General features: G+C 42.4%; 10 protein-coding genes across 13 annotated transcripts; 8 read left to right on the top strand and 2 right to left on the bottom strand.

Annotated features, from left to right (window-relative positions):
- The first annotated feature begins 102 nt into the window (after positions 1 to 102).
- Positions 103 to 6,072, top strand: LOC306705795 (protein BCAP-like). Its single transcript, XM_079172646.1, has 16 exons — positions 103 to 145; positions 446 to 618; positions 727 to 835; positions 934 to 1,065; positions 1,187 to 1,261; positions 1,634 to 1,705; positions 1,785 to 1,901; positions 1,994 to 2,179; positions 2,281 to 2,390; positions 2,480 to 2,615; positions 2,805 to 2,915; positions 3,320 to 3,424; positions 4,334 to 4,434; positions 4,517 to 4,679; positions 4,855 to 4,980; positions 5,094 to 6,072. Exons 2-16 carry the CDS (start codon positions 461 to 463, stop codon positions 5,265 to 5,267), a joined length of 1,875 nt encoding a protein of 624 aa, XP_079028772.1. The 5' UTR covers positions 103 to 145; positions 446 to 460; the 3' UTR covers positions 5,268 to 6,072.
- A 1,339-nt stretch (positions 6,073 to 7,411) lies between these two features.
- Positions 7,412 to 9,502, bottom strand: LOC306706328 (CCN family member 1-like). Of its 3 annotated transcripts, none has more exons than XM_079173359.1 (5): positions 9,381 to 9,502; positions 9,087 to 9,300; positions 8,655 to 9,008; positions 8,323 to 8,525; positions 7,412 to 8,154 (listed from the first exon to the last, which is right to left on the bottom strand). In XM_079173359.1, the coding sequence occupies exons 1-5, from the start codon at positions 9,420 to 9,422 to the stop codon at positions 7,852 to 7,854; spliced, it is 1,116 nt and encodes a 371-aa protein (XP_079029485.1). In that variant the 5' UTR covers positions 9,423 to 9,502; the 3' UTR covers positions 7,412 to 7,851. The 3 variants fall into 3 exon arrangements, with proteins under 3 accessions (XP_079029485.1, XP_079029486.1, XP_079029484.1); XM_079173360.1 differs by having other exon boundaries at positions 8,655 to 9,005; XM_079173358.1 differs by having other exon boundaries at positions 8,655 to 9,300.
- A 7,858-nt stretch (positions 9,503 to 17,360) lies between these two features.
- bcl10 (BCL10 immune signaling adaptor) lies at positions 17,361 to 19,821 on the top strand. Its single transcript, XM_079173661.1, has 3 exons — positions 17,361 to 17,610; positions 18,291 to 18,579; positions 18,674 to 19,821. Exons 1-3 carry the CDS (start codon positions 17,563 to 17,565, stop codon positions 19,087 to 19,089), a joined length of 753 nt encoding a protein of 250 aa, XP_079029787.1. The 5' UTR covers positions 17,361 to 17,562; the 3' UTR covers positions 19,090 to 19,821.
- Positions 19,822 to 20,689: 868 nt separating this feature from the next.
- LOC306706423 (mucolipin-3-like) lies at positions 20,690 to 24,681 on the top strand (the record flags this gene model as incomplete). Its single annotated transcript, XM_079173501.1, has 12 exons — positions 20,690 to 20,902; positions 20,986 to 21,153; positions 21,237 to 21,390; positions 21,667 to 21,745; positions 21,823 to 21,919; positions 22,010 to 22,109; positions 22,606 to 22,718; positions 23,541 to 23,690; positions 23,802 to 23,903; positions 24,007 to 24,129; positions 24,246 to 24,452; positions 24,541 to 24,681. The coding sequence occupies 12 exons, from the start codon at positions 20,690 to 20,692 to the stop codon at positions 24,679 to 24,681; spliced, it is 1,647 nt and encodes a 548-aa protein (XP_079029627.1).
- A 966-nt stretch (positions 24,682 to 25,647) lies between these two features.
- On the top strand, positions 25,648 to 30,985 carry ssx2ipa (synovial sarcoma, X breakpoint 2 interacting protein a). 2 transcript variants are annotated; one of them, XM_079172544.1, is made up of 14 exons: positions 25,648 to 25,855; positions 26,506 to 26,653; positions 26,848 to 27,014; positions 27,120 to 27,329; positions 27,927 to 28,037; positions 28,145 to 28,280; positions 28,368 to 28,443; positions 28,538 to 28,718; positions 28,844 to 28,991; positions 29,176 to 29,312; positions 29,509 to 29,682; positions 29,768 to 29,885; positions 30,170 to 30,311; positions 30,440 to 30,985. In XM_079172544.1, exons 2-14 carry the CDS (start codon positions 26,611 to 26,613, stop codon positions 30,585 to 30,587), a joined length of 1,791 nt encoding a protein of 596 aa, XP_079028670.1. In that variant the 5' UTR covers positions 25,648 to 25,855; positions 26,506 to 26,610; the 3' UTR covers positions 30,588 to 30,985. The 2 variants fall into 2 exon arrangements, with proteins under 2 accessions (XP_079028670.1, XP_079028671.1); XM_079172545.1 differs by lacking the exon at positions 25,648 to 25,855 and having other exon boundaries at positions 26,602 to 26,729.
- Positions 30,986 to 31,130: 145 nt separating this feature from the next.
- gng5 (guanine nucleotide binding protein (G protein), gamma 5) lies at positions 31,131 to 33,313 on the top strand. Its single transcript, XM_079173695.1, has 3 exons — positions 31,131 to 31,272; positions 32,317 to 32,459; positions 32,859 to 33,313. The coding sequence occupies exons 1-2, from the start codon at positions 31,192 to 31,194 to the stop codon at positions 32,440 to 32,442; spliced, it is 207 nt and encodes a 68-aa protein (XP_079029821.1). The 5' UTR covers positions 31,131 to 31,191; the 3' UTR covers positions 32,443 to 32,459; positions 32,859 to 33,313.
- A 1,170-nt stretch (positions 33,314 to 34,483) lies between these two features.
- fuz (fuzzy planar cell polarity protein) lies at positions 34,484 to 36,031 on the top strand (the record flags this gene model as incomplete). The annotated part of the gene is made up of 1 exon (XM_079172561.1): positions 34,484 to 36,031. One exon carries the CDS (start codon positions 34,484 to 34,486, stop codon positions 35,798 to 35,800), a length of 1,317 nt encoding a protein of 438 aa, XP_079028687.1. The 3' UTR covers positions 35,801 to 36,031.
- A 914-nt stretch (positions 36,032 to 36,945) lies between these two features.
- On the top strand, positions 36,946 to 47,249 carry gpt (glutamic--pyruvic transaminase). The gene is made up of 11 exons (XM_079173258.1): positions 36,946 to 37,509; positions 41,280 to 41,369; positions 41,616 to 41,724; positions 41,854 to 41,987; positions 42,628 to 42,871; positions 43,399 to 43,478; positions 43,568 to 43,704; positions 43,853 to 44,027; positions 44,781 to 44,936; positions 46,265 to 46,377; positions 46,654 to 47,249. The coding sequence occupies exons 1-11, from the start codon at positions 37,177 to 37,179 to the stop codon at positions 46,742 to 46,744; spliced, it is 1,662 nt and encodes a 553-aa protein (XP_079029384.1). The 5' UTR covers positions 36,946 to 37,176; the 3' UTR covers positions 46,745 to 47,249.
- Positions 47,250 to 56,946: 9,697 nt separating this feature from the next.
- c1ql3b (complement component 1, q subcomponent-like 3b) lies at positions 56,947 to 58,170 on the top strand (the record flags this gene model as incomplete). The annotated part of the gene is made up of 2 exons (XM_079173878.1): positions 56,947 to 57,648; positions 57,991 to 58,170. The coding sequence occupies exons 1-2, from the start codon at positions 57,037 to 57,039 to the stop codon at positions 58,168 to 58,170; spliced, it is 792 nt and encodes a 263-aa protein (XP_079030004.1). The 5' UTR covers positions 56,947 to 57,036.
- A 454-nt stretch (positions 58,171 to 58,624) lies between these two features.
- On the bottom strand, positions 58,625 to 62,815 carry pter (phosphotriesterase related). Its single transcript, XM_079173500.1, has 5 exons — positions 62,739 to 62,815; positions 61,997 to 62,454; positions 61,388 to 61,653; positions 60,521 to 60,661; positions 58,625 to 60,064 (listed from the first exon to the last, which is right to left on the bottom strand). Exons 2-5 carry the CDS (start codon positions 62,426 to 62,428, stop codon positions 59,854 to 59,856), a joined length of 1,050 nt encoding a protein of 349 aa, XP_079029626.1. The 5' UTR covers positions 62,429 to 62,454; positions 62,739 to 62,815; the 3' UTR covers positions 58,625 to 59,853.
- Positions 62,816 to 67,510: the final 4,695 nt, after the last annotated feature.

The raw sequence follows: 67,510 nt of genomic DNA, 5'->3' as shown, positions 1-67,510 counted from the left end.
TCCTTGGGGAACAAATCAGCAGTGAGCAAATAAGTCCGCGTCATTACGTTGCGTCAGAGGTAACCAATCAGGTTCGATGTTGTGAGAGGGGGTGGGCTCTTCAGTTTGTAGTAGCGTTAGTTCTCAACCGACACAAGGCGAAAGCGTAAGTAAAGCTTATGTTTTGAAAGGGATTGTAATGTTTTAGTTGTAATAGTCATAATGCAGATGTCAGTGCATTTGTTTGGTAGCATTAACGTACTATTTGCAGTGCAACGTTTAGCGTAACAGCCACTTAACCTGGACTGTCTGTTGATAAGGAGTAGGCTTAGTTGGCTTGCTTGACAACCTACTCGCACTGTCCTTCTTAATAATGTGCATAAATACTTTATAAAGTCACGTTAGTGTGAACTTACTGCCTGCCCTCCTCTGTGTGCTATCATTAACTTACATGTTGTTTTGTCAGTAGTAAGAGGGATCTATGTCTCCAGAGGATGAACTCCCCAGTCTTGGGTTCAGCTCCATCAGGGAGGATATACCTCTGAGCTGTTTGGATCAAGTTAGCTCCCACGAGCTGAGGAGAAGGAGCAGAGCATGCAGCACTCTCCACACAAGACCCCCTGAGGCTGACACCGATTGGTGAGCTCCTATAATGCATTTGTACATGATGGGCTAACCTGTGGAGTCAACCATCCCACTCACCAGCAGGCACAGCATGACACATTTCCTTCCTGTTTTTTCCTTTAGTCGTGGAAAAAGCCCTTTCCTGAAAACACTGATGGATGCAGAGGCAGCAGCCAACTCTGCTGCCATACAACTAGTGTCCTTTAAAGACGCCATGGAAGATGGATTTTCTGTATGTTATATTTGCCATTTTGGCAAGTTCGGTTCAAGCATGTGCCCTCCATGTTCACTATCCATTATCCTATGACTTCTTTTTCTCTTGTTATTAAGGATTCAAGACAGTCTGCCATCGATAAGCGCAGAATTACAAGGCAGAGAGGACTTTTGCTGGAGAAGTTGGAGGATTTTAGACGAATAAATAAGTCTGTTCGACAGAAACTGAAACAGCTCCAAGATACTGAGGTTGGTTACAATACTTCCACCTTATTTATTGCTCAGGGTCGTTAGTCATGGCTCTGTATTAGTAGTAGCAGCACTGTAATTACTTAAAGTTTCTTTCGATAACTCGTGTTTTTCCTTCTAGGCTGATCGAATTGAATCCGACCACCAAACGGACATCTTAGTGAAGAAGATCTCACAGGCTGAGAGAGAAAATCAGGTGTGCATCTTTACGTTTAAGCAGTGACTCACAGGAAATAACTTCATTTAAGTATAAGGGATACAAATGTGTGCTTAACTGGTGGCAACCTGTTTAATATTTAGTCTGTGAAAAAGGTTCATGTTAAACTGGTTTGAATGGTTGAATTGGATCAATTAAGAGCTGGTCAACTTAATGTCAAGGCTGGCTCGTCCAACAACATAACTCCATTTGGTACTCGATCAATGTGACGACTGAAAGATATAAAGACATATGCTGTGTGAGACCAGCTGCCCTATTAGAATAAAAGAGCAATTTTATTGCATAAGACCTCTAAAATAATGCAGTCCCATCTGAAATCATGTACTGATCTCTGTACGTTTTCTCCTGAAGCAACTAAAAAGAGACTTGAGTGAGACAGAAAGAAAGGCTGAGGAGCTGATGGACCTGCGGAGAGAAGAGCAGGTAAACGCCGCAGAAGTTTCCATGTAGATACGCTCGCAATGCAGACTCTAAAGCATCTCTCTGTAATGGGATTCATTAGGAGAACATCAAGAGTGCACGTCACACGACCAAAACTGTGGAGGCGACACGTGCTCACCTGCAGGGCCAGCTGCGCAACAAAGAAGCCGAGAACAACCGTCTGACCGTGCACCTACGGGTACAAACATTTACTTCTTCTCTTGGCAAACTGCTTTAAAGAAAATGTGCAGTGTTTTAGCATATCCTAATGTGTCGTCCACCCACCCTCAGGCTGTGGAGAGAACCCTGACCGGGCACAAGATGGAGATCGATGATCTGAAGGGATGCATGACCTCTTTGACTGAGAAGGCAGCACGGGACAAAGAGTCTCTGAAGAAAGCTACTCGAGCTCAGAAACTCAGAGCTGAGAGATTTGAAGCCGCTGTTGAGAAATGCTATGCGCAATTGAAGGAAAAGGTGAGAAGTCAAATTGGCTATGATTTGATGATTTTCTTGTTAGTGCACAGTTGCATCCTTCAGGATCTTGTTTTGACTTTTACTTCCTCGGTTGCCGTCAGGACGCTCAGCTGGCCGAGGCCCGTTTAGCACGAGACTCCAGGAGACGACAGAAAGCGCGCGAGATAGAAGAGAAAGACAAACTCGTGCTTCACGTAGAGCTGTTGAAAAGGTTGGTCACTGTGATATCGGGAATCGGCACGCACGTCAACCAATTTTCCCCGTAGGAATTTTTTTAAATGTGTTGATTTTCCCATCAAGTCAAATTGGCGACATGGAGGCGAGGCTGCAGAAGGAGAAGGATGAGCTCGCTGCAGCTAATGAAATGGTGATGCAACGTGTTGAAAAACTCATCGGCGAAAATGGAGATCTGCACGTCAATAATGCAACACTGAAGGTACACGTTGGCAAACAGCTTGAACGTGAGAGTCATTAGCACCTGTCGCATGGATATGTTGTCCATAATTTGTCATTTCTGTGTGTGTGTGTGCAAGTCTGTCATATTCCTAAGAAAGATGAAAACATTCTCTCTCTTGTTTCTTTATTTCTACCACTAAAATTTATGTTGATGTTCATTCGATTGCAGGCTTCTGTTGCTCAGCTGGAGCAGCAGCTGGCTGGTTGTGAGTCTGCCCTGACAGAAGTAAAGGTTGTGTGTGAGGAGAGGAAACATCAAGTGGGACAGAACCAACACCAGGTAGAAGTCAGCACATTCATTATAACCTAACTCTGTGATTCATTTCAAAACTACAACCTGGAAGATAATTCACTCTATAGTCAAACATTTTTTCAGGTGTGTATGTTTCTGTTGTATGAACACGGGGGGGGGGGGGGGGGGGGGGGGGGGGAACATTGGACATCTGGCTGGGGAACACAAAGTGACACCAACAAGTTTTAAGACTTCATTCATGTTTTGTGCTTTTTCCATTTGTGTTTTGAAAACTGCATCACACAAAAGCGGATGATCGCACTGAGAGTAACACTGAATGTGGTCCGTTGAAGTAGCTGTATAAATAATTTATAGACCACTCTAGTTTGCCGTTCTCTGTTGTAGGGAAGGACGCAGCAGGCTTGATCGTTCTCTTCTCTTTCTCTTCTTAGGCTGCAGAGCTTCAAGCTGAGTTCGATGATCTGAAGATAAAATATGCAAATCTCTTAAAAGAGACCGAGGGGACGCGAGATGGAAAAGATACAGAAGTTGAGAAGGTAACCTTCCAGCTCGCCATGTACATTTAGTCTTATATTTAATGAAAGATTGGAACTCATGAATATGTGTGTTTATTTAACAATATATGTGATACTAATAACAAATTCTAACAGTACTGTTGTGCTTCTAGTACATTCAGCTCTGCAGCTATTGAATGAGAGAGCTGTTAGATGTTTCTGTGCTGTGTAACATTTGGACCTTCTAACGACCAAACTTCCTGCAGTAATTCTGAGCAGCGAAACACTTCAACCTATGAGCTCAGTCTAAAGATGCGTCTCGGGCACATTCTGCACCCTTTAGAGCATTACAGCCCGTCTGTGAGCGTCTCTTTGAGAGGTGTGCTGACTCGTCAGGCTAATGTTCTTTCCTGTTCCCAACACTCCGCTCCGTCTGCCGTCCTCCGGTGCCCAGGCGAGGCGGGAGCTGCAGGGGCGCGTGGACGAGCTGGAGTCTTATCCCGAGTTACTGAGCGCGGCCGAGCGGAGTCTCTTCGAGTGCCAGGACAACCTGCGACGCTCGGAGAGGAAGTGCTCAGAAACGTCAGAGTCCGTTAGGCAACTGCAGGTTAAGGTGTGCAGAGTCAGAACGTGAAAGGCTGTCATTTCATCTGACCACTAGGCGGTAGTACAACCCAGTGTGTGTGTTCGACGCGTCTTGTTTTCTGGTCCTGCTGTGAGTTTGATATTTGTGATTGCAATGGAAACAATCAGGTTCCATCCACACCTACATAGCCATTTGTGAGCGATGTTGTGCTGTGAGAGTCCTTTTCAATCCCCGACATGTTCCATCAGCAATGATGAACTGGTGTCTAGAAAACTGCACATTCAGTGTTTGCAAGATTGTGTTCTTTTATGCAGTTTTGCATGTGATGTGCTCCAGTCGCTCAACTTCACATTTTGCGTACACAGATGGAGAGTCAGACAAACTCGCTGAGATCATCTGCGGAGATGAGAAAGTCCATTCATGACGCCAACTCACAGCTGAACGAGAACGTGGCCTCTCTCCAAAAGTAAGACATCCTCTCGTGTCTGTTGTCAAATGTTTGCGTCTCCTTCGTGCAGATTTATCTAAATGGTTTAATGTGCTTTTAGGAAGATGGACGCGCTGCAGCAGGAGAACCTGGAGCTGGTACGGAGGCTCTCGGGTCAGGAGGAAGGTCTGGGTTACAGTAACCGGCAGCTGGATCAGCGCTCGTCAGAGTGCCAGGCCCTCGGCCGGCAGCTGGAGGCCGCTCTATCAGACGTCAAGCAGCAGGTACGGCTCAGGCTTAGTCTAGTGGCACGTGAGGAACAGCGAAAAGATCAACAACATCACATTATCTCTTTTTTTTTTGTTATAAACACCCTAACTTTTGCACTATAGGTGTTTTGCAGATACACATCTGGCACCCAGGAATGGCGGCACTAATTGTTTTCCCCCATATGTCCAGGTCAAGAAGGTCAAAGACCAGGCTGCTTCCAGAGAAGACGCCCTTCAGACCAAAATCCTGGAGCTGGAAGCCGAGAGGAGCAGAAAGGACAACGAGCTGCGACTTCTTCGCCGGAGCAAGCTCACCGTGAGTACCGAGCTCTACGGGAGCATATGGAGCAAACGGCCGTCGTGGAGATGTGTCGATGTCGAGCAAATGTCTGAGGAAATTCACTGCCTGTGCGTTTTGTTAACCTGCAGGCAGAGAAACAGTTCGGGGTGCGTCTGAAGGACCTGCAGCTCAGCCTGGACCAATCAGAGAGCCACAAGCAAAGCATCCAGAACTACGTTGATTTCCTGAAAAACTCTTATAAGACCATGTTTGATGAGGGACTGCAGACATCATGTTTTGGATCATCGTATTTTCTAAAATGATCAAATCTGTTTGCATTGTAACTTAATGTAATTGTATTTATTTATTTATTTGTGTGTTTTTATTTATAAGGTCTATTTAAAAATATGAATGGAGATATCTACTTCTACATCAAGCTGACGATTTGGGACCCTTCCCCCCAGATATCAGTGGAAATCCTTTGTTTTTGTGGGAGGTTTTGATATCTGTTTTTAGCTCGTGTCCCAAAGGACATTTCATGATATTTTCTCGTGTGTGCAATTGTTAGACTGTGAACTCTTGGTGCTAATGTGTCTTAAATTCAGCTTTAAGACTCCTCAAACATTAGACCTATCTTAGATTGTTGAGTAAGGCCTGGCACCAGCTCCACAAAAGTCCTTTCACTAAAAATTGAATACTTTTGGGTTGTTGGTTGTATGAAACAAGCAATGTTAAGATGTCACATTGGGCCCTGATTAACTGTAACGGGTATTTCTTCACTGTTTTCTTGGACTAAAATGAATAAAAACACAAAAAGGTCTTTCCAGCTGGACAAAACGAATGTGCCACTAGGTGGAACTGTTTTGTTAGCTTATCTTTTCTGTCAAGTATCTGAATTTTACCCACAATGCACTATGCATCAGTCTTACCGTAGACAATACTAAATGGGTCCTTTTCAATAGTTAAATTCTATTGCGAGTGTTAGATTAAGTCTATCTTTCTGCAACTGGCTCCAGATCAAACTTGTTTTTAACGCTGTACTTTCACCTCATTGAAGCAACGTTTACCAAAGTACTGCTTGATAACGTATTGTTATGTGGGTGCATATGTCCCCGCCAAGTTTACCTGAGGCAGAATAAACCATGTTTTCCAATATTACAAAATATGCTTCAACTTTGCTCCCATTATTCCTCTGCTGTGTTTGATTCTCAGCTTGACTGAGATGAATGATGCAGGAAATCATTTGTTCAGCTGTCACTTGTGAAGTTCATGCCTTTAGGGCTGCAAACATAATTACTGAGATACTTGCAACACCCAGACAGTTTCCAAACAGCTTTAAAATGTTGCTGGTTAGTTTTCACGCAGTTGTAATGGAAGTTTTTTTTAAATGAGGCGTAGAAGCACAATTTACCTAAAAGCGGACCTATGTTTGTGTTGTACTGTTCTTCTCTTGCTGCTTGTGGTCCCGTACTGTATCTGTGATCATAAACCATCAGACCTGATGTGTTCTTGCAGTGGTCTTATAGTCCCCCGAGTGGGCAGTTCTCCTCTCAAGTTCCCTTACAGACAAAGCTCTATTGTTATGTTCTCCGTCAGGGGATGGAACCATTTCACGGCTGCCTGCGTCAGTACTGCTGCTTTTTCCCTTTGCTCTTGTTCTCGCCCTCTTGGTCTTGCCCGTTTACGTAATTCTATTGATCACACTTTGGGAATTTGCTTTTCTCTGCCGTTTGCTGGAAAATTAGCTTACGCGTGACTTCTGGCAATTTGTTTGGTATCACATTTCAGCACCGTGATGGACACACCCTGAGCGTATGTGCTCGTTAAGACTCAAATGAGCTGGACGCTATTTTATTTTATTATTTCTGACAAAATCTAGACCGCTGGACCAATATTTAAAAATAACAAACAGATGCTTCACTGTTGCACATAATAAACGGTTTTCTGAAGGTCCCACACACTGGTCTAACTCATGTATGATGTTGGATGGAGAAGAACACTCGCTTCAATATTAAGAGCAACACAATTCAGAATTGTCCTTTGTTCTGCGTGTAACATTTCTCTGTGCAAAGCTTAGATTATTCTCTGCCACCCTTTAACTTTTTCATAAAACTAAATTCTGCAGCTTGTGCCCAGCATCTGTCCAACAGCAGGGAAACCACTCTGAGGTTTACATTAAACTCTTCCCCTGGCCTACACTATTCAGTGGCATGGAGGTTGTTTCAGACGTGGGTCGGCTAGATGCAGTTGAAACAGTGTAGCTCATTTCCTACTGAAAACTGTTACAACAGAACCCGGAGAGATTCCTTTTTTCAGATTATTGCAAGCCCCATTTTCTTATTCAAAAATAAAAATAATTAGTATTTGAGAAAATTGCACTGTTTTATGTGTTTATTTAAGAAGAATGTAAACATTAAATTCTGCAGTTAATTGGTCAAACTTAAAGTATATTTTCAGTCATATTCATTTTACATAGGCAAGTGAGTGTAGAGGATGTCAATCCAATACCATTGTACAATATCCCATCATTGGATATAACAATACACTGAAGTATTATTTCTTATAAATAAAATGTAGAACATTAAATCAACAGGAACATGGGGAGATATGTGTAATGAATTAGCAGCTGCCGTAGTTTGTGCGTCATTTCCATGTTGTCATGTCTCGTCAAGGAGGTGTAAATATAGTAAGTGTGTATAAAATAAAAATGTAGAACACACATTTATTTAACTAGAAAAATAATCTTCACAATGTAAAAAAAACAGCTTCAAAAAGAAGCAAACCACGAGGCTCCAATGTTATGAAGCAAAATCATCAACAATACATTCAAGAAATTCATCCTGCAGATGTATGCAACCACAAAGTGCACACTTTTTTTGGAGTCAACGCTTAAGGAACATTACAACTTTACATGTTCAGTTTGTGGATGTCATTGTGAAGTCTGTAGCGAGCGGGTGTCCTTTCGTTGCTGCCGGAGCAAGTTAGGTTACATTTGCATGACTGAATCACCATCACCATCCTTCTGATGATCTCCCCGTGTTTGCATCGGAACCGGACCGGTAACGTCCGGGTCCGGTGAGGCCTGCAGCATCGCCCATCTGAGCAGGAGCCGCAGTACCTCGGCTGGAACTTCTTCAGGCTACGGCAGCCTGCGTGGGACAGTTTAACTGGACGGCTGGCCTCTTCTATGTGGTTACATTTCTGACCTTTCTGTTGGAGGAAAGAACACCAAAAGCACGTGAAAATATGAATTATGTTTCAGATCTTCCTTCGACAAACCATGCTAAGACCACAAGCCACCATATTATGAAATGATCAAAATGTTTCTTTGTTTAATCATACTAAAAACAAATAAGACATTAAAAAAGTGGAATATACCTTTAATTTGGTGACGGTCATTTTGCACGGGCGGACCTCACAGATCCGAGTCTCCTTCACCAGCTTGCACTGGCTGTTGCTGTTGGTCGCCCTGGTGGACACTCCAGTGCCACAGGATTTGGAGCAGGGTGACCAAGCTGTGGTTTGAGACACACACTTGACTCCTGTGACCAACATATGGCCCGTTGGGTGACTCCTAAAAGCTGCGCAGAGATGAAAAAAATAAGGTAAGAGAAGTGCAATCTCACATACATTTCCTTGTCCGTTGGCTCCCTGTTAGATAAGTTAGCAATGTGACCAGAAAGGACTGGACACTGTACAAAGCTGCTCACCCGGGAGAGAATTAGATTCTCCTCTCCACGCAGGAGCCAACTCATTCCTGTTGGCGAGGTTGTCTTCAGACGGTCTGTCTTTGCTGTGAGTTTTCCGGTGTTTCTTCACCGCAGAGCTCTCCGTCTTTGCCTCCTCGGGGCAGACGAGTTGCTCACAGCACCCACCCTGGCACTTGACCCGCTTGGGCTGAGCACTGCCCAGTTTGGACAGCGTGAGCTGATGTGGGCAGAGGGAGACGCATCCGACAGCACCGTCCATGCAAGTGCACTGGTGTTTGCAGTTTGGGCGGAAGAGTTCCCCGTTCTGGTAAATGTTGTTGCTGTACTCGCATGTTCTTCCATCTGATTTGGCTGCTTTCGAGAAACGGAGGAAGTAGTGAGGTTTGAAATGAGAAGAGTAAACAGACAAAGTGAGTAAAGACAATAACTCACCTCGACAGATGCCCTTAGCAGAGCTATGTCCCCCTCCGAAGTTGCACTCCAGTCCCTTTGTGCGATCGCATGGCTGTGTCTTGCTGCAGTCTTCAAAGAGCTGCCGTGTGCAAACTTTACAGCATCCGCAGCCATCCAGCACGAAGCTGACTCCCGCTGCACACCTCGGGGTGTCGGGGGGACACCGGCAGTCCTTCGGGCACGACGCCGACACCTGGGATGAAAACAGATATTGGTCCTCTTATAACAACCTCGAAGACGCAGCTTATGAATGAACAGTGAGTATGTCCTCACCAGTGACACACAGAGGACCACAATGAAAAAGACTTTCCACATCTTCAGAAGTTGAAGTTATCTTTCCAGAAATAAAAATCTCTATCATACAGCCGACCTGGCAGTGAGTTAACGAGTGCTTGTTCTCCCTCTTTCGGAGTCCCCGTCTCCTTTTATACACTCTGAGCAGACCTGACGTATGCGCGGGCTGAAGAGGTGTCCCGAAACTATGAGAGGAATGCTTCAACCACGAGTCCTCCCAGAAGAAGAACGCCTCCACTCCTCTCCTCGCTCAGTGAGACAAGAACCACCCAGACTAACTTCAATTATTGTAGGGCTTTCTCTCCAAAGTGTCCCTGTAATTATATCGTTTTATATCTGTCTTGTAATCATGAAGTAGCTCTTCTCTTATGAAATAAACAAGCTCTTAGAATTATAATTTCTAAGTAATAAAACATTTCAAAGACAAGTGGCTTAAAGACATGTTCTGCACCTGAATTGTATTCTATTGAAGCAATGCAGTACAATGTTTGCTGCTAAACGCATGCATATATATATATAAATATGGTGCTTACTAATGCCACCTTCTTGGTCAGATCTCTCTGAATCTCAATGAGACTTTACCTGGTTCAATAAAGGAAAATTAAAGAAAGGGTACTCGTGTGATACCTGAGATATCCACCTCATGCATGTGGGCGCAGTCCAACGGGGATTCAACATCGGGGCACCACAAGTTCTGACATAAATATTGAAGAAAAGCCACATATTTCTATGAGCAACTGAATTTCTATCATGGTCGAAGCGGTGTTTAGACTGCTGCCCTATGTCTGTGATCGGTGTTTGCATTCTCCAACCTCGCTAGTGTCACTCACCTATAAGGGCGTGGATGGATTAGACTTCAATATTTTTTAAAAAGGAGACAAGAGCCTCATGGAATGTTAGAACCGTAGGACTCCTTTGTTCGGCCTGAATGAGAAACACACCGAAAAGAAAGAAGAAAGGAAGAAGAAAACTTAAGAATTGCCTGAAGCAACATTCCACTCAGAATGAACATTGAAGGTTTCTTTGAAATGGCTGCCAGAATAAAAAGCATCCTCTTCTTCTATCCACATCAAAGAACGATAAGCGTTATCAGGGAAAAATGCCCTTCCTTTCATTATAACCTGTGAGAACAAGAGGCAGAGAATGGCAGACTGGCACAGCCTCGCCTCTTATCTAACTGAGGTTACAAGGGACAGTTTGAATCCGCGCCAGTTCAGGCGGATGAAGAGCCAACGAGCGTGAGCTCGGTGCATTCACAGATGCCTGGATATTGCTGACCGGAGAGGAAACTTTTCCCCTCCAAAGCTGTAATAAAATATAGAATTTGCAGAACCATGTTAGGTAAGAGGGACGTATTGGATGTACGTACAACATATAAGGCAGCTGGGGAAGTTTGAAAGGATTACAGTTGTTGAATTGGCATGTTTGACAAATTTACTATCAATCTGTTGCACAACCATCTACCAATCAAAAATGTGTATTAAATTGAATAAATCATTGTACTGGTATTTAAGGGCCAATGTATAACATTTCTGGTGATCTATTAGCAGATATTGATTACAATATAACTATGTTTTCATTCGTGTATTAATACCAGAAACTAAAATGTATTAGTTAGCTTAGAATGAGATTTTCACATCTACATCGGGAGCGGGTCCTCTTCACGGAGTCCGCCATGTTGCACCGCCATTTTTTCTAGCTACAGTAGACCAGAAACAACTCAGCAAACAAAGGCTCTAGCAAGAACCTTTCATATTTGTACATTACCTGACGGCCACTGTATGAAGTTTTATAGTCTCATTTAGTCACTTGATAAAAAAAAATTACTTTTTTTAAGACTCTTAAAAAACTCAAAATTCACAAGAGGTGTATCGACTGACATATTTTATAATGTAGAACAAAGCTGTAGGAATCCACTGGCCACCAGTTCATTTTCTGTAACCAGTATAGCATTAAAGCATCGCTGATTTAGCAGCTAGCTAAATGTCCACCAGTTAGCTACATAGCTAGCTAGCTTACTGATTCCAAATGCTTTAATGCTACACTTGTTACAGCATCTCCCAGTGAACATGTCTCAATATTGCCGTTCTCGCTTTGTCTCCAAACCCACATAACCTGAACTGTCCCTCTGATGAAATAAAGCTCTATCTATAGACTATAGTAAAACAATATTTTATACCTTGGAGGACGCACCACACACACACCCATACGACAGGAATGAAGACCTTCATGTGAATAAATATGTAGCATTATTGATAAAGAGACAAAGATATTTCTCTCTCACAGTACAGTACATATTTTTTGCCAAAATAAGGTGACAACAGAAGGGGAAAGAAACCCATGTGTTTCTACCTTGACAGCAAGAGATGAGTCTTGAGGCCAGGGTAACGGATTTGCAGCGCAGGTGGTCCAGATATTGAACACAATTGTATATATTTTGTATATATACATAACTGTATATATTCCTTCAAACATGTTTTACATTTCTTCCTTTTGTGCTACTTTGATATAGTTTGTTCAATTGTTATTAATAAAAATGCTCTAAGTTGATGTAGTGGCACCAATAACCTTTATAAAGAGCAGATGTTGGTTGACATTGGAATGGTTGAAGTGAGCAGGACTGGAGAGGAGCGAAAAAAGGTATTTATTAAAAAAATCTTACCTCTGGAAAGTCCAACAAAAATAATTTACATGAAAAGAGAAAAAACAACAAAGAAATCCTGCAGCCTCACAGCAAGCGAACTATCCTAAGTTGGACTTATGCACTTTCGTGTTCGAATTTCGTAGCTGGACTCCTGTGATTACACTACAGCACACCTGCAACAAAATAATCAGGTCTACTACTTCTTTGGACATTTTATTCAAATGTGGTGATATATGTGCATACTCAAAAGTCCACAGAGGCAGCAAGCACTTCTTTCCAAAGTAGAAATAACCTTGACGTTAACATTCAGACAAACTAATGTGATGGCAACAAATACATTAAATATGTGCAAACTACATTTTTCTTCCATAGGCATTGTATAAAAATGCTGTGGAGACATTTAACAAATATCAAAACTTGATACATTTACATAATAAAACTGTAGGACAGAGAATATAGCAGCTTTTAGCCTGGCTAAACGCCTGTGGATCAGATGCCCAAATTATCCAGATAGATCACGTTAGTACAAGGTCTAAATGAAGCCAGCATGTAATTGACTGGAGCACAGTTCACCCCTTAATGCTTGAAGGACCTAATGATGCTCACCTGTTTCCACTAGCACTAATGGAGCCAGTGATCTGCACTAATTAACTTGAGGAAGTCAATATGCACAACTTGGTGAATTTCGACCCACGAATTTGAATCGTTGACCAATTGGCCTTTTTTCACAGATTTTTTTTTGACATGTCAGAGTAGGAAAGGCACAGGTGTAGATATTAAAATGAATGTCTCAGCTTACAGGGACTCAGCACAGAGCGATCATGAATGTAAAAATGTTTTGCATTCCAGACAACTCAGAAAAACAAAAAAGCAGTTGTCTGATGTCGCGCAGCAATGCAAGTCCACAGTGTGGATGATCAACCACAAACTAAAAGTCAACCTGAAGTATATTTGTCTGTATTAAATTAAAATAATACACACTAATACCTCTTTTGCAAGTAAATTGATGTCAAAATATGTAATTATGTAGCTGGTTACGGTAAACAATATCTGAAAGTTATTTTCTCTGTGCAAAAACATATTTAGACAAATATTAAAAATGGCTGCACTGCTGAGAGTTTAGTTGTGTGTTGCCAAAAAAACATCAGTTTGTCACGGTCAGCCATAGTTTTTTAATTTACGTTTGGCGTTGTGCACCTGGAATGCTTTAAGGTCGGAAGTTGGAAATTGTCTGCTGGAAAATAGTCAATAGCGAGCTGCAAAATAGAGGAAGCTAGCTTGTTAGCTGTGTTGCAGCTGAACTTAGGTATTAAAATGTATTGTGTCTGCTACACCAACCCTAACCCTAACCCTCTTTGTACTCTTTAGTAAAAAAAAAATCGGAAACGGACTATTGTTAAAACACTCGATTACATTCTGGTCACAAATTCAAGCAATATTTTTCTCTGCGATAATTGTAAGTCAATAAAAAAAAAAAAATACTTTAATACTAAGTTATTTCCAGACACTCGTAGTTTTCGAATATACTTTTGACCAGTTTTACACAGTGCATTGGGAACATTCCTTTAAAAGATAGTAATCGTACATCATCTGTGACTAGATTGGCATCAAGACTGTGTGAAGTTAGGGCTTAGTTTTCTGGTAATATGGTAATAATTCATTTTAATTTGGTAGAAAAATGTGGTACATTGTTTTTGTAATTTAGGAAAGAAGGACGTAAAAGCTATTTTCAAGTCAGAACTCGAAACCACGTTAACTCACTGTGGGTCTGGAGGCTTGGTGATTGGGATAAATTGTTAAACCATAGCTGGGGAGCTAACGTCCACTGCTAACATGTTAGCCACAATAGCTTCCTGGGCAACAACACAGCTAATGTTGCTCCATTTTGGACTCTCTGCGAGCTCTTTGTTCCCTTAAAAGGACATCATTTTTTTTGCAACATTTCAAATGCTGGTGTGAAGGAAGCTATTGTGTCGCGACTTTGTCAACAAATAGCTACAACATGTAAGCTACATGTTTATACATTTCTGTTTGTAAATGGATTAAACTAGGATACAATTTGTTAGTTTGTGAAATTCTGAGTTGTCGATAAGCGACCAGAGTCCGGCTAACTGTTTCCCCGTCTCCAGTTTGTAAGCTAAGCTAGCTAATCGCCTCATGGCAATAGCTCCGGAGTTAACGCAGAGACAATTGTGGTAGGCTAATCTTCTCGTCTGACTCTTGGATAGAAAGCAGCATATTTCCCAAAATGTCAAACTATTCCTCTAACAGCCATGAGAAAGTAACATTTTACTTTTTTACTCTGAAGAATCGAGTCCATATTTGGAGAATTTTCTTTGATCTTGCTGCCAAGTTCATGTAGTCATCCGTAGCAACGGTAAAGCTGGATTTAGCTATAAGAAATGTTAGGCAACACTAATCCTGGCGATTATACTGTCAAGAGACAAGATTTATTATTTTTATTATTTGATACTTGATACTGTGCAAGTATCTTAATGCAATTAAGATACTTGATACATGATGAGAGGGTAGACGGAAGAAGAAGAGTGTAACAAGTCATTTCATGCTAAAATACAAATGCAAGAAAAAGAAAAATAGACCAAATGTGGGAATCAGATTCTGTGTGGCAGAAAGATTGACTACCTGAAATACCTTCCCGGTGCTACTCGGTGTGAAACCACAATGGTGAGACAAGCTTACTTTGGCTGTTGTGTGAGAGCGCGTCATACATACTTGTACGACAGACGGGAATGTCTGAACGGGGTGTGCAGATATGATTGCAGGTCCAGTTGATTATAATCATTTCTATGAATGACTGTCCCTTTTCTTTGTGCCTCATTCACAGTAAAGGCCACGCACAAGTCTGAGCACCGGGTTCATCTGAATGTCTCACGGATGACACAACATCATTTCCAGGCTACTGCTCTCGACAATTTAACAGGAAATATGTGAATCATCATGAAGCCCGTGTATTGTTAGTTTGTGATTATCTTGCGTCCACGTCCTGTTTTGACCTTTTAACACCTGACATTTAAAGGGCATCTTTCTGCTCCTCTACAAATTGTTGGGATGCAACAGCAGCCACGTAGTTATTGGAGCCTGTATTTTCCCCTCAATTTCAAATCAGTACCATTACACAGAAAAAATAAACGTTTGAGCGAGCTACAGAAGGTCGTGGCCTGATTTACCGTTAGCATTGCTTACTGCTTGGTGTTTTCCAGCTACACGGTACATTTTACATTGCAGGACATGACAAAACAAGCCTGACAACAATCTCCTCAGGGAGCACCCGTCCTCAAACAGTTTGTGGCACATCATGATTAGAGGGAAGTGAAAATCTTGTTTTGCCATTTTCATAATTAATTCCATGTTTACCGGAGTGTTATTTTGGTTCTTCTCATGCACGGCAGTTCACTGTCCCGTTATGAAGACACTTTGTTCTCTCTGCTTTGATTCACATTGCCGATCCGTTGGAACAATTTACAGTTAAGACAACATGTATAGCTGATGCTATCCTGTTAATATTTAATGCCATGAGCTTTCAACTTTCCTTGTAGACAAGCAAAGTAGTTTAAAAGACAAAGCAATTATCTGATGAGTCTATATAAAATAAACTTTAAAACACATTCAAATATGCAGAACTGGATAAAAACATTCAGAATATGGTGGAAAGTAACTAAGTTACAGCTATATGTGCTTACTTTGCAGATTAAGATTTTTACAAATAAAACGTGAAATTAGTTCATTAACTATGAGGCTGTGTTCTTAAACAACTAACCCATATAAAGTAGTTAAAATCAGCCACATTAATAAAATGCTTCCCCTTCGTTAATGCGTCAGTAATTATAATTAAATATTTACAGAGTACACAATAATAGAACACTCTGCACCAATAGGTACTCTAGTTTCGGTACGATTTTAAATGGTAGGACTCATAGTCTACTGCAGGACTACGACCCTGCAGGCTCTCACAGGTGTTTTCACTTATTCAGGCTGATTAGCCCTCCGCTCAGGTTGAAGGTTGGTGGAACCGCTGAATGCTGGGAATTGCACAAGGTCACCAAACTTAAAAGCACAGCACCAACCACAACAACAACAATGAAAGTGCAAACGGTCCTGCCTTAACAAGGAGAGTGACGGGGGTTGTTAGTCGAGCGTGGTCCGTAAACGCCCATGCGGTCTTGAAAGGTGATCTAATAAGGCAAGATAAATGAAAACACCTGTGTGCCCGTGTGTTCAGCCTATTAGCAGAAGACATGAGTATTTCTTATACCATTTCATACAAAGCACAATCAGTTGCCAGTTTATTAGCTACAACTTTCTAAAAATGAATGCAGTCTAATACAGCAGTCCTGCAATGAACTCTTCCTTCATGAAACACCAGCTATTCATCAGTATTCTGCGCTCTTATGTGTACTAGATACTAGATGTTTAGCTGATAATACCTGATTATGTGTACATTTTGTTGGTATTACTTTTACTCAAGTAAAGGATGTGAGCACCTCCTCCATCACGGCTTTGGTTTTGAAACACATTTCCAGTGCTGGAAGAAGTATTCAGATCCTGTAAACAAGCAAAAGTCCTGCATGAAAACAAGTAATACATAAAGAATCAAAAGTAAAAGTACTTAATGAAGAAGAATGACAACTGTGAGCGTACATATTGTCAGGAATATTACTACTGATACAAACTGTATTTCAAACATACAGTAGCCTCTTTCACTGATGTAGAGCTGATTTGAACTACTTCGTACACGGTTTTGTTGTTTATTTCATCACATTGTACAATCTTCTTCACTATTGTTCTGCGTTTGTGTGGGTTAACCTTATGCTGTGTTTCAATGTAATGTCGTTTTAAAAAAGAAATAAAACAGCTCAAACAACAAAGCTTTAATGACATACATATGAAAACTATTTCATATAGGATAGAGTGGGGCAGTCTAATTAATTTTAAATGGCTCACAATACCTTATGTTGTGTATTTGTGTACAATAGTAGTAAACGTATCTCAAATTGTACTTTCATAGGTATAGTGTGTGAGAGATCCAGCAGCGCCACCCAGTGGACTGAGTCAGCATAGCATCTCACCTGTATCAGAAACATTAAAACAGCTCCTGAAAACAACCAACGGAAGAAAGTTACACAACTGTGGCTTAGTCTGCTGCTGTAAGATACGTTTTTATTTCAATATCAGACTTTACAACTGACAACCAACCAAATAAACCGTCTCTTCCTGTGAAACCGAGGACTCTGGTGTCCGTACTTCTCTTCTTCTCGCGTCGACGTAAACCATCGACACAATCAGGAAGTCCGGGGAACATTTACGAGACATAAAAGTTGAATGGACCGTGGATCCGCCGCCTTTTACCGACAAAACATAATGACGACGAGCCACATTTGTTGACGCTACTTAACGTGTCGATGTTATTAATGTCATTATTACTATCTTATTAACTTATCTAACTCGTCATTTGTCACCCGGTGCGCTTTGGTCTTTTCACTTTTCCGAGTGAGAGGGATGGATGTTCAGCTCACTGAAGACGAGATGGCAGAGATCAAGAAAGACGTGAGTACGATACTTCAGCCTAATCTGGCTTCCGACTCGATGGTCGTTCTGATAAAGGAAAGATAACTGGAGCATGGAGACAGATCTACTGCCCCGTTGACTCTTTATTTCTACCTCGTTTATTAAAGGCCTGTTAGAAGGAGGAAATAGCCCACCACACCTTCTCTGTGCCCCCACCAACACGCAGTCCTCCGTAGGGGTTGACAAATTTAACAGTGTTGAACTCACAGGCTGGAGATTAAGAGCGCTTTTGTAAATACAGTCTGGGTTTGCTCAGTGTGCCTGATCAGAAAGCATTACCGGAAGCATTGGTCTGGACGGTGACTGTAAACCACCTGACAACAACGCACATCTTGTACTATTATACCTGTAACCTTTCCATGTCCCTCTATCAACATGTTTGCACTAAACTGTCACATTGTACTGTATATTTATCATATTTTTTCTATGCTATATTTTTGTTTCTGACTTTTTTATTTCCTCTTAATGCACCAAACACTAAGACATATTCTGTGTGAGTAAAAAAAAAACAATTTATAATCCTTATTCTGATTCTGCTGCAGACTTCAGTGAATATTTCCCCCTGTCTCTGTGATTCCCAGCCTCCCCAGTCTCGATGGAAAGAGTCCCCCCCAACCTCTCCAGCTCATCTTTGTTCCCCTTTTTGCCTCCATTTCCAGGTGCTGACCAGAATGCTTCACTACCTCTGCAGCAAGATCAGAGCCGAGCGCCACCTCGACTACCTGCGCTCTCGCCGGATCCTGACGCGGGACGACGCGGAGGAGATCAGCTGCAGGACCACGCAGACCAAGAGGACGGCCATGTTGTTGGACTTGCTGGCCGAGAACCCCCGGGGCCTGGACGCCTTGATTGACTCCATAAGGGAGCTGCGCTCACAAAACTTCATCATCACCAAAATCACAGATGAGGTGCAAAAGGCCAAAAACGAGAAGATCGAGTCCCTCAAAGGTGAATAGACCAAGTCTCAATGAAAAGCTATTTTAAATGGACTGTTCTTGATGCTTTAATTCAACCTTTCCCTTCTTCATCTGTCGCTCCACAGCGGTGGCTTCCAGTTCCTCGTCCGTCCCCAGCGTCAGCACTCCCACCCCGACCAGCGACACCCCCTCCATGTTTTCAAACAACTCCACCATGCTCCTCCACCCCGACGGAGAACGAAGCCTCTCCAGCTCAGACGTAGCAGGCCCCTTCAACCTGCTGTCGTTACAGAGAGGCGGAGACTTGACCTCGGCGAGCGGCGTCAGCATCGGCGGCGTCGTCTCCTCCTCCACGACCTCCTCCAGCCTCCCGAGGCCCGGAGACCCCGGAGCCCCGCCGCTGCCGGAGGAGGTGATGGTGGAGCCCCCCATCAACATCGACGCCGGAGCGCCGGGGTGCACCAGCACCGGAGGGGACCCAAACTTCCAGCCCCTCCGGTCGCGCTCTCTCACTCCAACATCACGCAGGAGCATCTTTTAGTTCTACAACTCGACAAGACACTTTTCAGTTCAAGGGACAAACCAGCAGAATCCTCGTCCACCCAAACTCCCACAAGCCCTCTCTCCTCGCTGTCTCTCTTTCGTGTTGTCCGTGCCTTTGATTAGGCAGGAATGGTCGTACATGAGTTATATTTATACTAAACCAATCAGCTGTTTATAATAGAGATAGGGACCATTTGTCACTTGGGTTGAAATATGGTTAGAGAGTTTTTAATAGTGGTGTACAATAACATTGCCAAAATTGTGATTTAGGTCTGAAATGAATTTGAGCAAACATTCGATGCCCGCTTTCAGTTCTTCATAGTCTTCAACACTCATGCTTCAAACACGTGTTGGTAGAGAGAGAGAGAGAAGAAGTCTTGAGGTTTGAATCCCATGTTTTCTTATCCTTTCCTACTCGTCTTCTTTTACAAAAGGTGTGATGTGCCGATAAACTGTTGAACCCCTGCGGATACAGTCTAGGTGCGGTGAGAGACTTTTATACACTGGAATGACCAGAATACATGTGTCTGATCAGATTAGACGCTGCTTTCGATCAGAGCGGTGTACCTCGAAATGATGATTTCAAGTTCCTTCTGTGCAGCATTAAATCACTACAAAAGTCTTGAATCTGAAAACCTGTTGTGAAGCAACACACCATGTCCCACTTATTACTCACATTCCCTGGTCCCATGTACAATAACTGATTAAATACTAAAGGTTTTCTGTATGAATTCAACTCATGTTTCCTCTCTTCATTGATGTGGTGGTTTAGAAAAGAAATTTAGTTTATTAGCGAGGACGTATCAAGCCTTCACCTTTGGCCTTTCTGCTTTCTAGTGATCTGATCTTTTGAACGCTCTTGAATACAATATGAATTCATTGCAGAAGCCCACGGACAGTTTCTGTGTGCGCAGAGATTCTGTGACTGTTTTTTGAAAAACTGGAAAAGCTCAACGTGACGCAGAGGAGTGACACGGCATGTCATTGTGGTGAAGGCTGGTGTGGTGACAGACGGACGAGTCCCGAGTGTTGAACTAGTCGCTCTGTGGCTGGCTGGTGCTCAGGTAATTCATTTATTATTATGTCAATATTTCTACATATATTGCTTTTTTCTTTAAATTAGCTGCTTCTACTCTACTAAATATAAATCCCTTCGAGAGGAAAGATTGTTTAATAATTACACTGTAAAAATATTTACATTGTAACTGGCTTTAATATTCATTAATATCTGTTTACTGTTGTGATTTCTTTAATTTAACCGTGGTATATGTTAAGTAATCTGCATTTACTGTCTGCTACATGCTCGCTGCTTCAATAAGCTACGGTTGAGCTAAAAGTGGCTGAATATTCCTTTAAAACGTGTTTTTAGAGCTGTAGCTTATTTTAGCACACTTTAGTTTGCACACAGACTAAGACTGTAAAGCGAGTTGAGAGAAGCGACAGCAGAGAGCACAAGCAGGGGAACCAGTTAGATACACATCAGAATGACTGGAATGGTTGAAGCCTTATCTTCAACTCACGTCTGATACATACTCAAATCAAAACAAACAACGTGAAAACTTTCTGTCACAAGTAGTTCTGTTCCGTGCCCGAGTGTGATGGAGGACCCTGAGCCTCTGTTGGCCTCGAGGTCAGAGGAGACGAGGGCTAACGGACACTGCCGATGGACTCTGGAGTCGAAGGAGGTGGAGGACTTCAGACGGAGGCTCAAGTACTTCTTCATGAACCCCTGTGAGAAATACAGAGCCCGGGGTCGCAAACCATGGAAGCTGATGTTACAAATATTAAAAATCGCAATCATCACAATCCAGGTCCTTTATTATTCTTATTTCTTTGTTATCAGGCATGAATGTGCACAGAGAGTAGATCAAATGTAAGTTTTTTTTTGCTTCAGTTGGTCTCTTTCGGCCTGAGCAACGAGATGATGGTCACCTTCAAAGACGAAAGTCTGATGACATTCAGACACCTGTTCCTCAAAGGATACGAGGAGCACCGGATGGGAAGCTACGCGCTGTACACGAAAGCAGACGTGTACGATCGCATCGACTACATTATCAACAGGGTACTGACACTTTAGAGCTTACATCTCACCACGATGTCGTGAGAATATTGTGTTTTACTCTTCTTTGCGTATTTCTTTTCCAGTACATCAATCTCCAAAACCTGACAGTTGGTAATCTCGCATACGGGAGTGTTAATGGGAAGCACACTCCTCTGTGTGTCTGTCAGGAGTTTTACAGAAACAGCAGCATCGATCCTGGGAATGGGACCTTTGACATTGATCCACATATCGATAAAGGTACTACACAAAAGCACACAGTTGCTGTATAATCAACACTAAGGTGATTGACAGTAGTAGCTGTGTGTTTGTGTCTAACAGCTACCATGAGTTGTGTCCATATTGTTTGATGTATTCATGGAAGCTGATTCATGGCTTGAATGGAAAATAATCACAATGTGTATTAACTTGTGACTCCATGAAAAGAGGAAGTAGCATATTCAGAGAAAAGTAGTCCCTCTGTTGGACTATCGGATGAAACCTGACTTCTTTCTTGCCTGTATTTCCTCCTCACAGATTGTGTTTCCATTTATCCCGCTCAGCCGTTTGACAGCAACGCGGCCACACTTGAGAACTTCTCCTTAGATTTCAAAAGGTGACCAAACTTTAAAATGCTGCTTTTCACGCTAAGAGGTGAGCGGGCCGCCGGCTAATGTGTGTTTGTGTGTCCAGGCTGCTGTCGGTGAACATCTACCTCACTCTGAAAACAATCAACCTGCAGACCGTGCGGCACCACGAGCTACCAGACTGCTACGACTTCCATATCACGGTTGGTCTGAGCTTTTAGCACGTTTTACACGCTCATTCATAAGTTGTCATTCATAAGCCACTCATTTGTTACATTCTTGTTTTCATGCAGATCAAGTTTGATAACCGTGCACACAGCGGAGAGATAAAGGTTGATGTTGAGAACGAGGTCAGAATTTACGAATGCAGAGACTGGAACGTGGAAGGAGCTTGTAAGTTTTACCCGAACCCAATTTCAGCCCAACCATTGATATATATCATGACCCAGTTAAATCAAAAATACTCATCATGGTTATTGCTTCAAAGGCCAGCAGGGGGTGCAGTGATATTTATCTGCAATCCTTGACACCTGTATGACCTTACTCAGCAGTATTTCTGTCCTATTACAAGAAAACAAACCCAATACCCATGCTACCAGCTAGTGTGCTAGAGAAAGATTTAGTATGTCCCAAATGCAGTATGCCAAAAATACCAAGATGCCCGACTATCCTGACCCACAGCCCTCTGCGCAGCAGATATATAAGGAAGAGGGTCAAAGTTCAAGATGCTTAATGATGAAGTATTGTAGTATCTCCCGAATGAATGCATACTGCATGCAACAGTACGCACTTTGTAAGGGCAGCTGCAGTGTGTACTAAAAAGTAAAAAGTGTGCGATCTGAAAGGCAAGTTGTTACTTCAAGCTGACATGTGTGTCTCTGGTTTGTAGCTGGTAAGAACGATTACCTCCTCCTGTCGTTGGACTCGTTGGTCATCCTCTCCTGCTTCATCTCGCTCATCCTCTGCACGCGATCCGTCATCAATGGCATCCAGCTCCAGTCTGTGAGTAGTGAGGAACGAGTGAACTATCACCACTGAATGTACAGAAAAGCTTTAAGTTTATGTTTACTAATTAAATACTAGACAATTTTTGTATTTTATCATTTTATGAAGAACGTACAGAAAAAGCTCAACAGCTTTAATCAAAATTACAAAGAAAAAAAAAAAATTATATTTCCATATATATATATATATATATAAAATTGAGTGATATTATAAAGTGTGATGTAAAAACAAAAAAGCAATCTTCAAATGATATTCCGTCAAAATATTTCACCTCAGACTTTCTGAAAATTTGAAGTGCGTATGTGCTTTATTATTAATTTAGACAATGTAATCGTGTATCACGATATCGCGATGTATGGGTTCATCCCAGTATGATTCTAATGAAAGACAATAAATGATCAGGTTGAATTATTGCCCAGCCTGAACACACGGTGGGTATTTTACAGACTAATTATACTGATTTCAGACTCAATATATTTATTATTGTCTGTGTGAATCGCTGAATCAATGTATATTTAGATATCAATGTTGAGAAAGAAAAAAACAGAAAATGTAACTGAAAAATAATAATTCTTTTTTTTGTCTGATCAGATGATTTTTGAGAGGGTTGCATGGTGGGGACTCATAACCTCAGTATTATTGAAGGATCGGGGCCTTAGCCAGTATTTAACATTGATCAGAAAATATACGAAGTCAGCACCTCCTCATTACAAAAAAAGTACAAACCTCTCATTAGAAAAAACATGTAATAACTTCACATGGATGAATCCTGGTTTGTTGCGTATCTGTTTTACAATATCGGAGTTTCCTCACATGCAGGAGTTCAACATCTTCTTCCATGCGTACTACAATAAGATCGTGTCTTGGTCCGACCGCATGGAGTTCGTGAATGGCTGGTACATCCTCATCATTGTGAGCGACACACTGACCATCGCTGGGTCAGCACTCAAAATTGGAATACAAACAAAGGTTTGTTTTTTATTGAGCTTTATTTGCTGTATTTTTTTTATGTAATTGGTAAATAGTATGGCCCCTTAAGTTGTTCTAGTTTATGTATTTGTACTTTATTTCCTCTCGCAGTACCTGACAAACTATGACGTCTGCAGTATCTTGCTGGGAACAGCCACAATGCTCGTCTGGGTCGGCGTGATTCGTTACTTTGGTTTCTTCAAGAAATACAACGTAAGAACTTCCACGTTTCTTGTTTTTTGTTTTGTTTTCAGCATAAATGTTAAAAATAGAAAATGCATATCCAGGGGAACTGACAACCTTAATTCCCCTCCAGATATTAATCCTAACCCTCAGGGCGGCGTTCCCAAATGTGATCCGGTTCTGCTGCTGTGCGGCCATGATCTACCTCGGTTACTGCTTCTGTGGCTGGATCGTCCTTGGGCCGTACCATGACAAAGTACGGGGATTATAATCACCATCATTCTCTCTCAAGTGTCAGTGCGTCCTATTAAATCCCTCCACGCATCGGGGAGCTCTGTCCTGGTGACACATTATGAACTTTTCTTTTTCCAGTTTCGAACGCTCGACAAGGTGACGGAGTGCCTCTTCTCTCTGATGAACGGGGACGACATGTACGCCACCTTCCTGAAGATGAGGCACGGGGGCTACATGGTGTGGCTCTTCAGCAGACTTTACCTCTACTCCTTCATCTCCCTCTTCATCTACATGGTGCTCAGCCTCTTCATCGCTCTCATAAATGACACCTATGAGACCATCAAGGTCAGTCTGAGTCTGTTTTTCAGGTCATAGTTTCTATTTATTCTTCCACCGGAGTGCCCTGATATACTAAACACTGGTTCTTTTCCAGCACCACCAGCAGGACAAGGTGCCGGTGTCCCAGCTTCAGGCCTTCATAGCAGAGTGCAGGGACCAGCCTGAGTCTGGAAGATACCAGACTGGTGAAGAAGCAGCAGCCTGCTGCCTCTCTCCATGCTGCTGCTTTGGATGAAGTGAGAAAAATGGCGGCGTTCACCTTTGCCAAGTGTGGACAAAGAGTTACATCATGAGAATGAATAACGCTCAAAGAGTCCCGACCGTCTGCATGGATCATTTAATTGTACCAAATCGTGATGAGAATGTCAGAATGTGTTTTTACTCAAGTAGAATTTCTTTGACTTGTTTTGTTACTTGAATTGCTCAACACTATTGACGTAAAATGACCAGTTAGTTTTATGCTCACCGGTGCAATAACCTGATGGTAGACATTTCAATATGAATTTATAACCAATCCCTCCTCAGTTCAGTGATGCATTCAAACATGCTTTTCAACAGAGGAGTACTGACAGCACACAGTAACTCAGCTATGTGAGTCTTTTTTTCATTATGGTTGCTTTTCATCACTTGTAGTATCTTGTTGTGCATTTTGCTCTGCATATTTTGTAACTATATTGATATATGAACTGCTCTTATGTATTGTCTCAATGGTTTGTTTTGGATTGCTTCTGTGTTTTTTGCAGCTCACACCAAGTCAATATATTTTTGCCAATTAAGCAGATTCTCACTCATTATATCTCTATATTTTACTTGAATATACTTCACTTGTCTTTGGCTGAAAACTATGAAAAAATAGAATAAATTGAATCCCACAGTGTATCAAAAATCTCTCAGTATGTGTGGCAAATAAACAGTTTTTAAAAAGTGTAAGCATAATGCCAGTAAATGTAGTATTGTTGTATTTTTGTGTGAAGTCAAGACAATAGTACCTTACCTCGTGCTGCCACAGGAGGAGCCGTGACACCTGACAGCATTTTTCATATTTGCATAATCTTCCACTCGCACGTGTTCATATCCAATGAACGGCTCAGATACTGGTTGCTTAACAACGCTGCCTCCAATAACAATGGCGTTTGGTTCGAAGGCAGCTGAGCAATAGACTTTTTGAAACACACACACACACACACACACGACCAGCAGCAGGAGGAGCAGCCCGTCTACCTACAGTCACACAGTTCAGATTTCAAATAGGTGAGAGTTGTGCTCGCTGCAGACGAGGTGACGATCTCAACGCGGGGCTCGGAAGTTGCTGTTGTTGCCGATGAAGGAGCGATTTAATTTAATTTTGACAACACCCCAAAACTTGGCAACCGTCAGGATAGAGTTGACCCAATTTTGACGCCTCACCCGTGAGTATGTTAAACGTTACCTCGCGACTTCAAGTAACGTAAATAGCTAACGGGCATTGTACATGTATGACGTCACCTTTAAACTTAAAAAACACATAACGATACGTTTATACTTCAGCTCGAAGCTCGCCTCGGTTAGTGTAACTTCAGATAAGATTCGTACATGTTGGCCTGGTGTGTTAGATAACAACATGTGAGCATTGACGTGTTAGACAGACACCTCACCGCGGTGCTCTGTTCTGACTGTTGCAGTAATTACTTGAACGTGACTCCTCCTTTTTTTTCTCGTCCATCAACACAATGTGCTTCACAGCCCCTTCAACGCAACGTTGGGACACTCCAGTGCGTTGTGAAGTGGTGGGAGTGGTAAACACAGAGATCTGGTTGAGCTTGTTTCACATGTAAAGATCATAATATTGTCCTGAAGGCAAACAAAATCACACACGCATGCACTCTCAGATTTAGCTCGTCTGCAGTATTCATGCTGATATAATTTTACCACCCTGCAGTTCAGTTTGCCAATGACCAATAGGAGGGCCCTGTTAAAGCCCCACTGGCACACATCGGGGCAGTTAATCCTGTGTTGGTGAAGCAGCAACCCAGATTATCTGCTGCCGGTCTATCTGATGCTTGATGCTGCTTTTTTGCAGGGCTAAAGTACCAGTGGGAGCCTCTGATCCACCCCCTGACTGCTAATCCGCCTCTGGGTTGGTAACTCATGACCTCGCATCCCCGTGGACTGATGTGGCGGTGATATGGGAGAGTGGTGGACCACTGTGCCAATAGGGACGTCTCTGGGTACGTCTCTCTGCAAACGGCAAGAATAGAAAAACTCATCAGCTGTGCTCTTTTTTTTTTAGGGATCTGCCTGGAGGTGACCCATATTTTTGTTCTTATTTTAGAGCAGCGACCTAATTCAAGCCTCTCGGTATGAGAACATGCAGTCGGTGTCATGTGAGTTGCAGTAACATCCCTGTCTTCTGTTTTTTTAGGAAACTATGAGATCTCCAGCATATCACATGTGACGATGTCCCCCTCGAGGCAGAACAACCTTGTGTCAATGCACTCCTCTTTGCCGCTGTCCAAAAGCTCCTACAATGTGATAAGTGCCTTCTGCACGGAGGATAATATTCCTCAGTGCATTTCATACATCAATCAGGTACAGAAAGACCCTGCTGAACGCCCGTTAGTCCAAAACAATGTATTTAAAGTTCTGTAGAGATCATTCACTACAGCGGTGACATCGTTCCTCTGTCTCCCACAGGAGCTGAACTTACTGGGCCTCTCCTCTACATGTATCGAGGCCAGCTCACCGGGGGGGGCCAGCCTGAACACGGTGCCGGCTCTGAATGCCATATATGAGCTGATGCAGATTCACCGGCGAGACATGGCTTCTTTAGAGGAGCTGGAGAAAGACCAGCTGAAGAAATCCAGCACCTTGGACCACATACAGATGAACAACTCCAGGCTCAAGGCACGTATGACTCTCAGGGTTATGTCTGTCTCAGACCAGTTCTGGTTTTATTCCTCTTTGGATCCAGCTCTGTGTATAGAACTGTAATCTGAGTCTGTACGGTGCAGTAACCGATTATTGACCACTAGAGGTCAGAAAAGAAACATACAGGTTCTGTAGAAATGAAATTCCCTCCCTTCCCTTTCATCTAAAACAAAGTTAATATGAATGCTATACTACAGACGCCAAACATTACAAAGCACTGTGCTCAGACGTCTCACTGCTTTATCATTTTGAATAACACGGTGATGGCCATGTTCCCTTATCTCAACTGCTGTCTTTGCTTGCTAGACTTAACAAACCTCTTCAATCTAAACCTACCAGTGAAGAATTCAAGGTTTATTGTATCACAATAATGTGTGTAGAGGTGAAAACAGCAAACATGTGAGGCTATTGTTGGTGTATTTACAGTCTGTCTTATTAAATTCTTAGATAACGCATGCTAATGTTTGGATGGGGTGTTGTTCAGGAATCCACTAACCCTGAACTAATCTGTTGAGCACAACGTTACCACCTCATTGTGTTCTTGTAATAAGATTTCTGTGTATTTCCCTCCAGGATCAGTTGGAACTGTCCATACGGGAGAAATCAGGTCTGCATGAAACGGAGAGGCAGCTCCAACTCAGAATCAAGACTCTGCAGAGCTGCTTGAAAACCGAAAAGGACGAGGTATAATTTCACTCTCTTTTTATAAAGAGCAACGCTCGTGTTTTCTCTTTTCCAAAATGTTCAAGTACACGAGCCTGCCCGACTCACGACTCGATCCTCCTGAACAGGTTCAGAAGCTGCAGAGCATCGTCGCCGGCCGGGCCTCTCAGTACAGTCACGATGCCAAGAGAAAAGAGAGAGAAGCTGTGAAGCTCAAGGAACGCCTCAGCCAGCTACTGGTTGACCGAAGGGATAGGAAACTAGGTAAGTGTGCTAGTCTTCTGCAAAAATGTGTTCTGGGAATTTCGGAACAAGTTGGTTAAATGTTGGCCTCGTATTTCTTCCAACTAGCGATTGATGTTCTGAATTGTTTGGGACGGTCGGATGGAAAAAGGAGCCACTGGAAGACCGCAAAAGCGACAGTCGGGTATGAGGAAAGCCATCGCGTCACTTGTTATCCATATATGCAGAACGTGTAGTCGCCAATCGGATGACGGCATTTTGTAAATTGCTCTCCGCAGCCACGAGGGTGAGATGTACAAGTCCTTGCTCAACGACTACGAGGCGAGTCAGAGGTCCCTGATGCTGGAGAACGCTGAGCTCAAGAAAGTTCTTCAGCGGATGAAGAAGGAGATGATGCACATCCTTAGTCCACGCCAGCCGTCTCCCAGAGGAGCCGCTGCTGGTGACAGTCGGGATCAGGTATTTTTTTTTCCGATTGTACAAGTGCACAAAAAATAAACTTTCATTACCTGTGAGTTTACGTGTCCGATTTATTGAAACAAGATGCTCACGTGTTTTTTTTTTTTTTTTTTTCTTCTGCTCAGGCCGATTCAGACGGGGAGGAGAAGGCCGGTGACTCCAGCAGGGAAACTCTGGACCAATCCTGTGAGCACGCCAGGGAGCAGCTCGCCAACAGCATCCGCCAGCAGTGGAGGAAACTGAGGAACCACATGGAGAAGCTAGACAGCCAAGGTACACGCAGCGCAAATACTGCTAAAGCTACTTGTGGTGTTAGTTTTATAAATATGTCTGTGAAACAACTTTAATGTGAAGAGATTGAAAAGTGTGATTCTAGAAGTAATGTGTAGGTTACACACATACAGTGTGCCTTGGAGGAAATTAGGATCATCCTCTGTTGGTGTGTTTGTTTGCAAAGCCTCGCAGGTGCAGAGTCAGCTCGAGTCACAACAAGAGGTGATACCAAGGGAGGCTCACGAGGATGAGATGGAGAGGATGAGGCATGAAGTGCAGCAGTGCAAAGAGTTCATTCAGGCACAGCAACAGCTCCTCCAGGTCAGTTTCTACTTGTGTGTGTGTGTGTAAGAACCGAGATGGCCAGTAGGATTGTCGAGGATACATTTTTTCTGAGCAGTTGTATACCAATATGAGCAATGAGCCTTTGTCTGTTGTATGTTATTATTTAGAAATTCTAAACAATAATTTGATAATCTAAAAAAATGATTAAAACACTTGTTTTCTGCCCATCCAGCAACAACTCAACACGTCGTTTGACGACGAGACGGCCGCTCTTCTCAATGACTGCTACACACTGGAGGAGAAGGAACGCCTCAAGGAGGAATGGAGGCTCTTTGAGGAGCAGAAGAGAAACTTCGAGAGGGAGAGAAAGAACTTCACAGAGGCCGCTATTCGCCTGGGACGAGAGGTACTCCGGTCCTCCGACCACAACGTCTTTCCCCAGTTATTGTGTGTGTTTGTAATTTCACTGCAAATCTGTTTTTACTCCACAGAAAAAGGCCTTTGAGGAGGACCGGGCGTCTTTGCTCAAGAATCAGTTTTTGAACATGACTCCCTTTATGGACCGAAGGAGATGTTCCTCGTCTGACGGCCAAAGTGCCTTATCGATCAGTAAGTCGGTTTAATCTGAAAATTGCTGTTAATAGAGGGGAAGATGATGACAACATGATTTTAGAGAGTCCAAAATTAGTCAGACAACTACAGTGAACGGGAGATTCTGTAACAATCACTATGTGACTAACGGGGCTTTTCCTTTTTAAGAGAAGCATTTCATCGATTTACTGATGAATAAAGAATAGTAGTTGTTCATATTCAAAAAGTACTGCAGGTAAAACCAGGGACTTCACAAAGATAGGGTTGTCATTGACTTCTTTTATTTATCTACTGCATTTCAGGAAGTGAGCCAGAGATGAGGATGTCTTCCACCAAAGCAAAGCCGGTCAAATCGTCAACCTCCACTCCTAAACCGCCACAAAGTGCAGCTGTGCCATCCACCGCTGAGCTTTACCGGACACTCCGCTTGATACCAGACAGCAGGTAATGATTCAGTCACTTAATATTACTATTGTCTGTATTAAGCTGACATTTGGAGCCTGTTGCTGGTAGTATTTGCGCCATGTCATACTTATTCATCCCTTTTTTTGGGGGGGGGATTTTCATTTCAGTTCCTCGAGACATTCAAATCAAGGACACTGGCAAGAGTCCAGCAGCATTGAAGACGGAGATGTTCGGGTCAAATCCAAAAACAGAGTTCGATGTGGAGACTTCAGCGTCTTCTCGTTGGGAGAAGACGAGAACAGCCTCACTTCCTGAGAACTTCCAGTGCCTTTTTTTTTTTTTTGTGACTTCATTTCGCAGCGGACTTCAGGATCAATTCATGGCTGAATTTTGTCACCCATTGATTGTTTTGTCATAGACATGCACATTCACCAAAGCTGATCAAACAAGAAAGCACTTTAATGATTTTACCATTGTTCTTTTCTTTGCTTTTAAAAACAAATCAACACTGCTGATTCCGATTTTAAGCTATATTCAGAGGGGGATCTACCAAGTAGTGATTTGAACATATTGGTGTAAGAAATATCTTTGTACAAGTAGATTTTTTCAATGTTTTACTTTAGAATTAACTTTATTGTTTACATTATTTAAATTATGATTTTAATGGGAGCATATATTGACATGAGATTGATAATGATCGGCTATGCTGGTGTTAACGGTACAATAAAGATATTTTTAATGAACCATTATATCCTCTTTGATTTGGCGCCCACTGGTGTGTTTACAGAGGAGTCGCAGTCACAAGCGTTCAACAAACCGGAATCCGGAAGTGATCATCTTTTGCTTTTGTCTCAGCATCCAGCCCAGAATCCCACCCACCGCCCAGCGTTTTATTTTTCACGAAACGAACACATCGAGAATGTCTGGTTCATCTAATCTCGTAGCCATGAAGAAGGTCGTACAGCAGCTCCGTTTCGAGGCGAGCATAAACAGAGTGAAGGTAATGTATGTGCTTATTATTTTTCTGCCAAGTGACGTTGACTGAGGGGGTTATTATCTCAACCGTTACGCTGCTCCGCTAACGACGCTAGCCTGCTAGCCGTTAGCCTGTTAGCTGGTGCCAGAGGCTAGCCGATAGCTTGTATTCAAAAGGCGTAACGTTAGCTTTAGCAGGGCGTTGTTTGAAGGGGAAGTGTGTAGCGCTGTACTGCAAACTGTTTAGATTAATCATAGTAGAGATAATGTGACATTTAGCTAGTTTCTTTCTATTTACTTAAGATGACTACACACTAACCAAACGTTACATTGAAGTGAAACTAACGTTTCCTAACGTTGGAACATTGGCTACCTGGTGAATTAACTCTATTCGTTTGCAGAAGTCAAAGGCCATTTCCCCTCAGTGTTTTCACCAGTTGTAAAGCAAACTAACAAGATAACTTTAAGATGACGAGATAAAATCAAATACGCGATAACATTTAAACAGATACATTTTGTGTGTGTGTGTGTGTGTGTGTGTGTGTGTGTGTGTGTGTACTAAAGACTATGAATCCAGAGGGTTTTCCTTATGGGTTGGTTTTAAATGTTTGAACAATACAAGAATTCAACAGTACTGTGTAATTTGGGAATTACCAAATGAAAACGTATAATATATGGTTCAAGTTCCTTGTAAATTAATATGGACATTTGTTTTAAGTATTACAGCAAATCAAGTACTGCTTTTCCATGATATTAGGAGACTAGCAAGCAAAGGATTCATGAATAAATGTCAAGTTGAAGCAACAGGAGGCCTTATCCCAACTTTTCATTTCTCGTACGGGTCAAGCTTAAGAACACTTTCCATATTGCAGTTCATTGCAGTCTTTCCTGAGGATTTCAGATGTTTCTGAATTTAAAAAAGCTCCCTCCCGAGCCACGGAGGACACTATACACCTGGTTTTAATGACTGAGTCCAGGTGTAAGATCAATAAAGTGTATATTTCAGGGCCTATTTAAAAGAACCCCATGTCGCGGTTTATAATTTTGGTTCCCTTTTTTTTGTCACCAGGTCTCCCAGGCAGCTGCAGACCTTCAACAGTTTTGCATGCAGAACGCCATGCAGGACCCTCTGCTCACTGGTGTGTCCTCCAGCACCAACCCTTTCAGGCCACAGAAGGTCTGCTCCTTCTTGTGAAACCACTGCATTCATTGGTAAGTCTGCCACACGTATGACCCATTCAGGCACACACTCATACATGTCTGAACAGTTAAGGATATACTGGTTGGAATTTCTTTAAATGCATTTTGAGTGTTCCCGTCCTCGCTTTTGTACAAAATATTGTGTTTTCGATGAAAATAAACCCTTTCACTACAATGAAAGAGTTTTATTTTGAAACATGGACGTTAAATGTTGGTAGTTTACTCCACAATAATCCGGTGACTGTGGTGAAAAAACATCTAAAGCACTACTCCAGCACTACTACTTTGCCATCTGTGTATGCTCACTACTAAAAAAATAACACAACTCTATATTCTTCAAACAAAGTTTGTTTGGTGGTACTTCCTCAGACTAATTTTCTTTCCATCTGTTTTTATGTTCTTGTCCTGCAGGCCTTCATTTTGATGCTACAGGGAAAAGTTGACCTCAACACTGCTCCTCATGCCAAGCCATTATACTGCCACGGGATCTCTCGAGTGTAGAACACATTGGAATCATGTCAGGAAGATGACCATCTATTTTCAGCCACAGTAGAAGAAAGGAGACAGTTTTATTTTTCATGGCACAGTGTGATTTTCGAGTAAATAATTGTGCCTTTTCTATTGTTCTATTTTAGTCATCACTGTTCTGGACTTTTTTGTATTTAATGAATTAAAAAAAAAACATTCTTTACTACTCCAATGTTTCATTGATTGTCATTTTCTGTTTTGTTACTACTTCGCAAAGCAGCATTGCATGACAGACATAATTGTCCACATTATGCTGTATTCTTAGATGATAATAATAGTGCCATCTGAATCTGCATCTGAAAGACACGTGCATTTCTTAAGTAAACGGATTAAACATGTGTGTGTGTGTGTGAATATATCTGGATAGTTTTGTGATTTAGTATTGGACGAAGTATACTTTAACTGTACTCCACAGACCTTATACACAGAAGACATTTTGACATGTCTCAGTAATACATTTAGCTGCTTTGGTTTCAGGGTCCGGATATAGATGTTTTTTTACATGTCATAGTAGGAAAAGCACAGGTGTGTTCAATAACAATGATTGCTGTTAATAGAAGTATGGCGTAAGTATAGTATGAGTGACGTATGACATGGAATAAATGTACTTGACCGAAAGTGTAGTGAAATCGCATAAATTGAAAACGCTTTTTTTTAAAGGGCATTTTGTATTTACGTCTATGGTCAAACTGTTATGGAAACTAGTTGGAATATAAATCATAGATATTGGTAGTATAATGTATGTAACTGGCTTTAAAGACTACAGATGAAGCACAATCATCAATGATGCAAAATACTAGTAATTATTGTAAACAAAACAGTATGGCAGTGTCACCAAGGAGCTATACATATTTATATTTATACATGTATTTATTTATACATATTTATTTATATATGTATACACATTTATTTATACATATTTATATATATATATAAATGTATATAGATTTATTTATACATATATATTTATATGCATTTATTTATATATACATATTTATTTATTTATATATATATAGACAAACAAACTACACGTATGTGTCGTTAATATTCACATAACATTCAGTAAAGAGGCTCCGTTATGACGGTGCCATACTGTAGTTGATAGTGAACCGCTGGTCCTATGAAAGCGTTGGTTCGGCTCTCGCGAGAAGTGAACCAACGAGAACGTCGGATCCACGGAAGCTCCCATGAACACTGTGGGGACTGAACCCAGGTCGGTCCTCTTGTCCCGCTCTTTCAGCGTTTACATCAGAGCTCGTAAATCACAACTGCAGCTCGACCAGCCGAATGAAACCACCACCCTGTGAAGAATGCATCATGGGACAGCGTTACTGTGGAAACGACGGTAACTTATTTTGTTAACATTATGTTAAATACGGTAGAGCTAAGAAAAGCACGTGGTTAGAGAACCGAGGATATGTGTCATGTACATGCATTATAGACAGGTTAGCTAAGGTTGCTATCCGCTGCGGTAGAAAACAGTGCACGAGTGCAGTCGCGTAGCTAGCATGATGATGCTGCAGCATGGGTCAACACAGCTGCTCTGCCTCACAGCCAGCAGTGGGGTTCCTCTGTTCACCAGAGGAGCCTCCAAACAGCTGCCATTCTCTGTCATCGGCTCCCTGAACGGTGTGCACATGTTCGGGGGTGGTCAGGGAGTGGAGCTGTCCTGCTGTGAGACTGAAGGTGGGGGTAGGGTGGTGTGGAGAGTGTTCCAGGACAGTGTGATGCTCATCGCTGTCAGTGCGGGTGGACAAGGCGGTGCAGGCAGCAACAGCAGCAGCAAGGTGGAGGAGGTCCGCTTACAGCGCCTCCTGGAGAACGTGTGGAGCTGCATGGTGCTGGTGCTGGGCCAGGATGAGCTGACCGACGTCAGGAATGTGGAGAGGCTGAAGAGGGACTTGCGGTCCTGCTTCACCCTCATTGATCAGCTGTTGGAGGAGAGGCAAGAGGGCATCCTGGGTCACCTGACGCACTGCGCTGACTCACTGCTGCCTCCGAACCCGGCTCTTCTTCAAGAGGCCGTGGATGGCTTCGCTGAGGCCGCGGAGAGCGAGTTTGGCTGCCTCGTCGTCCACGGCCGGGTAGCTGCTGCCACTGAGAAGTGGTGGCGCCTCGCACCTCAGGAGGTCGTGCTGCTCTCTGCTCTGATGCGGTCCCTCTCGGCCTCTGGCTCGGCCTCTTGCGATTACCCAGTTTTCCTCCCCAAGGGCAGCCCCACCGTGGCCCACCGCCTGCTCCGCTTCCAGCTGCTCCCTGGGGCAGATGTGTGCGTGCTGTGCGGCCCAACGCCTTCCCTGCACAGAGCCGAGAGTGGGCTGGTGGGTAGTTTCTGGACACCGCTGGTGGAGACCCTGAGAGACTGCCTGGCTATAGGAGAGCGCTGCTTACCGGGATCTGTATCCATGCGTCCTGATGTGCTGGCAGTTCTTCTCATCAACCGTGAGGCACGCCGCTCGGTCTCCTTCGTGCGGACCTCCACTAATCATCCCCCCGGTGAGCCTCCTTTACCCTCCAAGGCCCGCTGCTGGGAGCTACTGAAGCTCTTCTACATCTTCAGCACCACACGCTACTTCACGCAGGAGGAGACTCTGTCCGTCTCCCCAGAGGAGAGGGCTCAGAGGGGCCACCACGAAGACTTCGTCCATGGATTCTCCCATCAGCCGCTGCAGTGCTATCTAGTTACAGAGGAGTGCAAAAGCTACGGACTCCAGACACCACAGCACCAGCTCTTCCTGCTCATCCCACTGTCAGTGCCCACCTTTGCACTGCGTACGTTGGCCACACAGACTCTCTCTGATATAGTTGCAGCCACTGGGTTTTAATTAAACCATTGACTTCATTTTCATTAAAACACATCTTTGACTTAATAATATGTTAACTTACGGGTGAATTAGCTGCTGCTATTTAGATTTTTCTTACATCTTTATTAATGACATACACAATTACATGTTTACTAACCGATCTAGAGGCATTTAAATCAGCTTCCATCCGTCTAACTTTTGTACAGACGATGATTAACACAATAGAAAAGGATATCACTGTTAATCTTTACTAACTCAGGAATGATGTAAATAATTGAAAATGGCACACCAAAGTGAACGGCCTTGAGCGTTGTTTTGCATTCAAGAGATAAGTCGCTGTTGTCTAACTCCACTGGCTTCAAGGCTGTTCCTGTCACAGTGATGGTCGCTGGTTAGACTGAGTGAATACTAACATCATCACTAAGATTGCACTATATTTCTAAATGTGTGAGAGAATCATGTGGAAATGTTTCACGGGGATAAATAAGTGCCTGCTGTTTGTTGTTTAGACCTTTTTGAGTCATTTGGCTTCAAATATAAAGAAACTATTTATTTGTCTGAGGTACTTTTAATCCTAAATATTGTTGGTTACTCTCTGTGGGTCTAAGAAGACAATCAAACAGGCAGTTCAATGCTTATAATAATAGTATTTGACGGCTAATAAAAATATGATGTCACACTCACACACTTGGTATAAATCCCTGCGATTGTAGAATTGTACTTATTATTCTGATTGCACAATTAAAGCAGATTTTCTCATAGGTATTTACATTAAACTAAATAAGCAGACAGAAGAGACTGAAGTGGGCTGCAGTTGAAATAGGAGGAAGGAGCATTCATGAGTATCTTGTTCACCAATAATCCTTCCAAGTCTCCTCCCAAACCGCATGGAGCATCCAGAACAAAGAGTGTGTGTGTGTGTGTGTGTGTAGGGGGGGGGGGGAAGCATTGCTCGGGACGAAGTTGGATGCTGCACGCGGGTCTCTGGTGATAACCACTCTGAGCCACGTCTAGCTCGGTAACCGGAGAATCGTCCCTGATTGACAGCCTCACGGTGCTTACGGTAACGGGAGAAGAGTGGGTGGGATATAACGGTTGAAGCCACTCACACACACACACGAAGGGGGAGGGATACGCTCGCACTGGTCTGTGGCGTTGGCATGCGTAAAGGGAACGCACCCCGATAATAATTTCATAAAGTAGTCCGTGTATGTGGTTACAGCCAGGGACGCAAGAGACAACGGTACTTCAACCTCTCAACGGTCCAAAGGTCTGAACGCTTAGTCATTTTATAGGACCGTCACTGTGCGTTCACTCCTCCGCGAGTGAAGCAACCAGCCGGTGGTGCAAGTCGCTGTGACCCAACTTACTGGAAAAAAAAAAAAGAGTCGTGTAACATGGCAGCCACGCGGATGCAGTTGCTGTCACCGAGAAACGTGCGGCTTTTAAGCGGGGGGCGAAATGAGCTGTTAGCCGGTGGTGGTGGCTCCAGGGTCCGCGCACTCATCTCCTCTCCCGCTCTGTCGTCCTCCTCTCCCGGCAGAGCTCTATCCAGTCTGAGCGCGACGCGGCGTGGGCTCCCCAAAGAGAAAATGACCGAGAACGGAGTGTCGCCCCGGGCCAAGGTGTTGACCATCGACACCATGAACCCCACGGTGAAGAAGGTGGAGTACGCCGTGCGGGGGCCCATCGTGCAGCGGGCTCTGGAGCTGGAGAGGGAGCTCGCTGAGGTTTGTGAAGGCCGTCTGATACCACTGTCCAATACCACCTGTATCCACTATGGGACCATACTTTATATCTCATTTCTCTGGAAACTTCACTCACTCCATTTAGCATGTTGTCTGTCATTACATCAGCACGTTAGAGCATTCTTCTATTGGTCAGCCTGGCAAACAAGTTATTTATCTATTGTAGACAAACATGAACTAATCTTTTGCATCAGAAAAACGTATTTAGAAAGCCAGTCTCCTGTATTGGACACAGAAGTCTGGAAAATTGTCCATATCAGTCAAGATTTTTGCCATAATGATCTGTTTTATATTCATTTGAATCTATTTTAAATGTTAATTGGAGTATGAATCCAGTCAGTGTCTTTCATTAAGCATAATTGCATAAGCATGTTTCCTTATTACCGTCTAAACATTACCCCATTATCCAATTGCTCGCCGTGTCGCTTACACTCCCTCTTATCAAAGTCCATCAGTTAGTCAGTAGTTCCTGTAGAGGTCTTAATATCTGTAGACTGGTTTGATAATGTTTAAGCTGTTTTTAAGCCCCGTCTGTAAACCGGAGAGATCCTCAGTGAGGTGAAGGTCCACAGTCTAAACCACAGACTGTGTTTTGTCCTGTGTGTGTCTGACGTACTAGTGATGCACATATCTGTTGCCTCACTTTACCTCCGACAGTCCTGAATGTGCAACTTAGCTGATAAGTAATGTAACTTTCATCTTAACAGCTGGAAACCAAAGGTTTTCGGGTATCTGTGTATCTCTGAAGATTAGAAATCAGTAGGATTATCCATATTAGGCTCTTCTAAATCCATTGTATACATTGATTTTTTTTTTTTTTACCCAAGATATAATAGGGCCTTTCCATCTTATTGGCATTATAAATACAAACCATTTATGCATTTAGTTAGTTTTCTTCAGTTATGTCGATCCCTTCCGCTCACACAGTTTTTGGTGATGTGGCAACCAGCTGTTAGTGTACAGAGTGCGGTCAGGTGTGAAAACGGTCGTCTCTTCAGTGCGTTGCTCAGGAAGAGACGAGTATCACGGGCAGGTACTAACAGAGCGGAGACTGAAATGATGGGATGGGATGGGGGCACTGGCACCAAAGATTCTGTGATCAGCTTGCTTTGTCTAACGCTGATCCCCCTTTCTTTATGGGGTACTGGTAAAACCCAGTTATAATCCTACCCGTACAACTTTAACACCTTCAATCTAGGAAAGTGGAAGCATCCGTATTTATTTGTTCACTGACTGTTCCAACAGTACAGCACTCAGCCAGAAGGTAAAAATGTCCCCCAAATAACCATCTACAGTCCTCCCAACTGTTCTTTTGTCAGAACTTGCTGTTTGGATGGTGTCGCATGTCTTTGGGAAATAGGTCACAGCGGTATTCTCGATTTCATCCACGAATTAAACCCACACACATGAATGAGCGCTGTACTCTACTCCAGTTTCCTACACACCTCGTTCTTTTGGACCTGAGGTCTTTGCTGCTTTACATGTGCTACAAGTTCGGCCTTGTTCTTGATATTTCCCCCGAATAATAAAGCTGTGTTAGTTGTTGTTAGGTTTTCCAAACGGGGAAAACAACTTTGAGCCAATATGCTGCATCAGTTAACGGCTTCACGTGCGGTTATGACATTGTGGTCTTTGTTTGTCTGAATGAGCGGATAGTTAATGAGGACCATTGACGCACAAAGGCTAGGTTTTTTGTCCAATTCTTTCCACATATTCTGCCAGAATGAAACGCAACATGCAAACCTCCTGAAATGTTCTCCATTGTAGAATCCATGTTGCATTAAAAGACTTAAATTACACAGTCACATTTTGCCAAGTGCGTTTTCTTAGTTTAGTTTACGACGATAAACATTTAACAGCTTACATCACGACATTCTTTTCCCTGTTTTACGCCCTGCATGAAACCTTTCCTTTGTAAAGTCTCGGGGCACAGCTTCACCCTCTGTATTGTTTGCGGGACTGTATTTTTTTTTATCAGCGATGGAGGACACAAAGCTTTGGCCTTTTCAAGCTGCTTCTCAGGAGCAGAGGTCAGTGTGTTTTTATAAAAGGCCCCCCCGTCATGAATGGGCGGTACTTCTGACCTAGGGGTGTTATTCACCTGGTGTAACGCTATTGGTCCAGACCGAGAGACTCCTCTGGTGTTCGACCAATGAGAGAGTCCGACACTCAAACCTCCTCAAATCTGAACTGGTTTGGACTAATCAAATAAACATGCTGCTTTGTTTTCAGCAGCCTGTCAGCATGAGGTTCCACTTGTGGCTTTTCTGTCACGCTGCTCCTAACATCTGGTGTTAACAGCGTGTGTGTGCGTGCACGTGCTTGTGTTTGTGCACGCGGTGGCATGCATTGCTGTTTGTCCTCTGAGAGCGGTCTCAGCTGCCCAAGAGATTATCTTTCAGAAACGTTATGTTATTGGAGTAGAAGGCGGTAAACTGATACCTTTATTTTGGTGATATATCATCCTAATTATTTTTGATGTTGTTGACTGCTGCTGAGCTCTCATAGATCCGGTTCCTCGGTCAACACCACGGAGGTTCAAAGCCTCCGTGTAATGTACTGAATGTACTGTATGTCTCTGTGTTTGTGTGTCAGAGCTGCTGCTGAGCTCTTATAGATCCGGTTCTTCGGTCTACACCACGGAGGTTCAAAGCCTCCGTCTAATATACTGTATGTACTGTATGTCTCTGTGTTTGTGTGTCAGAAGGTTGATGGCGGTTTGCACAGGTCCTTGTTCCATGTTTGCGTTTATTATCAGCATCAACGCTGTTGCAAATGCACTTTGTTAGAGGAACAGAAAAACGTTAGTGTGGTGAAGGAACCGCTGACGGCTTTCATTGGCTTAACCTGAACAATCATGAAAGTAAGTTATTTCTGTGGCATTTATGAAAACAATAAACACACACTTACACAACACACATGTATCCCCAAAATACACCATACGGAAACCTGTGCATCCATACATTTTCCTTCCTCATAAAACATTTACAGAGCCAATTATTTGGAAGGAATTGGAAGTCTACTTTGCTAACATCAACTCCTTACTAGCAGTCGTCTTGCTCTTTTGGGGACTCCCTCTCAAAACACATCGCTCCATAGTGGTCAAAAACTCCACAGCGTACATTTTAAATGGTGGTCTTCCTCTGAAACTGAAATAAATAGATTCTTTAAAAAAAAAAAAAAGAAATAGTTACTGACTAAATCAAATGAGAATTTACTTGGAAATAGGAAATTTAGATTTTCAAATGTGCTGTAATGTACCTGTATAGTTATCTTGTCCATGTAGCAGAGAGTCTGTCTCACCCCCCACCCCCCCAAACAAATATGCTGACATTTGAGACATGGCGCAGAAGGAACGGTATTGGCTAATAGAGCATTTGAGCCTGGTTGATATTTTTTATTTGAACCATTTCTTCATGCACCTCTGAGCAGTAAAGTCACAGGTTCAGTCCACCAATCGAATCCCTCGTTAAGACTAAACCCGCTGTGAGCTCAGCAGCTGCTGAGCTCTCAGCCTCTAGTGGCCTGAATGTTTATGGGAAGCTTGTGTATGTGTTTAAGCCTGTGTGTGTGTGTGCTCTCAGCCGAACCTCTTTCTCTTTAGAATAACCTCGTCAGGTTTCTTAATGGGCAGTCACTGTCGCATCTCAATCTCAGTTTTGTGTACAAAAGGAAGAACAGCATTCATTCAATTTTCTTTTCCATTCTTCAGGTGTATGATCATTTCTGTGTGTTGTGTTTGTGCCCTGCAGGGAATCAAGAAGCCTTTTGTGGAGGTCATCAAGGCCAACATTGGCGACGCGCACGCTATGGGCCAGCAGCCAATCACTTTCTTCCGACAGGTCTGCCCCTCATCCTCACCCACAACCTCTCCTCTAAATTTAGCACCTCACCTCTGACTTGTCGGTGTCTATCAAACAGATTACTCCCTACTTTAAAGTTGGTGTCAAAATATATATATATATATATATATATATATATATATATATATATATATATAATTTTTTTTTCCTGTTATGCAGTGATCTGTGCAGGTTTTTTGCATAATGTCCACCTTTTTATCCTCACACCTCCTTTTTTGTTTCAAGGTCTTGGCGCTGTGCTCCTACCCTGAACTGCTGAACGACAGCACATTCCCAGAGGACGCTAAAAGTAGAGCGCGCCGCATTCTTCAGTCCTGCGGAGGGAACAGTATGGGTGGGTTGGTTTGTGCACAGTGAAATTATATAACCTCAGCTGCTAATCATCACCTTTCTCTTCATACTCGTGTTGAGTTTTAGCTTTCTGGTGGTTTGGCTTTATGTTTGTGCAACTTGTCTCCCTCAGGTTCCTACAGTGCCAGTCAGGGCATAGACGCCGTGCGCCAGGACGTGGCCCGCTACATTGAGCGAAGAGATGGCGGAGTGCCCTGCGACCCAGACGACATTTACCTCACCACAGGGGCCAGCGACGGCATCGTGGTACAAATCACCTCATCTGTTAAACTGACTTTGTGTCTCCGTTGTACTTTCAATCATGTGCGTGTTTGTCAGTTAAAAGTTCCCAGACGTCTCGATCATTTTGCGGGGGGAATGGATGAGTTTTGGAGTGAACCCTTCATGAGCTTGTTCACTCTTTTTAGAAGGACACATGCAGAAGCTGCAACAAGCAGGAAAACAAAACGCCTGTGAGAGCAAAAAGTTCAAAAAAGGAATTGAAATAAAGTCACTGACTTGTGACTCATAGATATCTAATGAGTTTAGGAATGTTTCCTGTTCATACTGTTTCATCATACTGTTTCATTTCAAGTGGATTGCAGTCCTGATGAGTTACAATAAAGCAGAGTTGAGTTACAACTGTCCAAGAAGAAAAAGCAAAGGTTTGAGAAAAGACAGAAAAACAGATCAGCACAATTTTGTACAGCAGTACTGTTTTTTTCTTCAGACTTACATGATGTGTTCTTTAAAAAGAGAACTGCTGTAATAGTTGTTTCACGCAGAAAACACAGATGCAGAGCACCAAACTGAAATTCCACCAGTTTCCTTTTTTCTCAGACGTGTATGCCTATAAAGTATCGTTGCTCTGACATCGTTCTCGACGTCCCTATCCTGCACTTTTTAGACCATGCTGAAGCTGCTGGTCTGTGGCGAGGGCGCGACCCGTACAGGCGTCATGATCTCCATTCCTCAGTATCCGCTGTACTCGGCCGCGCTCGCCGAACTGGCCGCCGTGCAGATCAACTACTACCTCAACGAGGAGAAGTGCTGGAGTATGGACATCAGTGAGCTGCAGCGTGCCCTGGATGAGGCCCGGCGCCACTGCAACCCTCGAGCCCTGTGCATCATCAACCCCGGAAACCCCACCGGTAAGGTTTTGGTCAAAGTGACGAGATTCTTTGTGGTTGTCGGTATTTTCACATATTGAATCTTCTCGTCCAGCGCTCCAGATGATCAAGCTGTGTCAGTTTTAGGAGATAGAACACAAGAATTATGAAGGACTTTTTTTTGTTGTCAATTAAGCAGTTATTGTACTGATGCATCTCGAATGTAGTCACAGATGATTGGGCCTTAATTTGAAAGACTTGCATACTTTTAATAGATTATTTTGGGGCCATTTCTCGCATAGTTTACGGAGAAAGAGACTGGAATTAAAGTACATTTTTCTGGAATGAAACGCAGCTTAAAGCACAGGTCCACCAGGATGCCCAGGAATGAGGTTACTTAAAAGTATATCCTTTCTGCACGAGGAGCAGACATTGTGTTTCCTCCCTTGTATCTCTATCACCACACAGTTCTTACACTACTGCAGGAGGAGCCACTAGATGGCAGCAAATGGACATAACAGCCTGGCTAACCACCCTTTCTCCTTAATGAGCCTCCTTCTCATTCACAGGTCAGGTTCAGAGCAGACAGTGCATTGAGGACGTAATCCGATTCGCCGCAAAGGAGCGTCTCTTCCTCATGGCTGACGAGGTACCGTCTCTCTGCAGCTCTCTCCACATCTGCCTGCTTTATTGTTTTCTGCGCCCTGTGACATCCGCCATTCTGCCTTCGTCTCCCAGGTGTACCAGGATAATGTGTATGCTGACGGTTGCCAGTTCCACTCTTTTAAGAAGGTTCTGTTTGACATGGGGCCAGAGTACTCCGACACAGTGGAACTGGCATCCTTCCACTCCACCTCCAAATGTTACATGGGAGAGTAAGTCATTTTAATTGCATGCTGGGGATGAATTTGCCAGACCTTGTTAAAATGTTGACAACCAGCGATTTGTGTTTTCTATAACCTCCTGTCTTTTTATGTTTCCTTTTTCTTGTGTCACATCCTAATGTTTTCTCCCCCTTCTCAGGTGTGGCTTCCGCGGAGGCTACATGGAGATCATCAACATGGACGATGACGTGAAGGCCCAGCTGTCCAAGCTGGTGTCTGTCCGTCTGTGTCCCCCTGTGCCTGGACAGGCTCTCATGGACCTGGTGGTCAACCCGCCGCAGCCCGGTGAACCCTCACATGAGAAATTCATCAAGGTACAGAGTCGACATCCCACAAGCAGGACAAAATGAATCAAAACGCAACATGCTCTCCTGTACATTATCAATACACTCACACTGGTATCATTATACAGGACATTCTCTTTGCAACAAGACACCCGTAGAATGCTATTGTTTATGGGCTGTTTTGACTTTTCTCTTCGACTAATTCTAAGACAATCTAAAATACTATTTGTGTTGTAATGGCCTCGACTGTATGCAAGCTTAGTTACAGTTTTATATAAAAAAAAAAAAAGAAATTAATATGTAATGCCTATGCGTTATATCCCGTTACATTATTGTTATAAGGAAAAATAAGTCAATTATTTTCCACTAACTTTACTATTATCATGGTCAAAGTATCGCAAAAGCCACACACAAAGCTGCTTTGAACATTTTTTAAATAGTAGCATGCGTGACTTTTGAGAACCCCTCATTCCCTCCTTGTAGGGTGTGAAAAGATTCTTTGGCTACCTCACGGCCTTCATGTGATCTCTGTTTACACTGGCTGTGCCATAGCTGGCATGGCTATCCTCCGGTCTCGTGGAGCTCACAGAAGTCTGGAGAAATTCAAGCAGAAAACTTTGTTAGAGAAGGCCAGAGACACAGTTGGCCATAGTTTAACTTCCAGCTAATGCGTTAGTGTTTTCAGATTCTAGTAACATCCCTCTGTGGTTTCTTTTTATTTTCTCCCTGTCCTCTCTTATCGTGTATTTTACTCTTCTCTCTCTCTCTCTCTCCCTCATCCAGGAGCGCACGGCCACGTTAAGTGCCTTAGCAGAGAAGGCCACGCTTACAGAGCAGGTCCTCAATACCGTTCAAGGCATCCGCTGCAATCCTGTGCAGGGCGCCATGTACTCCTTCCCTCGCATAACCATCCCCGAAAAGGCGGTGAAAGAGGCCACGGTCAGTCCTCAGCATTCTCTCATAAACATTTCAATGATTCAAGTTTGACTGTGTTGTCGTTTCAAGGAAACTACATTGATGAGGAGCAAATATATAGTTGAAGAATAATTTGTACTCGTCTCTCTCACTGGCTTACTTCTCATTTGGTCCGTAATTATTTCACTTGTTGTTTTTATCCGTGGCCTCAACAGCTCTTGTTCCACTAATACACGTGTTCCACTGCTGGCATTAAATACACCTGCAGAAAACACAAGACCAACATCTCAAGGTTCACTGCTCAGTAGAAATTTCAGGGAGGTCTGATGAGTCGAGCCACCGAACATCTGATTATCTGATTATCCTTGCAGAGGATAAGGTCGGAGTCCAGCTGACCTGCTGACACCTGATCATTCCCAGGGGCTCTGCTCGCCACTTTCACCACACAGTAGTGGCCTTGCTTTGTTTTTGGCTTTGCTTTTCCCAAAAAAGAGGCTTAAGGAGAGAGCTTCTTTAGCGACATTCAATATTACCATTGGCAGGTTAACTAGAGGTGGCGAAGTGCGCCCCATTGAGCTGGATCTCAATACTCTGCCACTTGTGAGGGCTGAGATACTTTTAAAGGAATTCAAAAAGGCTTTACAAAAGCTTTTGATCTAAAGGAAATATTTTTTTTATATTTATTTTCTCAAGTTGGTACTCTTCTCTTTTTAGCCTCAACCTTCGGTTATCCTTTTAGCCGACTGCCGGAGAAAAAGTCTTGAATTCTGAAGGGCACCTGTGCTACATAACTCGTGAACAGGAGAGAAATGTTGCCATGAAACTGTAGAATACAATATAAAAGAGGAAAACAATATATAAATATAAGCTCTGTAAAATTTGATTTAGTTTATTACCCATATTTATGTTAGAAGTCAAGCTGTTCTCATACATACACACACTGTAGAAAAGCACTCCAAGAATAACAAATAGCTTTTCATAAGATATCAAGCTACCGGTTGCATGAGGATACATTGTGGAAGTCCAGGAATATACTGTTGGTTACAAAGAGATGTTTCTGCGTTTATTTGGTCCGCTTCTGCTTTAAATAGATTTGATTTTCTACACATTGAAAGTCCTTTTATTGTCAATTTAAGTTATGAATAAAAAAACAGAATGTAGTTGAAGAAAATAATAAATAAAGTACATGCAGTACTTTTAGTATGAAGGCTACAGTGCTACGCTGCTATCTCATTATTTATTTTTTAAAGTAGCTAATATTCTTGATCCAACACTTGCTACTTTAATAGTCCCATGCCACCAGAATATGAAACCTCAAACAGCGCGATACTGTTTCTTTTCCTCTCCGTTAGGACAAAGGTCAGCAGCCAGATATGTTTTACTGCATGAAGCTGCTGGAGGAGACGGGCATCTGCCTCGTACCCGGAAGTGGCTTTGGTCAGAAGGACGGAACGTACCACTTCAGGTACAGAACACTACATATATATATATATATATATATATATATATATATATATATATATATATATATAAATGAATATATATTTTCCTTGTGCCAAAGTTGATGTCTTCAAATTGCTTTATTTGTCTGACCAACAGTACAAAACTCAATTATTCAGTAGATTTATTTAGCATTCATGTTAGCGATTATTCTTCTGTTGGAAAATAAACGTGAGGTCGACATTAAAGCCACTTTCAGACGTCACCTCTTAATGTTAATCTGATCCCCTCTCCCTTCCAGAATGACCATCTTGCCACCGAAAGACAAGCTGACGATCCTGCTGAACAAAGTCAAGGAGTTCCACCAGAAATTCCTACAGCAGTATTCTTAAATTGCCGCGTCTCTTCCTCTTATTTATAAAGGGAGGAACCCATCAACCAACACAAAAAGAACTCAGCCAATCAGAATTTATCTGTCACTAATAAGTGCCTTTCCTACCGCGGCTCTGGTGGTCTCTGTGATGACGCACTTCAGCCTTTATACTCCTCTCATTGGGACACTCACAGACGCTTTGTTAGAAAACAAAACTGGACATGAAATGATTTCAGAGACGTGTGTGTGAAGTTTGGTATGAAAAATATGGTTTGAACTTTGAAGGATATGTGTACTGTAAGTGTGCGTATTTGTGATTATGAGAAATGAATTGTCTTTATGAACACCAAGCTAAAATATAAAGGTACGATTGAAGGAAAAGGTGATGCTGCTTAAAGCCTTTTAGTACAACTGGTTGAAATATTACATTCCCGCAGGCAGTACTTGACAGGGAGAATATGCCGAACAGTCGCCATTTGCATCATGATTCAAAGATGATTTTGTAGAATAAAAATGATTGTAGAAGTCGATATTATGTCTCGTTATTTTAGGAAGAGCAATTGGATGTGTTTAAAGTTTATATTTAGAGAGTACGTTTATGGAAAAGTTATTACAGCACTGTGGTTCATTTTAACCACATGAAGGTGTTGCTCTGGTATGACCAGTAGCATCTGAGTAATTTTAGCAAACTTGTGATTGATGTAGCTATGTAACTTTAAGTGTTTTTTTATTACAAAACTAAGTCAAGTAATTAACTCTGCGCCCATTTCACTTGCTCTCAATAGAGGTCGCCTCATGTCGATGGGCTGCATTACTTGATTTCTTTATTTTATTTGTTGGCCACTTGGGGGCAGCAGAACCAACTGGAAAGGAAACATTGACATACCACCTTACAGAGTTGTTTCGTATCCATCGACCGAACGCGGAGCAACATTAGCGTTCATTTGGAGTCCTGTTTCAGGCCGCCATGCGAATATGAGTCAAATATTCACTCATAATTTAGCTCTGTTTTGGTCTCGTAAAGGGAATGAAGGCGTGCTGCATTCCATTTTAACTCGGAAGTTGAAACGTTCGAAGAAAGTCAGACAAACCCCAACCTCAAAATCCAAGATGGCTGCTCTGTGCATCAACAGTAAAAAAGCTGTAGTAAAATACTATAAATTAGCACTGTCCCATCTCTGAGCATGTTGCTACGGCGTTTGTATACACCCATTATGTGCCCACAAAAATACATTTTCCCTAACAGAAAAGGGTCTATAAAAACGTTTTATTAGTGCAGCTTCAAAACAAAAGACAGAAAAACAAATGATGGCAATTGAAGAGAAATTAAAAGTACTTACAATGGTGGTCACATTGTAGTTAAACCAATGTACACATAATAGATGCATATGTTAACAAGCGAGCCATTATTCTTTGTACAATACGGGTTTTACCAGTTAAAGATTGTGAGCTAATCCAATTTATGGATTAATTCTCATTAGCAGAGGCTAAAGTCATAATTAGCCAAGTAGGCCTAATGCAGACAATCTCTACTTTGGCAGTAAAAGAGTGAGGTTGCTCCCCAGATGTCACACACATCTGTGAGATGGGCAACTGTCTGCTGAAACTGTCACCTAGATACAACAGCAGCCTTTATTGTCTCTATTAATCTGTCATCTATTTTATCGCCTAGTATGCAGTTTCCGAGCACGCCGGGATGATGGATGGTAGCGCAGGTTATGTGTGTGTGGGTGAGGTATAGAGAGTGAAAGACTATGTAGAAGGTGTTAAATTGAAGCATGTAGTTTGAAGATGTTTTCTGCTCTCTTCCTCTCTACTCCACAGTGGCTGTCAGCTTTAATTATCTTTGACAATGGCTCTCCTGAATCCTAATTATACTGAGCCTTGTCTTTCCTGGAGCTCCTCGCCCGTCACTCCAGCAGCATGACGCGCTCACACGTTCCAGTCCTCTTCACCCTAAATTAATTGGGTGCCTTTGGTTTTTTTTCTTCTCTCCTCTTATCTCCTGACATCTTTTGGGAATCAAAGGTCATCATTAGTTCGGGTGAGGATGTAAGGGGCGACAGACAGACAGTCATGCATCAGGCAGCAGCGCTGTCATGTGCATGCCTACGGTTGTGAGAATGACCAGCCTTTATTCAACGTCATGTGACTGACCTGAGCAGGTTATTGAGACTCAGTACCGTTTGTGAGTTGATTATATTGTGTTCATTACTCTGTATGTGTGTACAGTAATGACCATAAGAGTCTATTATCTGGTTCCAACTTTGGCTGGCATTTAGTGAGGAAATGAAGGGCGATTCCACAGAAAATGTCACAAAAGACTCACTCTAAAGGTATTCGATATCTTAACTCTTAATTATTTTCACTCAAAACTCAACACATTTTCCCTTTGTGAAAAAACAAAGTTATCTCATTTTAACATACTGGAAATAAATCAACTTATAAAATGCCAACCATGTTGAACAGCTATAAAACCCCAAATTCCCAGAAATGTGGAAAGGTACATTTGTTCAGGTTATTTATTTACTTTACAAAGCATATCTGGTTAAAATGTGGAGGGTTAAGGTTTTAATCTGGATGCTAGAGGATTTGCCTTTCTTACCATGATATTGGCTTTGTTTACTTTTCATTTTTTGCGTGAATGGATTGGAGGGTTTATCGTGTCAGGAGGGTTTATACAGAGCCGTGTTGGGTAAGATATGTCCATGACTTTCAAAGTTGCTTAACACACTCGCACGTATTGTTCTGTGAGGACAACCTCACAAATTTGGCAACAATGAAGTTTCCCAAAAATATGCAGAAATACAAAATCATCCATGTCTGTTTCTATCGTCCTGCATGTTGTTATTATGCTGCAAAAACGTCCTTGTGTGAAGGAGTCAGAGGACCCATCAGCATCTCCAATCAACATGAATACATGTGTCAACTGACGTTAGCACATATTAGCTATTCATTTAATCTTCCAAACAACAATAACCCATGAAATTAAATTGTTGGCATTTATAAACAAAGCCAACAACAACTACCAACAGCCATACTCCTAACAACCATAACTAATGTATCATCACTGTTAGGTTGTCGAAATGAGGAGCTACCTGAGGAGCTACGTTAGCATTAGTGACGGTTGCGTCCAGTAAACATACGTAACATTAAAGTTTCCTCAAGCAATGTAAATCGGACGGGAGAGTGCGACATCTAGTGGCTGAATGTTATCAATATCATCAATAGCGCCTTTAAATATAGGCCTATATACCGCCAGAAGCTAGTTAGCTTAGCTGAGTTTAGCACAAACAAAAAACTGGAAATGGGGAAAAAAGTTTCTGTCATATGGATTGACTATGTTGTAATTCTATTATGTTGTTCATGATATCTATTGCACATCTGGGCATGCTGGGAGAGAGATCCCTCCTCTGTTGCTCTCCTGGAGGTTTCTTACTTTTTCTTTTACCGTTAAAGGTTTTTTCTGGGTTTTTTTCCTTCTCCGATGCCAGGGTCCTGGCGGGACATGTCATATTCTGTACAGATTGCAAATATTTGAATTGTGATTTTGGGCTGTACAAACAAATTTAATTGAATTACTTTTTGGCCCTGAGCAGTTGCCAGGCAACCAGTAGAGATAGTAGAGGAAGTTACTGCTAGTCTGGAAGATAACCACCCTCAAGTGGAAAATGGTCGTTGTGATTGGTGAGCCTTATATTTAGCAGTCAGCTCTCCGCCAGAAAGCAAATAAGCGTATTTTCCAAAATCTCAAACTATTACTTTTTACATTCCACTGAAAATAAAACCGCAAAAATGTTGCGTCCGTTGTGAAAATATTGCTTTAATTCTATTATTATTTTGTATCATTATATTATGTGACGGCTGCACATCTGAAATTAAGTGTAAGAGTTCATTCTTGACCTTTGAAACGGTATCAAAGCAAGCAAACAAAATTAACTCTCTCATGGCTCTTGGAATTAAGTTTGAGTTTATATATATATATATATTTCTCTTTTTGTCATTCTGAAATCATTTGTATGGAACTTATTTGATGCACTAATGTTTCTTCCATTATTAAATGAGTTTAAGATGCATATTTTCAATAGATCTCACAATTAACAATCAATCACTTCACAGGCCTCATTATGTGTTGTTGATATTCAATAGTTGCCATGTATTTCATTTTACTTTATTAGTTTCATAACTCCTACCGGTGTATAAGTGGATCATTCAATGGGTCACATTTGCAGCCTCCATCCTTCTAAAAAGGTTACGGTTACCATTCATCTTTTAACCTCTACAACATGTTAAATGCTAAATTCAAAATTCGTTGGCCGTTAGCTACTCAGTGAGGCATGCTCACATGCACTAACATGCACTAAAAGCATGCCCGGCTGGCAACACAGTTAAAGAATTTGGGATTACAACACAAAGGGGCAGAGCGACTTCATTCTCTGCTCATGTAGACATTGCTCCACTATTATATCTTTACATAGATAATAGCTGTTTGCTGCTACATTAATGATCTCAACTTCCTATACAGGACTTTCAAGAAGTCATTCACACTTTCACATGACATGCTCAAGTCAGTCAATGGAGAAGGGCAGTTTTAGAAAAAAAAAAAAGGAACAAAAGAGAAACCAGTGAGAGGGAGGGAGTGATGATACAGAGATTGGGTTATAAATCTTGTTCTGATCAGGTTTCTCTGGTGCCCTCACACCTCAGTCTCTTTCTTGGGGTAATTAATCAATCCCAGACTGGAGGCATTGATCGGCCTCTTGCGGCCCTCAGTATGTTTACACTCCTCGATTGTATTTGCCACTAAGCCCCTCGCTGCCGCTCAATCTCATCGGCAGAAAATGTGACACTCCGCCTGCTGACGCCGTGAGCGAAACGGTGCATCGATTGACATCTCGATGAAAATCAATCTACTTATTTTTTTTTATTGCTCGGGGGATTTGATTTTGTTATAATCCTTTGTTGTAATCCTGTATTCCAGGTTGCAATACATAAAGTTGTATTGTGAGCAGTCAAAACACGAATGCAGGGGCGAGCTTACCCTCAGAGATGCCAGAAATCCACAATTTCTTATTTCATTTATATTTTTTCAATGTATTTTTAATATATCTTCACTCGTGGGGAAAGCATTAACAATAAATGTATTTTGAGACTTCACTCATTGCTTGTATTCATTTACAAATCAGAATTATGTGAATTATTTTAGGAATCCACACAAGAACACAGAGAACTCACCGTCCCACAATGTTAAAGAAGAATGAAAAGACTCAAGGACATGCACACAAACCAAAATATGGGTTTTAAAGCAAGGAGAGTCAATCTCAGGCACGTTTGCCACCATTGTGCCACATGTGTATATTTCAGAACAATGACAGCCTTCTTGTTCGGTTCGTTCATATATATAATTACAATGATTATGGGGGCAAAATATTTCTTTTATAATATATGCTGCAACGCACGTTGCCTCAATGGATCGAAAAAAATGACAGATCCGTTGGAGATTTAAATCATGGTGTCGTGATTTGACTTCGTGTGAACGTTAACGTTGATATGGCTCACTGATTAACAAGAAAATTAAAAATGGCACTTCACCTCAAAAAGGTTGCCAACCCATGTTTTAACGAAAGGCGAATGATGAAATCAAGCCAAACAATCGCCCTGATTTTCACTTGAGTGAAAAGCCCTGCTCTCCAGGATGAAACCTAAGTCCCACCCTGTATGATTTGTGATTGCTTCTCCATCTTAAATACAGCACAGGACCAGCTTTGAGTGGGTGGTGTGGTAATGCATTCTGTTACTGGCCCCCCGCTGAGCTGAACTGTTGAGCCCAGCCTATTCACTGGCTTTTCTTTGGAAAAAGGAAAATAAACACTCAAATTCTGAACGAGCAGGAGGTGTGAAAAGTACTAAGCGACATGCATCTTATCGCTCTGCCGGCACACATGCTGTTTTATCAGTTGATAAACACTTGGGTGTCACTGGTCACATAATATTTCTGTTTATATTCTTGGCTGGTAATAAGAGGTCCATTCAGTTTCCCTTCCCATTCACCACATACATTCCTTGACAAACCTGTCTCGGCTTTGATTGTCATAAACACAATTGAACCCTGCTTAGCCACGCAGGTCAGGCTACATAAATGCCATACATATTTCATGCCGCATCACGCTTATCTGACAAAGGGATTTTTTTGGCGAATTGAAATCCCGCCTCATATTTCATTAGACACTCTGAAAGTCTTCGGTCTGTGGTCAGATGGGCCGTATGTTTTATTCATGTCCTCTGAACATCTGCTTGTCCGGATGTCAAAAATCATCAGGCTCCCCCAGGACTCGTGCCTGACTGGCTGTAAATGAACTCCAAAGTCGAGACTCAAAGCAACCTGTCAGGACTCTCCCACCACCAGAGGAATCCTTCCATACGGCAGCCGAGGTGAGCTGAGTAACTAAGATCTGAAGAGTGATGGAAGTCAACTTTGCACCCATTTTTTAAAAAAGAAATTTTAAAAAAAGAGCACACCGATTAATTTGGTGCGATACTGTGAAAAGCGTTCTCATACAAGTCGTGTGCCTTCTTCCCACAGCTTTTGGTGGATTTTGACACTGATGTTCACTCCGGCTCCTTGTCGACAAGTCTCCCTGAGTCACTGGAGGCTTGTGCCAACTGGAGGGAAAGCGCCTGACCACTAACAAGTGCTCACTGACTCATACTGACACAGTATGTCCCACTGTGTTTGTGTGTGAGTGTGCGTGCGTGTCTTTATATACTATTCTATTAAACACTATTCTATTTCTCGCTTTACACCAAGCCCACAGAAAATGTGTGCCCTTTTAGAAATGATGCGGTGCCCTCACAAACTACTGTCTGTGAATTAAACAAAATGAAACCAGGAAATACTGAGAATAAAAACATATTTTTTCTTCTTTGTGGGGAATAGTAATAGTGATAGTATTTCCTATCTTAATTATTGGCATCCATTGTTGTAAGACAAGTTACAAACTTTTATAATTTTTTGCGATTTGACTTAAACTGCACTAAATCAGAATTCTAATTAACATCCACGATGCTAACATGCTCACAATGGCATGCTAACATGCTGATATTTAGAAAGTACAATGTTTACCATATTCACATCTACAGCATGTTAGCATACTATCTTGTTAGCATTTTGCTAATTAGCATAAACACAAATTACAGCTGAGGGGATTGTCGTCAGCATCACAGACATACTCACAATTTGACCCGATGATGGTGCTAAATAAAAATAAATGTATTATAATCCATCCTGAGGGCGACATGAATGTGTTTACCAACTGCTAATCCATCAAATAGTTAAAGAGATTTCACTCAAAACCACAAACTTCATAGTGTCTCAAGAGAAAAAGCCAGGTGATCACCAAAGATAGTAGGGGACAATTTCTGGGATCACCGATATCTGCATTAAATTTCATGGCAATTCATCCAATAGTTGATGAGATATTTCCGTCTAGACCAAAACCGTAGACTGACAGACCGACATTGCCGTTCACACTTCCACTAGTGTGTCCAAATAAAGATCTTTTTCTGGTAGCCTGGGATCAAATCAATAGCATCTTTACAGCTTTACAGTTCAACAGAGATGTTGTTCTCTCAAAATGTACAGAAGTGAAAGTGAATCAGAAAAGTCAAGTTTTTCAAAAAGCCTGAATTTGCAGGTGGTATTATTGTCGCAAAGACAACTGTATCTGTTTTTTTACACTTTTTTGTGACTCATTCAGAGCATCAGAGAAAAAACAAGACATTTTTCAAATATACTGTAATAAAGTATCCACCTCTCCTCTTACGCCGTGCACAGCACAAGCTGTCTCTCCCTCGCTGCAACCGATACGACCGAGCTTTATGCACAGGAATGGGCGATTGTCACACATGCAAATGCACGGATGGCATCATCTGATGACATCATCTGATGACATCATCTGATGACTTTTTCAATTATGGCTAGCAACTTCATTTGGAAGAGAGGTGGCAACACTGCACAGTATTATCCTGCATTTTGTTTTCCGTCGTTCCAAAATACTTGGACTGATACTCGTTGGTAGCTGCTGACAGTGGCAACAATGGTTGACACACTTCCTTTGTGCCATGAATCGAGCCTTCATTTTCCCGAGAGATCGTAAAGCGAGGCTAACATGGAACCAATCTATATGCTGATGGTGTCATTGTTATATAGCCATCACATTGTGCAATCAAGATTCACTTCATAATAATAAGTTATAGTAAAAGTCTTGTCTATTGCCACTTTAGTATAAAATTATAAATAACATCAGCTGTGTTATACTATCCTCCAAAAATGACAAATGCAAGAGGTGCATGGGAACGACACCACTTTGGCTCCGTCTTGTCATTCATCACATTCACTCATCTATTTCCAAACACATGCTACAATTCAAAGTGGCAATTTTACTTTATTCTCTATTTTACTAAAGAAAAAAAATATGTGATACCAGCAGTCACAAGAAAGTTTGGGCCACATGCCCTGGTCATGCATCTCGTCAAATCATTTTTGGACCTCAATGTTGGAAATGTTGTCATGAACAAAACAATTGATCAAAGCTTTTATAGCAACATTTTGGGTGTACCTTCAATGGGCTTCAAAGGCTGCCTGTCCTTTTATTGTTGTTTTTAATCGATGGATAACGGAGGCCATGATCATGATGTGTCTTCAAAAACTACAATTTACTTTAAATGTATCAATTAAAAACAATACGATAGAATGTGGTTTATCTTCTTAAGCAGACAACTTAACCTCTTTCTGTGCTTGGTTTTGTTTTAGTTCGTTACGTTGCCATGGTTTTTAAATTATTTTCTTATTTGTCCTTGACATGTATGGAACAAGCTGTATCTTACAGTACAACTTTCTCTCTTCCTCTTACATTTACATATTGCCTTTTAACAATTTCTTCTAATACAGCTCATTATTTGTTAATTTACAGCCCCTTTAACTCTTTCTTCATAAGAGTGTCAACGGTTCTTTCGGGCACTTTCTGGGAGCACGACTCAGTTGCAGTTGTGACTTTCACAGAATCTCATTCGGGCTGCAATCAAAGCCTCGCTCCTCCCAAACAAACAAGGCTATCTGTATTTTTCCTTGCTCTTCATCTATCTCTCCACCTGGCAGCGAGGTGCCATCGACACAGAGTGACAGCCTCTGCATTCATGAGCACATCATCATCTGCCCCCCTCAACAAGAATTAGCCCTTCATCACTCAAACCGTACAAAGGCTACTGTGCTGAAGTTTTATGTGGACAAGACATTTTGTTTTAAATCCTTGATTTGAAACATTTTAATAAATAACTGAACATTCAGTTGTAAATTTGACTAAATCTATGACATATTTAGGCTAAGATTACAACATTACAACTAACAATTTAGGTTTTTAACTTACTGGAGAATACCTATTGGTAATTAATTAAGTGTTCTCACCCTATTTGCCATCTAAAAGCCTCCGCATTCATTCATTTCACCTGTATAATTGTGTGAAGTCGTCCTTCACTGCCAGCTTCCTAGTTACTCCCTCCCTCCTTCCAGTGGCTCTATAGATTTTCTCGTAGTGATAAATTGGACACAGGGAGCCGCTGAGGTGTGACCAGGTGCCAACAGAGTATAGCTTTTTGTCTTTAATGGGCCTAATTATGCTCAAGACCTTTGTAGCTGTGTGGGCGAGTTCTAATAACATGTTGTGGGATGTAACATTATACGGGCATCAATAGAAAAAGTAAAACCCTGTTGAAAATAATTAAAGTAGCTCCCTGACTCCACAAACAAATACACAAAATAAATAAAGCAGTCACGTTTCAGAGCTTTAAAGTTGAAACAGTGTTTGAATACGTTTCCCTATCTGTCTTTTGATTGAAGAAATGGATGGGTGCTATCCCATCCATCACCTCCACCCCTCCCCTCACTCTCAACACACACAAGCGGGCACCGGTTCGTTTCGAGCCCATTCTCTCCTGTGACACCGCGGTGGGCAGCTGACTTTGTGCTACAGAACCATATAACGCAGGTTGTGTATTTTTTTGCTCTCGGGAAGTGTTTTGTTGTTGTTTTTCTAGCAGTGACAAAGTGGAGATGAATCAATTGGGCGGATACTGCAGCGCGTAAAAGTTGTGGATGGTTACTTTTGCGCATAAACATTTAAAGGACTATTTTATCTCCAAAAGTCGCGGTACAAAACAGGAGCAGGTGAATTTCTTCCCTCTGCAAAAATATCACCCACAAGCAGGCTGGAAGACCATACACTCCGGAGAACACAGCGGATCCGCAGAGCGCAGATGATCGCAACTGGTGTTTGTGGTGTCGCGCTGGTGCTGGTGTTGGTGGTCCTGATCCCGGTCGTGGTGAACTCCGCCGGGACCCCTGCCCGCTACGAGATGCTCGGGTCCTGTCAAATGGTGTGCGACTCCCACGGGACCGCGGCCACGGCCACGGCCAAGGCAACCAACCCGGTCAAAGACAACCGCCTGGCTCAGTCTCTTCCAACCTTCATCCAGGGTCCTCAAGGAGATCCGGGACGCGTCGGGAGGATGGGTCCGAGGGGTCCGGTGGGCGAGCTCGGGCCACCTGGACCTGCTGGTCCGCCCGGAGAGAGGGGGGCACCGGGTCCACCCGGAGTACCTGGAGCAAATGGGCCTAACGGTGCCATCAGCGCTGCCACTTATAACACGATCCCAAAGATCGCGTTTTACGCCGGACTGAAGAAGCAGCACGAGGGATATGAAGTGCTGAAATTCGACGACGTAGTCACGAATCTCGGCAACCACTATGACCCATCTTCAGGGAAATTCACCTGCTCAATACCGGGGATTTACTTCTTTGTTTACCATGTGCTGATGCGAGGCGGAGATGGAACCAGCATGTGGGCTGACCTCTGTAAGAACAACCAGGTAGGACGCTTCATGATATAACTGTGTAACAATTGTTTGATTTATTTTAGCTTTACTATTTAGTCGTGGTTTCATAATGACTAAAAAGTTGTTTACGATACACCGCGAAAAGCTATCATTTGATTGAACAAATGTGTACTTCCCGCATTTTGCGCACAAGTTTTACGCGCGGTTTTGCCTGGGAAGAATACATTTTCCTGACAGTTAAAACATTCAGTGACGCAGTCTGAGGGTTGTTTTAGGTTCGAGATGAAACTGTCGTCACTGACGGAGCTGTCCGCGGTTCTGATTTTGAAACTAAAGACCCGTTTCATCAGCAGAAATGTCCACTTTGTCTTCCAGGTGAGAGCCAGCGCCATCGCCCAGGACGCCGATCAGAACTACGACTACGCCAGCAACAGCGTTGTCCTGCACCTCGAGCCCGGGGACGAGATTTACATCAAGCTGGACGGAGGAAAGGCGCACGGGGGCAACAACAACAAGTACAGCACCTTCTCCGGCTTCATGCTGTACGCTGATTGAAACACGGAAGACCCGCTCCGCACATAGCTCGCTTCACTGCTCATGCTCACTTCAGTGTCAGTTGGATTACTGGAGGCAGAGCTCACCATTTCCATATTGCAAAAGAAAAAAAAAAAGAGTCCAGAAAGACGCGGAGGACGCAGAAGAAGAAAAAAAACAGTACTTTGCAAAAGCCAAGAGCTTACAGTGTCACTACAGAATAATGATAATGAATGTTAAAGTGTGAAATGTACCCTTGTCACATTGATTAGTGTCGCTATTGCACTCTGGACGAACTGTTTAGCTTTACAAATTAAGTTCGCTGATATGTCAAACATATGCTGCTGTGGTAACATACCGAGTGTGGACTGAAAGTTCAATTTATTGACCTTCCGCCCTTAATAATAGATGCAACAATTATACTCACATCCCAGCCACTCTGTTCACAGTGTAGTTAGTCCATATGTGCTTTATTTTTAAAAATATATTCGTTGCCTTTTGAGTGAAAATGTTCAAAGTTGTAGTGATGCATGATTATAAAACAAAGACATTTCAACTCTGTGCAGCATAACAAACACTTCTGTAAAGGGCCATTCAGATGTTCATATTGAAGCCCCGTCTCAACATTATCATTGTAACTCATACTTCTCGTCTTAATGTGACAGCTGGTTGGGGGGGCAACAGGGTGGTCTGGTGCTTGGTCACCATCACAAAACTGGACAGTCGCACTGACAGAAATGTTTCCTCGATTGCGCCTGCTTGATTGTGAAGCCCTCTCCAGTTCATGTGTAAAAAAAAAAAATATCATGGAAAATCAAATTCTCTGGCTCACTCTTTTTTTTTTTTTTTTAATCCTCTCAGGAGATTAATCAAAGTTCTATAGTTTTTCACGGAGCACAGTCACTTGCGGGCGACCACGCCATTGATCATGTTGATCATGTGAAGTCCCCCTTGTGAGGCCACCTGTTCCCAGATGAGAGGAGAACGTGTCCTTCATCCAGCCAGCCTCCCCTAGGCAGCCAGACACCCACTGAGGGGCAACAGGACAACTCATCCAACACGGCCGCGTTGTGTCGAGAGCAGAGCGGCATACTGATTACTAACGCGCTCGTTATTTTCGGCCCATAAAAACGTGGTTCGCAGACGCCAAACAAAGACACCTACAAAGACAAAGCAACAACATTGACATTGAAAAATTCAATTAGCGCCGCATTTGTGAGCGCCGCAAGAGAAGGGACAATATTGGTTTTAGATTGCAATTCGCATTTATGCAGGCAAGAAAAAGCTATTTATTTATGAGACATAAATGGGACCAAAACAAGAATGCTAATGAGAGGCACTGATCCTGAGATGCTCCTCCGTATTATTCGGTTACAAAGTGAATAATATAATCACAAAGAGGAAATCAAGTTTTAATTAACGAGGGCCTCTGTAAAAACTCTTTCAGCTGAATGAAACAGCCTATAATTATTTTCAAATGGAAAAACAAAGTTACCAAACATTTAGCTACGCTCGTAAATTTGAAGAACATTGACATTAAAGACACATTTATGCACAACAGCTCATTGGTGTGAGGTCCCAAAAGCACATTTATAAGTGAGTTTGGCTCAGATTATTGCAATGGACTCTTAAGTATTCATTTCATCACCTGAAGATAAAACAATCGCGACACCGAGACGCCTTCCTTGGCTCTCTCTTTCTGCTTCATTTGAAGGTCAGCCAGCGTTTCGGGTTGTCGATGAGGATTTTGTCCACCTGCTGCTGCGAGATGCCCCTCATCAGCATCTTCGGCACGATGCTCCTCAGGATGTGAGAGTAGCCGTGGCCGCCGTACTTGGTGAGGCGGTTCTTGGTGTGGATGTCGTGTGCGACCAATATCTTGTCGCCGTAGCCCTCCTTCACGAGGAACGCCAAGCTGAGCGTGAACAAAAAACGAGGGGCCTTAAACACAACACAGCTGCCAACTTTTGGTAGACAACATACTGTCATTGCCAGTCTGCCTTCACATGTTGTTAAACCATTTATTTTTTTGTATGTGCCGTCTAAGATGTGGGTCATTCATCACTCCTCCCTCCACTGCAGTGAAAAAAAAAAAAAAAACCCTGTAGGACATGCCCTCCTCTCCTCGTGGTTGTAAAACACAAAAGCAGCATTTTCCTCTAAATTATTTACACCTGATGTGGCTCGACAGACATTAATATGAAGGAATATATTATGGGACTTCATCATAGAAAATGTAAAATGCATCTGATGTCAAATTTGAAGGCTGAGGTCAAACATAATGTAATGTGAGGACACATCAACAAGGCACATCGAATCAGAAAAGAACGCTGACGCGACACGTTTTAACCCCTCGACCGGTGTTACTCACGTCTTCACTCTCTGGCTGTCGCTGGGCATGTCCAGCTCCAGGTTATACGGGTAGTTCAGCATCTCCGTTCCAAACAGATCGTACTCCAGGTAGCTCCCCAGCTTCGCAAACTCAAGCAGTTCACCGTCATCAAATATGGTCCTGCAGGAAGAGAAGAGAGAGGTCATTTAAAAAAAGGGAGGGTGGACAACACAGCAGGGACTAAAATAACAAATAACAAATGTTGGGCTCGAATGTAGAATCTTATCTAACACCACCTTTAGGTAAATGTTTTGAATTAAAACAGTAAAGAATAGAATGCGAATCAACATAAATCAAAAGGTTTGTCAGGCAAACGTCTCTGAGTTTTGGTTGGACATCATCAGTGATGAGTGGTATCCCTCGACAATGCAGGAAACACCAGCCTCATTTTAGCTTGGAGTGTGACCTGTGCCGACTTCAGAAGAATTCTTTCACATGAAATACATTATAACGCAACGACTGCGTAACATCACTCTGCTCCCAGTCAGCGTGAACATGACCTGCGTGAGGAAAAGCCTGTAACTGCCAGAGTACGAGGAAAAATCTGCCGGATCGTCTTGTGACACCAAACAGGAAGAGAGCTGTTGTTCTTCCAGTTTACACGGAGCTAGAGAGACATTCACGTGGGAGATGGTGAAATGAATCCTTTCTTACGCATTTTATTTTTTAGTAATGGGAAACATGAATGTCAGGGAGGGGATGTGGGACAGGAAGTAGTGAGGCTCACGGGAAAGGTCGCCCTAATTGTGATTGGAACTAATAAAAAGTCGATATCTAACAGCTCGATTACGCTGTTAAAAAAACCCCTTTATTCTCCTGAACTAACTGCTTTCAGGGACTTCTCACCTGTCCAGGTGGGACATGACAGTTTTGCTGATGTCACCACCGGCCTCCTGGAGAATCCGGACGACTTCAGCTGGAGCTGCGGGGTTCCTGCCGGGATGGATGATGACGGGGCAGCCGAGCCGGGTCTGAGCGTGGGCTGTGGCCCTCAGCACCTTCGTCTCACTCTCCGTGATGGGCCAGCCGGTGCCGATCTCGCCGATCACGCCGCAGCGGATGTCCGTGCCGTCGGCGCCGTGAAGCACCTCGCCGACGATGATGTCCGTGAGCTGCCGAGCAGGAAATGAGGACACTTTTAAGACTATTCCAACGACTCTTTTTCTGCCTTTTTAGTTCCGGCCTCAGCGGCACATGAACAGAGCACGTTAGGTTTGAGCGATAATATCTAAACATCCATGAAGAGTACATGCACATCCTCAGTGCGTCACTACAAAAGGGCCAGACGGAGCAGCCGGAAACCCGTTCAAAATCAATGAAAAGATGCAGAACAGAAACACAGAACATAGAATGAGAGATGTATCAAATTGTCAGCACAACACATTAAAGCAGGATGTTCTTCCTGTCCCATGACTGAGACAACCAGTACCGGTGCCATGCATGCCAGAGGCTCACCTTCTCCACGCTGGTTCTCTTGGTGGCCTCAGTGTGGGTGCTGTCCACATAGTAGCCCGCCCCCGCGATGATGTGGACCCCGGTGTTCTCGGCCAGCCGCTTGAGGGTGGGCAGGTCTCGGTCGATGCCCGTGGTGGTGTTCTCCACTATGGCGCCCCCGCCGGCCTTCCTGTAGGCCAGCAGCTCGTCCTGCACGGCGCCGGTCTCCTGCTGCAGCAGCAGGTTCTCGTGGCAGCTGTACGGGTTCTGTCTCAGCCAGTGCATGTGCTGCATCTGGAAGGGGTTCTCCGCAACCGCCTCGTCGCCCGGAGGAGGGGAGTGGTAGGAGCACTCAAAGGTCATGGTCAGGTGCTCGTGGGTCATGGTGCGGCCCAGCTGGTCCGGATCCACCAGACCCAGGACGGTCTGGACCTTCCCACTCAATTCTGACATGACTGGTGTTCAGGGCTTCCAACAACCTGAAAAGACACATCATTATTAATGTATAAATGGGACACATATAGGGTCTTGTAACGTTTTGGCAACATTGTTACAGATCAGACAGGAAAGAGCGTGTTTGCAAACTAACTCATTGACCAGGCTGACTTCACACTGCATGCAGGAGAGGAACCTTTGGACTGCAAAGCCTGACTGACTGCAAAGACCTGAGGTGTAACTCGTTCAAATCAACGTGCAGTAAACTTAACTTTCACCGACTCACATGCTAAAATGTCGCAAAACTGCTGACAGACAAATCTCTGACCTGGTTTCTGCTTGTTGCTGTCCACCTCAACCGCCAGACGAACTCAGCAACTCTTCCAATCCGTGCACAGATTAAGAGCAGCAAAGAAGCGCGAGAAGTGGGAAACATCGCGAGAGATCACGGGACCACAGTTCCGCTTGCAGGACGTCAGCGGAACGGAGCTGTGTCTCGAGACGAGTAATGCAAATATATCAGTTTAGTATGCAAAATAAAGGGGGGGGGGGGGGGGGGGGGGTACTTATACATGCTTTTAATCAATAGTCGTTTTGGCAGACAAAAACAAAAAGTGTGTGAAGATTACAATAGGGGCCTATGGCTTCAACTGTAGCCTTCATTCTTATTTAATGAGGTTAATTTAACATATGACAACAAATATAAACAATAGGTGAATCAGAATCAGAATCAGAATGAGAAACGTTTATTGCCATTGTATGTTGAACATACAAGGAATTTGACATGACATTTTGGCTACAAGTTTGTGAAAATTCTCAGCAAAGACTTTCTGACATTCCAACAGCAAATGCTTAAAATGTCATATGTTTAAAAGGGTTGTTACAAGAATCCATGAAGTCTGGACTTGTACATGTTGATACATTTTGGGTCTCTTTTGCTTTGCAACAGTTTTCAGAGGGTAAGAGGTCAACATTCATCATTAACGACTTATAATTGGTCTATACAACATTAATATATGATTCAATTACCATTTATAAAGCATAGGTTCCAACTAATACACCCGTTATTAAGGGTGAACTTACACAAAATTATTTTCAGACCAGTAGGCACAAATCAAGTCTTATTACACAAATTAAACTAGCCAAAAAGCAAATATGTAACTTTAACCAGCTGCTATTAAAAAAACATTGATATTATGAACATGGTGACGCATGATTTGAGAGACAGACTGTGACTCTCTCCTCACTCAGCAGATGGTCTCTGCAGCAGCATTTGTTCTGTTGCATGGAGCTGCCCTGTGAACACTCATCCACACACTGTGCTGTCCATTTGTTGGCAGGATGACGACTCTGTAGGTGAGACCAGCAGCCATGTTCAAGGCTGGTTACATTTTTTACTTCTTTGGTTGAGAAGTGGTGGATGAGGTCAGGGCCACACGAAGTGGCCACTTTTTGTTTGTGTCTTAACTTCAGAAAAATTATCATCACGGACAAAATAACATGCTGAGGCCCCTGGGGCAAAACCGAACTGCCACTCAGGACTATTTTGTCTCGAGCTTATGCAGATGATTATTCCTGAGTTATTCATTTTGTCCCCTCTAGATTAGTGTCGCTCCCTTTTCACATATCAACATTTCAACATATCCCTTGAGGTCAAGAATACTGATGCAAAGCTTTTGACCAGGGGCTCTAAAATGTTTCGGATCTTGATTTCTCTCCACTGCCTCATCATCAAACTCAAAATAATATTATTTTGAACACTAGCGCTCTGCATGTTGGCTGTTCCTCGCTCCACTGTGCTGTTGAAGTTGTTCATGAACTCTGTTAACACCTTAAGAAACGCTCAAAACCCACCAGTTTGTTTGATTTTATATACTTATTATCTCTATTTCATTTATAACATATTGTTTTGTGTCTGTATGATGTCTTCCCTTTGTCGTTAAACCCTTTGTGATGTTTGAGTGCTCTATTAACTCTCTTACTTACACACCACCCACCTTTACTGTGCTGCCTGTCACTGACACAAATACATTTAAGAATATGTACAATATGTAAAACTAAAACTTGAAATCACTCTCCACAAAGCTTGCAGGGCCTTAAAATTAGGTTAAATAACAGACACAGATCACAAAGTTTTGTGAAATAAACTGACAAACTTAAAGTAAAGCGCCACTAATATGTGTTAAAAACAACTAAGCAACTCTCCTGGTAATAAGCTGAAACACAAAATCAATACAACTGCAGCAAATGGAAGAAAAACAAGATGCAAAAATGAATTTACACACTCCGACACTATACGACGTCTTGTATGGTGAGCTAGTTGTTGTGGTGCCGTTACTCAGAGTGCCATCACACTGCAGGGTTCCTCATTAGTGACAACAGAATATTGTCACTCCCCTTCATTTGTATGGCTGACATGTTTCGGACAGACACGACCGCAGGGAGCTTCTCGAGGAGAGGGATGACTTAAACCCACCTCTCACATGTGGACAGACCTCCTGAGACACAGCTCAGACGTTGACTTTGATGCATGGGTCTGTATGCTACGAGACCCCGTTATCATTTATCGCCAGGTTTTTTTTTTAAGAGGCCATCTGATTTTAATTGTAAATGTGTTGAGAGAATGTCCTCTTTGCCCTGACCTCACCACTGAGCTCACTTTAAATTAAACAGCATTTTCTCTGTTCCCCTCTGCATTTGTATAAGTTAACACTCTTGCAATATACATTTTTACAAGTACATACTCCATCAAGGCAGACAATGTTTGCAAGAGAAAGAGTCTGGGTATCTCTGCGACTGCCAGAGGCCTGTGAGGATTTCCAGGTTTGGCGGAGTGTTGTGGTCTGGTGCCCTCTGCAGACCGAGATGAGGCACATCTTTTGCAGATCGATGGGCCCGTAAATCGTCAGATTATTCAGTCGTTGGAGGAAGTATTCAGACCTTAATTAAATGTACTAATACACACTGTAAAAAAGACTGTATTACAAGTAAAAGTCCTGCAATAAGTCTAATCAGGAAAAAATACTTTAAGTATGAAAAGTAAATGTAGTCTCTTCAGTCCCTGTGACTGTTATACTTTTATATATATTATATAATTATTCTTATGCATTAATATAAAAGCAGGATTACAGTAGTTGGTAGTAATTTTTTACTTTTAGGTAAAGCAGCAAATCCTCACATTTAAGAAGCTGGAACCACAAAATGTTTGTCATTTTTGTATGAACAATTATTTAGTTATTTAATCAAAATAGGTCAATGAATCGATTTATCGTTTCAGCTGTACGTATTCATTTTCTTTCTTTTTATGCAAATTCTTAATTTGTGAAGAAAATAAAGCTTTCGAATAAAGGATTTGGAGTAAAAAGAATACAATATTTCCCTCTGAGATGTTGTAAGGTAGATGTATAAAGTGGCATGAAAACAAAATACTCAAGTAAAGTAAAAGTACAGTACTCAAGTTACATTCCACCACTGCAGTAGGCCACCGTTGTACTCGAGCTGACACGTGCACAATGTTCTTGCCTGAGGGGGTGCTGGGGCGCTTTCAGGCCATTTCTATTCCATAAATGACAATAACAGACAGCGGTGTTCTGCGTTGTTCTGCTGGTTTCTCTGGTCTTTTATATAATGTAAATGCTGGTCCGGCTGTCTCGATCAATAGGCATGTCTGTTTCAAATTTGGTTTTGTTTCAGTGACTTAATGAATCATGAGAACAATGACACCGTGACGATTCACAACCCTCACCCTTAATAACTATAGCATTTAAATGGAGGCACATGTTTTCAAAGGACAGGAAAATGTGATTAACGTTACGCTTCAATTCTAGCTTTATACAGTTAGAGTGTGGAAGCATATCAAGTAACTCCACTATGACTACCCCTTTGCATTAAATATACAGGCAAAGAAACAATAGAAAAATAGAAGTCAGTGAGTTTTGTCAGCGTAAACAGTGTAAATAAAACAGCGTTTCTCTGGTTTGATGAGTCCCTCTCTGTAGGGATGTGTGTATTTGAGGGGAGGCATTCATTAGAGTGCTGCACCACACACATGCAGTTTACCGACCCCTCGACCTCACAAAAACTCTGCAGGCCGTTTTATGAGTGTGTGTGTGTGTGTGTGTGTGTGTACATGCATTTGGGGGCTCTGATGGCTTTCCCGCTCTGCAGACCCTGTTTCCACTTTCTCTTGGAAAGTCCTTCCAGACCATGACAGAGTTTTTGAGCTATGTCGATGACTTTAAAAAAAAATAAATAAAAATAACTGAACTCACAGTTTTGGTTACTTTCTCAATTCAACAGTAGCAGTTTTGGTCTGGAGAAAAGTATGTTTTTTTTTTGGTAAGTGTGGACACAAGGCCACGAGTTAGACCCTTATGGACTTTATAAACCACATCTAAGAAGCTCTGCACTATTAGTTATTTAAAGGAATAGTTTAGAAGGCCGCTGCCTGTTTGTGGCCAGTGGGAACAAAGTGCTTTTGTTGCATTTTTGTTTTGTTTCAATTTCACATCATTAACAAAGCTTCAAACTGTTTAAAACTTCAATGGTATTCCGGGGGAAAATAAGTTTCGTTCAGTTTAGTTTTATGGGAACTTAATTTAATGTTGTAGTACAAAGTGGCCAAATGGCCTATCTATGTCCAACAAATGTGGTTGCCAAAGCAAGAGTGTTTGGGAGATAAATATGTTGTTATGTAAGCCCTGACCACAGCATTTTAGCATGAGAGACAGCTCTAGCAAAAACGAAATAGTAACATTTTCCGACTTGGTCCATGGATGTGCTGTTCCAAATTTGGCAACGATTGCTCAACATTTGTAGTAGAAGCAGCAAAAAAAAACGAAACAGATTTGGACACAAAAATGTATATTAGGCAAAATGAGTCGGGCTTCTATAGATCCATATGGAGCCGAGGAATCCAAGGAAAATGTTTTTGTTTCTGGGACTTAAGGTTAAAAAGTTACAGGCCAAAACTTAAAGTTATGACTACAACTGCAAAAAAAAAGAAAATTGACGTATCATTTAAACCGTTAATTACTTTTAAAACAATTGATGAAATGTCTGTAGCTGCTGGAAACAGGACTGGCTGAAGGAACTACCTCA

This window comes from Pholis gunnellus (assembly GCF_910591455.1).
Source record: "Pholis gunnellus genome assembly, chromosome: 14".
In the NCBI taxonomy this organism is placed as follows: domain Eukaryota; kingdom Metazoa; phylum Chordata; class Actinopteri; order Perciformes; family Pholidae; genus Pholis; species Pholis gunnellus.
Note: the sequence above shows the minus strand (reverse complement) of the source record. Positions and strands in the feature narration are given on the sequence as shown.

What these genes read in the sequence shown, in the direction of transcription:
- LOC306705795 (XM_079172646.1), top strand. Translation starts at nt 461, where the DNA reads ATGTCTCCAGAGGATGAACTCCCCAGTCTTGGGTTCAGCTCCATCAGG. An exon ending in AAGATACAGAAGTTGAGAAG is followed by an intron (nt 3,425 to 4,333) that starts GTAACCTTCCAG and finishes TTGCGTACACAG; the next exon opens with ATGGAGAGTCAGACAAACTC. An exon ending in TTCGCCGGAGCAAGCTCACC is followed by an intron (nt 4,981 to 5,093) that starts GTGAGTACCGAG and finishes GTTAACCTGCAG; the next exon opens with GCAGAGAAACAGTTCGGGGT.
- LOC306706328 (XM_079173358.1), bottom strand. Translation starts at nt 9,422, where the DNA reads ATGTGGAAAGTCTTTTTCATTGTGGTCCTCTGTGTGTCACTG. An exon ending in AGAATCTAATTCTCTCCCGG is followed by an intron (nt 8,526 to 8,654) that starts GTGAGCAGCTTT and finishes ATCTCTGCGCAG; the next exon opens with CTTTTAGGAGTCACCCAACG. An exon ending in TGACCGTCACCAAATTAAAG is followed by an intron (nt 8,155 to 8,322) that starts GTATATTCCACT and finishes TTCCTCCAACAG; the next exon opens with AAAGGTCAGAAATGTAACCA.
- gng5 (XM_079173695.1), top strand. Translation starts at nt 31,192, where the DNA reads ATGTCTGGTTCATCTAATCTCGTAGCCATGAAGAAGGTCGTACAGCAG. An exon ending in CGAGCATAAACAGAGTGAAG is followed by an intron (nt 31,273 to 32,316) that starts GTAATGTATGTG and finishes TTTTGTCACCAG; the next exon opens with GTCTCCCAGGCAGCTGCAGA.
- ssx2ipa (XM_079172544.1), top strand. Translation starts at nt 26,611, where the DNA reads ATGGGAGAGTGGTGGACCACTGTGCCAATAGGGACGTCTCTGG. An exon ending in TGAACAACTCCAGGCTCAAG is followed by an intron (nt 27,330 to 27,926) that starts GCACGTATGACT and finishes ATTTCCCTCCAG; the next exon opens with GATCAGTTGGAACTGTCCAT. An exon ending in TGAAAACCGAAAAGGACGAG is followed by an intron (nt 28,038 to 28,144) that starts GTATAATTTCAC and finishes CCTCCTGAACAG; the next exon opens with GTTCAGAAGCTGCAGAGCAT.
- pter (XM_079173500.1), bottom strand. Translation starts at nt 62,428, where the DNA reads ATGTCAGAATTGAGTGGGAAGGTCCAGACCGTCCTGGGTCTGGTGGAT. An exon ending in AGAGAACCAGCGTGGAGAAG is followed by an intron (nt 61,654 to 61,996) that starts GTGAGCCTCTGG and finishes CCTGCTCGGCAG; the next exon opens with CTCACGGACATCATCGTCGG. An exon ending in GACAGCCAGAGAGTGAAGAC is followed by an intron (nt 60,065 to 60,520) that starts GTGAGTAACACC and finishes GTTCACGCTCAG; the next exon opens with CTTGGCGTTCCTCGTGAAGG.
- gpt (XM_079173258.1), top strand. Translation starts at nt 37,177, where the DNA reads ATGGCAGCCACGCGGATGCAGTTGCTGTCACCGAGAAACGTGCGGCTT. An exon ending in CAACCCCGGAAACCCCACCG is followed by an intron (nt 42,872 to 43,398) that starts GTAAGGTTTTGG and finishes TCTCATTCACAG; the next exon opens with GTCAGGTTCAGAGCAGACAG. An exon ending in AGGCGGTGAAAGAGGCCACG is followed by an intron (nt 44,937 to 46,264) that starts GTCAGTCCTCAG and finishes CCTCTCCGTTAG; the next exon opens with GACAAAGGTCAGCAGCCAGA.
- bcl10 (XM_079173661.1), top strand. Translation starts at nt 17,563, where the DNA reads ATGGATGTTCAGCTCACTGAAGACGAGATGGCAGAGATCAAGAAAGAC. An exon ending in TGGCAGAGATCAAGAAAGAC is followed by an intron (nt 17,611 to 18,290) that starts GTGAGTACGATA and finishes CTCCATTTCCAG; the next exon opens with GTGCTGACCAGAATGCTTCA. An exon ending in GAAGATCGAGTCCCTCAAAG is followed by an intron (nt 18,580 to 18,673) that starts GTGAATAGACCA and finishes GTCGCTCCACAG; the next exon opens with CGGTGGCTTCCAGTTCCTCG.